This window comes from Panthera leo, chromosome F2 (assembly GCF_018350215.1).
Source record: "Panthera leo isolate Ple1 chromosome F2, P.leo_Ple1_pat1.1, whole genome shotgun sequence".
Classification (NCBI taxonomy): Eukaryota; Metazoa; Chordata; class Mammalia; order Carnivora; family Felidae; genus Panthera; species Panthera leo.
Window position 1 is genome coordinate 7,189,044 of NC_056695.1, and position 72,089 is coordinate 7,261,132.

Consider the following 72,089-nt stretch of genomic DNA (forward strand, 5'->3'; position numbering starts at 1 on the left):
AGTTGGTATCAGCAATGGAGTTCATTTTTCTCATATAACAGGAAGAGTTAGGTAGTTACCAGGTTAGCCCAGCTGCCCAGACAGCTTATCAGGATTCTCCTTCTATTTTCCTACCTGGCCATCCTTAGTGTGTATATTTTATCTTCATGCTGTTGCCTCCTGCTAGCTCTGTGTATTCCTTTCATGTTCGAGGCAGGCAGGGGGAAAATGGGCTGGCACAGGCTGTGTGTTTATTTTATTAAAAAAAGCAAAAGTTTCTAGAAGTGCCCCTTTAGATCTTCCCTCACACTGTCTTGGCCTAAATAAGATCACCTAGATGGTGGACCTGAGAGATTGGGAGGGGAGTATCTGACCCTAACCTCCATGAGGAAGGCACGAAGGGAGGAGGCTAGAGAATGTGTGTTGAATAAAGTGATGGCCGGTGCCCATCACATTCTTAGTCCCTCTCATTATAATGATGGTTCCTGGGGACCAGAGGCTGTGCTACACTCATTGCAGTCTGTCCAGTGCTTAGAACAACGTTTGGCACATTCATTGACTGACTAGCAACAGCTGGAGTTTCTTTTTAAAATATACCTTATTTAGGGGCACCTGGGTGGCTCGGTTGGTTGAGCGTCCGACTTCAGCTCAGGTCATGATCTCTCAGTCTGTGAGTTCAAGCCCCGCGTCGGGCTCTGTGCCGACAGCTCAGAGCCTGGAGCCTGCTTCGGATTCTGTGTCTCCCTCTTTCTCTCGCCCTTTCCTTCTCGAGCTCTGTCTGTCTGTCTCTCTCTAAAAAATAAATAAACTTAAAAAAAATTAAAAATATACCTTATCTTTTGCATTACAGAAGTACCCAGGCCCAGGCCAATTATTAAAGATTTGTTTTCATGCAACTCTCCCCAGTCTTTTCCATCCTCTGCCTGCATTGCGTTCTCATCTGGAATACCGTTTTTGTCTTGTCCTTTTTTCCTTCTCAAAAATCTTTATTAGTGCTGTTGCAGGAAATCTCCATCTCTCAGCCTGGGATTCAACTCCTTGCATTAGCTGTCTGTTCCCTCTCCCACATCAGCGACTTAATTGGTAATCACTCACAAATCCAGCTAATCTCGCGGCCATCTGGTATACATCGTCATATCCAGTGTATGCAGGGCGACAGACGGCAGGGCTTATGGGGACAAAGGCAAAAGGCTTCACTGTGAAGGGAATAGGTGAGACCAGATACGGGGAAGACTCTCCGTACGGGATGGGCTGCCACACTGCTCTGTTGAAAGCGTAGGATCAGTTACCATTCACTTTGAACTTGTGTTTAGTTCACAGTCTCATTGGGAGCACTCATATCAGGCAGGGGGCTGGGACTCATATCGGGATTGGACTGAGCTGGTCCAATCAGCGGAGTGCTGACAGCAGTCTCTTTGTCCCCAGCTAAGTGGAGCGTTCACCAAGATCAAGAATAGCAGATTGAAACACAGTCTGACCCACGGCGCTGAGAGTACAGGGAAGGCTGAAGTTCTGGGGCATGCAGGTGTCCAAGGGCTCTCTGTCCCGCTGAGCAGGAGCCAAGTCATTCCTAAACCCCTAGAGAGGATAGGACCACGGACGGTCAGCCTTGGAACTTGTTGGTCTGAGACTGGGGAGGCTGAGTCTACAATTTGTAGCCTCAGTGGTGGCAGTCAGACCGTGTCCATCGGGTATGGACTGGCAATAGAGTCCACTTGACGTCTTCTCTCTCCCTTTACAAGCATTCCACTTTTTCTTGGGAATTCTCTGGTGTGCTTAGAGGGAGATTTTGAAAAACCAAGGGGGACAATGATGATAGATCTTAACTTATTTGATGAATAATAATTCAAACCAGTTTTACAATAAAACAGTATAGACATAGACAAATTTGGCATGATGTTTTTCAGGCAAAATTGAGTTACATTTCAAACTTCAATTAAAACTCCAGTCTATGATTATGCATTCATTCATTTCATTAGGGGTGCTAGAAGGGAAAGAACAGAAATAGAGAATTCTAAGACAAATCAAGGGCCACTGGAGACACTGTAATGATTATGAAAGTTGTTCATTAAAGATATGTGTACTAAGAATTTAAACTGAATTCAGAAATTTCCATTTTTAGAATGAGTTAAAAAGACCATGCTTGGGTTTAAAAAAATATTCTCTAACAGGAAAGGAAAGTTCTTGATGATAGCATTTGGTGCTAAGGATTAGAATAAAACTGCTATTTGGAGAGAATATCTAAATGTCTTCTTTCTTAAGGTAAAAAATGTCAAGCCAGAGTAAAATTTCAAGGTATTTTTCTCACTTAAAAAAAAGTAACCTACATCTGTCTTCAAATAAATAAATCCTTCTGAATAGTGCACTTGATTCAAGAATGTCTATGTCCTCTAAGCAATAAGGATCCTCCAGATAATTTAAACTAACAGTCTAATCACATGGATAGGTTGAAACTTTCCTGCATCATTGTTTTATGGCAAATTGGTATCTTTAAGCGCCTAAATATTTCCCTGTGGTAGGGTGCTAAGAATCCACCTGGGGACAGGGGGCACCTGGCTGTCTCAGTCGATAAAGCATGGCACTCTTGGTCTCAGGGTTGTGAGTTTGAGTCCCACATGGGGTGTAGAGATTATTTAAAAATAAAATCTTAAAAAGAAAAGAATACCCCAGGGGAAATTTACCCCACATCACTCTTTTCACTGGCAGCTTCTAATAACTGACTTGAAATCCCAAGAATTACTTATCAGCTGAGAGAGAAAATTATAAACCTAAGATCTATTTACCTGATTATTCTAAGCAGAAACTTTGCTTTATTGTTTTGCCAAGGTATTTAGGAATAATTTTGTGTATTGACTTACTTGTCTCTTAAACATAGCTTGGTTATATATACGTTTTGAAGATAACTGCATTTTCTTTCACTCATGCTGAAGTTATTCCTTTTTTTGGTGAAATAAAACATATTCCTTACCAGTATTTTGATCACTCTTGAAGACTTTATGGAAGATATGATTTACCCCTGACAGGCACATTTTTTAGAGAAACACATTTTTTTTTTTTTCATTCAGTAAATACTTACCAAATTCTGACTAAGTGATTATAACTCAATAATTTGCCCTGAATTAAAAATAAGTTTTGTCAAACCACAGAAATGATAAGCTATAATTTAGTATGGCCTAAATTCTTGAGATATGTAGAATTCTACTTCAATAATACTATTTTTCTGTAAGACTAAAACAGATTTAAGACATTTAAATCAGAATCATTTTGAATTTTATTTATTTATTTATTTATTAATTAATTTATTTATTTATTTATGAGAGAGAGAGAGAGAGAGAGAGAGAGAGATATCGCAAGGGGGAAGGGACAGAGAGAGGGAGAGAGAGGGAATCCCAAGCAGGCTCCGTCCTGTCAACATAGAGCCTGATGGGGACGGGGTGAGGGGGCGGTTCTTGAACTCACGAACCATGAGATCATGACCTGAGCTGAAGTCAAGAGTTGGATGGTTAATCGACTGAGCCACTCAGGTGCCCCTCATTTTGAATTTTAATTTGGAGTACATTTAGATCAGTTTCATCTGATTAGCCACTAATGGGAATGTGAAATTCCACTGTGATTTGGGTTTTTTCTGTTATCTCAACAGGACGTAGGCTATCTTGTCCATTTTAGGCCCTGTCCATGTCATAACTATAAATACGTAATTCTAGAGTTTGCTCATTTCATTACATGAGTAATAACATTCACCTTTTTCACACTTCTTTCTCTCAGCGATTCCAAGGCACAGATTACATCCTGTACTTGAATGCTTCTAAAATCTGTTGCTTCTTTTAATCTCTCTCCCAATCTGTAGTGTCGTATTAATAACCGCTGTTTGAACATTATCACCTGCATGTCTTTCAAGGACCTTAACGAAGTTTGTTAAGATGGAATGGATTTATGCAATTCCTGACTTAATATCCTCTCCTCTTATGTTGGCTACTGTTGTTTGTGACCCTGTAATTTTGCCCAGGCGTGAAAAAGTCAAGTTGTCCATTGTAATGAGGCCATAGCAGGCACTCAGTAAGAGTCAACCCTTGCCAATTTTGCCCCACCTGCTTCATACAAGTTTTGCTGAACTGTGCTCTGTGCTAGATTCTTTACTTACAAAAGATTATTCATTTAAAGCATTAAATAAATTATCTATCTCCTTGCCTTCTATAATCAACCTATTGTTATGCTATTTTTGGGTCTACCTCTGAAGTTTTGGGGGAATAATTTCCTTCCTTTCTATTCCTGTTTTCATTACTCTAACTCAGGCCCTCAGGAACTCTTGATTTAACTATTTTTAGAGCCACCTCCCTGGTCTGTCATCACCGGCTCCTCCCTCCAAATTATCTGACTTAGCAATGTCAGGGAAGTGTGCAGTCCTGATGAAGTCATTTCCCTGCTCAAAAATCTCAGTGCATTTCCATGTTCTGTAGAAGGGAATAAAAATTCCTTAGCCCGGATTTTTTGATTCTCCACACAGATAGGCTTCAACATTAACTAGAGAACATTACTGCAAGGTGGTAAGGGGCTGTACTATTTACTAATTGCGTGTCCTTTGGTAAATTACTATTCCTTTCTCAACACCAGTGTTCCTACCTGAAAAACAGGGACGATAATAGTACATATGTCACAGAGCCATCATGAAGATTCAATAAATAATTCATTTAAAGCATTAAGCATCGTGCCTGTCACAAAATAAGTAATCCATATATATATTTTTAAAGTTTATTTATTTTGAGAGACAGTGCAAGCAGGGGAGGGGCAGTGAGAAAGGAGAGAGAGAATCCCAAGTATGCTCTGTGCTGACCGCATAGAGCCCAATGTGGGGCTTGATCTGATGAACTGTGAGATCATGACTTGAGCTGAAAGCAAGGGTTGGACACTTAACCGACTGAGCCACCCAGGCGCTCCAGTAATCGATACATTATAATATTATTATTACAGAGCTGCTAGATGAGTTGATAAACAGATGTTATTCGTGGAATTTGGTGTCCATTCAGTTCTACTCTGTAAGTTTTGCAAATGGGGAAATGAGTCTGCTATGGCCCTGGGAATTATGGCTCCCCACTATTTAGTTCCTGTGTATTTCTAATTAGCAATTATCTCCAGATGAAGGGCTATGCCTGTTATGTTGTATGGAGCACATTAAAACTCATCACCACTTGCCTAACAAGGTTAGTCGTAAAACCCTAAAGTCTACCAATTGGGGAATGGATAAAATATGGTATATTCATGCACCAGAATACAATAAAAAGGAATGATGTACTGATGTATGCTAAAACATCACCGAACCTCGAAAACATTATGCTAAATAAAAAAAGCCAGACATAAGAGATTCTATATTGTATGATTCCATTTATATGAAATGTCATGAATAGGCAAATCTATAAGGAAAGAAAGATTACTGGCTGCAGAAATATCGGTAAACGGGGACAAAGTCTTTCCGGGTTGACGGAAATGTGTGAGAATAGTTATACGTTCTTTTATGACACGTGTCACCCATACCACAATCAAGACACAGGACTGTCCAATCACTACAAAGATCTCCCTTAGGCTACCCCTTTATGGTCACACTCACTGTTTCCCAACACCATCCCTGCCCCCTGACAACCATTAATCTGTTCTCTGCCTCCATAATTTTGTCATTTCAAGAATTTTATATAAATGAACTCATACAGTATGTGAGCCCATTTATATTTAATGTAATTTTTGGTATCTTAGGGCTTAAATATGCCACACTATTTTTAAATTTTCTGTTCTGTTTTTTCATTTTTCTATTTTTTCCTTCATGCCTTCTTTTAGAGTTTTTGGAGTTCCATTTTGATTTATCTATATTATTCTTGAGCATATCTCTTTGTGTATGTTAATGGTTGCTCTAGGTATTACATTATACCTATATAATGATCAATTTACTGAGGTAGACATTTTACCAGTTTAAATGTAGAAAGCTTCGCTCCCTTTAAACTCTCTCATTTATAATTGTTTTAATATTTCTCCTACATACATTGAGAATTATGTAAAGCAATATTATACTTTTTGCTTCAACTGTCAAAAATCATTTAAAAATTTAAGAGAAGGAAAGTCTACTATATTTACTCATATTTTTGTTTTTTTTTTTCAATTTTTTTTTAACGTTTGTTTATTTTTGAGACAGAGAGAGACAGAGCATGAACAGGGGAGGGTCAGAGAGAGGGAGACACAGAATCTGAAACAGGCTCCAGGCTCTGAGCTGTCAGCACAGAGCCCGACGCAGGACTCGAACTCACGGACCGCGAGATCATGACCTGAGCCGAAGTCGGCTGCTTAACCGACTGAGCCACCCAGGCACCCCATATTTTTGGTCTTTTTAAAAAAAGTTTATTTTTGAGAGAGAGAGAGCGCGCGTGGGAGCGTGCGAGTGGTGGGGAGGGGCAGAGAGGGAGAGAGGCTCAGCATTGTCAGCGCAGAGTCCCCATGCAGGGCTCAAACTCACGAACCATGAGATCATGACCTGAGCTGAAATCAAGAGCCAGACAGTTAACTGAGTCACCCGGGCGTCCCTTTGGTCTTTCTGTTGCTCTTTCTTCCTTCCTGATATTCCAAGATTCTTTTTATCATTTCCTTTCTATTAGATAACTTCCTTTATCAATTCTTTTAGAGTAAGTCTGCTGGTGACAAATTCTCTTAGCTTTCCTTCATGTGAGCATGTCTTGATTACCTTTCATTCCTCAAGGATGTTTTCACTGGATCTAGAACTCTGGTTGACAGCTATTTTATTTCAGCATTTGAAAAATGGTTGCAACTTCCTTTTCACTTCTGTGGTTTCCGATGAGAAATCTGCTGTCACTCAAATTGTTTTCCCCTTATAGGTAATGGGTCATTTCTCTATTCTGTTTTCCAAATTTTGTCTTCAGTTTTCTGAAGTTTGATAATGATGTGTCTTTGTGTGAATTTCTTTGAGTTTATTGTCTTTGGGGGCTCAGTTGGCTTCTTGAATCTGCAGTTTGTCTTTTGCACAGTTGGGGAAATTTTCAGCCACTGTTTCTGGGAATTTTTTTTTTCCAGCTCTACCTTCTTTCTTTTTTCCTTCTGCAATTCTGGTGATCCAAATGTTAGCTCTTTTGTTAAGGTCCTAGACTTTTCTGAGGTTCTATTTTTAAAAAACCTATTCTCTCGTTGTTGTTCAGATTGAGTAATTTCTATTGTTCAATCTTCAAGTTCACTGATTCTACTTCTGTCTTTATTGTGCTGATGAGAACATCCATTGGGCCTTAAATTCTAGTTATTATATATTTTCAGTTCTAGGATTTCCATTTAATTCTTCTTTATGTCTTCTATTTCACTGCCAAGGCTTTTTATTTTTTGTTTCAAGGTGTTTGTCATTACTTACTGAAGCATTTTTATAATGGCTGCTTTAAAATTATTGTCAGATAATCCCAACTTTTTTGTCATGTTGGTGTTGGCATTTTTGACGTCTTTTTCAGTCAAGGTCAGATTTTCTTGGTTCTTGGTATGAAGAATGATTTTTTTTTAATTGTACCCTAGATATTTTGGGTATTATGTTATGAGACTGTGGATCCTGTTTAAAACTTGTTTTAGCAGATCTTCTTTGACACAGTGCTGCCAGGAGAAAGGGAGTACCCCTCTTTACTGTCAGGTGTGGATGGAAGTTCAGGTTCCCCACATTGCCTCATTTGGCATCCTGGGGAAGGGGGACCTTGTTACTTCTGGGTAGATGTGGATTTAAGTAGCGTAGGAAGTTTAAAGTGATGTCAGGTGTCTCTATGTAAGTGTAAATACATTTTAAATACCATCAAATCTGTGATCCAGAATGTCAAATTATAGCATGTGGATTTCAGGTTTCCTGTGTGGTCTCACTGACCAGTGGGGAGAGGTGGCCTCACTACTACCAAGTAGTGGTGAAAGCTTTGGCTTTCTTTTGGGTTCCTTCTGCTACCTCCTCTGACACTGCAAGGAGGGGAGCAGTGTGGATTCACTACTGCCAGTGGGGATGGAAGTGCTGAGTCGCTACTTGGTCTTCACTGATGTCATCTCAGCATGGGAAAGGGAGAGATGCCACCATGAAGCTGGAGAAGAAGAGAAGTCAAAACTCTTCAAGGCAGATGGAGGTTTCTTTTTCTCCATGGTGTTCGGCTGTGGTTGAAGATATTGTTTCTTCCTTGCTAGGGTTGCCCTTTTCCTAGACCTTTGGCTAGAGAGAGCTGGCTTCTATTGGGCCATTTTAAAATCTGATTCCATTGGTGTTTCTGAGTTGCTGGCTTCTCTAGTACCCAGTCTAGATGCATGAGGCAAAAAGACAACCCAGGAAATAGACTGCCATATCATTCCTTGTGTCCTAAGATTCCTAGTCCTTCTGCCCCCTTCTCTGTATTTATTTTATATATAATGTCCAAGGTTTTTAGTTTTACTTAGCAAGAGGAATTAGAAGTGGTCTTTTATTAAAATCCTGCAGATCCTTGAGATTCTGTTCATGTAAAAAAAATCCATTTTCTTTTTATTGTTCAAGTTGAGTAATTTCTATTGTTCCACCTTCAAGTTCACCGATTCTTCATGTCTTCTCCATGGTCTGTTGAGACCATATACTCAGCTCTTAAATTTCAGGTATTATATATTTTCAGATCTAAGATTTCCATTTGGTTCCTCTTTATATCTTCTATTTCTTTGCCAAGGCTTTCTTGGTCTGGATAATAAATTTTTATCAACTAATCTGACCATTTTGTTTTGCCACTCTGCTTTATAATGTAGGAGTATTGATTTGCAGGACCTATAAGGAACTTATATAATGGCCAGACAAGCAAGTAATGGGGTTTATCAAAGATATACCCTCTTCATTGTAAAAAAAGTTAAGCTTTGAAATCCCATCATAAGAAAGCAAGGTAAACAGAAAAAAAAACCAAAAGTATTTTCAACATGTAGATAGGTGTAATTTTTTTCTCCGAAAAAGAAATGATTTCACCAACAACTTACACATTTTTGTTCATAGAAGTACAGTCCACAAGAACCTGAGACTGGTAACAACCCAAATGCCCTTTAACCAGTGAATGAATAAGGAAAATAAAACAAATTTTAAAAATCCATAAAATGAATTACAGTTTGGCAATAACCAGGAATGAGGTACTGATACATGCTATAACATGGATGAAACTTAAGAACTATGCTAAACTACGCTAAATGAAAGAAGCCACGCATCACTAAAGACCACATATTACATGATTCCATTTGTATGAAATTTCCAGAATATGCAATTAGAGACAGAAAGAGATTCCTGGTTGTCTCTGGCTGGTGTGCGGGTGGTTGGATGCGTACAAAGTTTCTGGGGTGTTCTAAAATTAGAATGTTCTAAATATTCTCAAACTGTATTATGGTGATGGTTGCACAACTCTGTGAATATCTCATTGAATCATCCACTTTAAATGGATTAATTTCATGGTATATAAATTATAACTCAAGAAAGCTGTTTAAAAGTAGAGAGAACCACGGTGGGGTGTTCAATGGACGTGTGTGGGAAGCTTTGTGCCCTCTACTGCCTAAGGAAAGGGTAAATGACTTGGCTGTGAGAACAGCATGGGGTGGTTTTTCATATACACTGACCATGATTCCATTTTTATGAAAGGTCCGGGACAGGCAAATCCTATTAAAAAATGGTGGAAAATAACAGGGGGAATCTGGTGAAAATTAGAAGTTTTAACTATAGTTACTAGGCTAATAGCAAATATCATGACAACAATAACCCACGTATACTGAAATCTCTGTTTTTAGTTCTTCTCTCTCTGTTATGATCGTTTTGGTCAGATCTCCGGCAGCAACCTTCTCTTGTTCTTTTATTTGGGCTGAATCCCTCCATCTTGGCATTTGGTCCAAGTCTCTGCCTTCTTCCGTGTGTTTGAAAAGTCCTTTATGTTTCCTGCTCCTGAGAGTAATGGCTTTCTGAAGAAGAGGTCACGTGGTGCCCAGGGCCTGGAGCTTCACGGAGTGTCTGCTTCAGCTCTGCTGTTGTTGGCTGCTCCATCCTTCGGGCCAGTCGTCTGCAGAGGCTCTCCTTGCCTGCAGTGGGCAGTTTTTCGACCTCGGCCAGAGCGGGGAGGATTTCGCCGACTTGTGCTCTGCTCTGCTTGTTAAGTGAGACCCGATACCACTTCCACTAGGCTGGAGGCTGTGCGGAGCCCTCGGGTCAGGAGACGTGCTGTGGTCGGGGTTTCTGCTGGTCTCCTGGGGGAAAGCACCCGTCACCCCGGGACCGAGGTTAGCTTGACCGAGAAGGGCAGCACCACCAGAGTGTAGGGGTGCGGGGCCTGGTGTGAGCAGGCTAGGCAGCCAGTGCTGGGGCAGAGCTGCTTTCTGCAGGTGGCTCTGTGTTGACGCTGAGGGGGGGGGCCGGGGAGAGAAACGGGTCCTGCTGGCTCTCCTTTGTCCCCAGAGAGGCGTCTGTGGTGAACACTGCCTCTCAGGGCCTCCTCCAAGAAGAGAGCATTATCTCCCGTCTGGGTGCCCCAGGCGTTCTTCAGCTCACAGTTTCCAAGGCAGTCTGCCCCCACTCCTCCCTCTCCCCCTCTGCCCCCTCCGCCCCCTCCCCTGGGGCTGTGTGCCAGGCTCCTCCCCAGGAGCAGGGCAGTGCCCTCAGTGCTCTTTCTCAGCTGAGCCCGCTGACCTTTAAAACTCGTCTTCTAGCCCCGCTGGGCTGGTCGAGAGAACTCTGGAATATCAGCACCTCTTGTTTTCACAGCCAATGGCTTTGGGGAACTGTTCTCGTGTCTGATCCCCTGTACCTGTGTATTCTTCTCTCTCTCTGCCTTCTCTCTGCAACCAGGGCTTTCTCCCCTCCACAGCACCTGTGATCAGTTTCTCCCCCAAACCATGTTTCTGTACTAATTGCCTTCTTCTGTGCGGCTTTTTCCTCCTTTTAGTTGTGGTTTGTTTTGTTAGTGTTCAGGTTCATTCCTGGGATATTTAGAATGATTTGATAGTTGTCTAGTTGTGTTTGAGGGACGACAGGAGCCTAGGGTTCTGCTATGCCGTCATCTTAGCCCCGCCTTCCTATACCACATCCGTGTATACTGAAATCTTTGCTAGTTAATCTCTTTCTTCCAAGAAGCATTCCATACGACATCTTGTTTAGTAAAGCCTATCCGGGCCTAGTTTGTTTTCCCGTTAGGCGCTAAGCATCATGAGGACAGAAGCTGGGCCTGTCTTATCTATTGTTCCGTTGCAGGATCCAACACCAGAGATCAGGCTGTTTTGCTTAGTCTTGCGGGACTCTAGGTTGCAGACAGGCATGCTGAGGTGTGGGAAAAGCTCTGTAGGTGGGCCCAGCAATGCCCAGATTCAGCAAGGCTGGGTACAGGCGGTAAGCTGTGATGGGTATATGTCAGGGAAAATCAAGGGTACAGACCAAGAAATGGTCCTGTCCTATCAGATCATAGCAGGTTAGTGCTGCGCAGTGTGAGTGAGCCTCTATCATGCTGCTTGATAAGTCTTCCCATATACACAGTTGTTTTCTGAATATGCTAGCCTTTAATGCCTGCTTCCAAAAGGGGGGAAAGGGAAAAAGCGGGGGGGGGGGGGAATCACAGGTGCTGTCCCTTTAAATCCCGTTAGCTACTTCAGGCACTGGGAGTTGCAACCATTGCCACCCACCTCTGTATGTGCCCCCATGACCAGGAGCAGTAATTAGAAATTAGAACACAGAATGCCAGTATTTGGAGGACAAGGTCATTATTACTCACCCTGGCTCCCACAAGCTGCTTCAGGAATGCAGGCTCTTTTCCCCATAGTTGCCTGCCCCAGGGCTGGTGGAGGAGAGATAAGTGGCGACTACCATGCCAGTGGCTGAAATAGACCAAACTTGACCACAATTTTAGCAGCCAAGCCTTCTGGAAGCTGCGAGCATTCACATAGCCTCCCGAGTTCCAAAAGAGTTGCTTCAGAGTTTCTGCCAATGCAAGTGCTTTCCAGGTATTCCGAGCCCTAGCACTTTCTACCACACCATTTCCCCACCACCTACCCCTGTGTTTAACTTCAGTTCTTAACACGATATCCAAATCATCAGAGTAAATATTTTAGAGTAATCTTGGAAACTACTCCTCTTCTCAAAACCCTCCTTTGGTTTCTCATCTCGCTTCAAAGTCTTTACTAAAGGGCGCAGGGCCTTACGTAGCTTGGTGTCCTGCCACTCACTGTAGCCACCCTGACCTTTCTATCACCTCCCAAGTACCTCACATACTTCCCACACACTCTTGACTCAGGACCTTTGCACGTACACCCTCCGCTAGAAACGCTCATCTCTCGGATGCCTAATGCCCCTTCCCCTCACTGCTTCCAGGTATCTGCCCACACATCACCTTCTCACGGAGGCCTTCTCTGACCTCCAGCACTGCTACTTGGTTTCATGTTTCTTCATAGCACCTAGCATCGTGTAACATGCTGTCCACTTGTTTACGATTCGTTTCTGCTGGATAACATAAACTCCACGAAAGCAGAGATATTTTCTGTTGCATTCGTTGCTGTGTGTGCCTGGTGCACAACGTGTGCGTTAAATGTCTGTAGAATGCATGAATGAACAAATACACGAGGGAAGTTGTGTGACAAACCCCAAGTCTGCAGGGCAGTGCTGCTGTGGGCTGAATTATGCGCCTCCAAAATTTGTGTCTTGAAGCCCTAACCCTGCAACGTGATGCAATTTGGAGATGGGGCCCTTGGGAAGTAATCAGGTCATGAGGGTGGGACCCTCATAGGGATTAGTGCCCTTCTAAGAAAAGACACGGGAGAGCTCTCTCAGGTAAGCATGAACACTTGCACTCTCCCTGCCCTCTAGCTGTGTGAAGACACAGTAAGAAGCTGGCCGTCTGCAAACCAGGAACCAGACTGACTGGTACTTTGACCTTGGACTTCCCAGTTTCCAGAACGGTGAGAAATCAATGTCTGTTGTTCAAGCCACCCGGTTTGTAGTATCCTGTTACAGCAGCCTGAGAAGACAGGTTGCCTAAGACAGATGCCAGTGTCATAGTCCGGGAGACGTTTGATGTGAGGGATGGTTTCCAAGACAGAGACCTCTCAGGTTCGACATCCAGCAACGTAACTTCATCAGAATGGACCATACTCAGACTTCCATTTGGGTTGGATGGAAATGACAAAGGGCGTGTTCCATGCTAACTGTACAAAATGATGATGCATCCTGATTAAATCTGGTATCTGCCCTGGGTTCGTTGGGCCTGCCTGGAGAGGTAAATTCTAGCAGTTAAGATGAGGGAGGGTTCTTCAGACATCGATCTCTCTATAACCTACTGTATGAAACACAAGCAGAGGAGCATTCCTTTAGTAGACATTTATCGATTGTCTACCGTGTACAAGGCACTGAGTTATTTCTGGAAATTCTGAGGCGATAGATAAGTTGCACTTCTGGTGCTTAATGAGCTTACTAAGAAATCACCAGTTGTGGGGCAGTATGAAATGTGCAAGAGTGTGTATTTTTACAAATAAGAGATTACAGTGGAGGGTATCTATTTCAGCAGGGAATGTTCATGTAGTGGGAAGGCAAGGGGTTCATGAGAGGTTTCTGAGGTGAACTGAGTATTGGAGGAAGAGAGGCAAAGGTGGATGGTGATGGAGGGCAGGGAGTTTGGGCTACGAGAAGGCATTCCAGGTGAAAGAAACAGTAGGCCCAAAAGTTTGAGCCACATTTAAGAAGCATCAAGTAATTCAATCCAGAGTCAGACACGTGGGTTGAGATGAGACTGGAAAGGTAAGCTGGTCAGATCATAAATGGGGTGGCGGGGCAGGGTGTGGGGTGTTTGGGCAAAGGCTGCAAGGACCGTGAAGTGTTTAAAAAGATTAACATGGAAAAAATAATTTCCATTAATTATTAGGACATTTAGGCACTCTCTGCCAAACACATGTATTATCCTAGTTAATCCTCACGATGAGCCTATAAGGGATTTCCTCACATTTCATGGCCAGGAAACAGGCAGAGGAGAAACTAAGTCAATGGCCTGAGACCACAAAGCTAGGGGGAAGGAGGAGACAGGAGGTGAACTGAAGTCTGACTAACTTCAAAGCACGTATGCTCAACCACTGTGGACTGCAGTCCCTGGGATCTGGCTTCTCTGCCAGTGGTGACCACGTAGAATGGAACGGAGTCCACGTATGTCAGACAGGTCACCTCAGATGTCATGGCCACTGAAGCCATTAGCAGGGAAGAACCTTAAAGCGAGCTGTGTCATAGAGGCTTCTGGCATTTCTTAGACTCCTTATAATCATAGTGTGGTGGAATGCCAGCAGCCACCGGCATCAGCGGATCAGAAATGCAGACTCGCGGGTCCCACCCCAGACCTACTGAGTCAGACGCGACGGTTTAGCAACATCCCCAGGGGATTCATTTGCAACTTCAAGCTTGAGGAAGAATGATGTAGACTTTCCACACTGAGGTCTGCCAGAGACAAGTGCCATGGGAAAGAGCACGGTGGCACGATTGGGCAACAGGTGCACTTAGTCCCTCTTCCCAACTGGAGTCGTGGGAATGCGGCATGTGCCATGGGAGATGCTTAGAAAAGGAGAGCTCCTTTGTGCTGATGTATGAAATTCTACTTTTCCTAAAAGTGCCCGGAAGAAGTTCTTTAGTTGACATTTTTTCATTGTTCATTAGAACCGATGGATGTGAATTGTTTATCAGATGTGGGTTATAGGATTCAAAATAATGTCAACAGAAATGCCTCATTAGTCTAACTATTTCAGGGCTGGTTATATCTAACTCTAAACTTTGTAAATGTGCACTTCAGTTTGGAGCTAGTAATGATGCCATCCATGCCTATTTCTACCCTGTAAACATAAATTTCTTTATTGAGTCAATAGGCATGTCTTTGTGTGAATAGTGATGATTATAAATGGACGTTTGTATCAAAGTCAGACATTATCGTTTCTCGTATCTACCCCTCCCTCCCAACTTCTTTCCTTCCCTCCCTCTATCTTTCCTTCCTGCACTTGGTGACTCTTTCTCCTCCCTCCCTTACTCTTTTTTACTTTTTAATAGCTGACTTCTTATGAAGTCAGTATTTACCAGGCAGAGCGTGCCATTTCATAATCTTTTTCCTTTTGTGATCTGTTTGGAGACAACATTCGAGAGCACATGTTTGAACCTGATCCTTTTTTCCTGGAGGACTGCTTACCTTGTTTTTGTGGTTCAGAGCAGAGGCAGGAAGCTTGGAAAGAAATCTGATTAGGTGAGGTATCTTCAAATCAGATTAGACTACAGGTAGCCATTAGAGGCAGCAGGTGCATCTGGGGACCTCGTGTGTGACAAAGTCTTGCAACTTGCTCAAATCCCATCATGATTAAGCAAAGCAGAAGAGTGCTGTGTATGCAGAAGCATAAAATCACTTTGAGTGGTGCCTCTCTTATTTGTCTTGTGTTAGGCTGAGTAGCCAAATTGTTCACACAGCCATTTTCATTAGAACTACATTGATGCAGTGATAAACAGGAATGCTTAAATGACTACCATGAACAAACACTGACTTGGAATACTTATCAAAGAATGATAAAATGTCAAACGACTTCATTTTTAGCAGCATAACAGCCTTTTCTCTTTAACATAAATAAATGGGAACTTAAGGCTGTCTGAGACAGAAAAGCTTATGAATTGGCGATCTTCTCCTGAGAATGAGACTGGGTAAGCAAGACACTGCCAGAAAAACTCTTAATTAGGAAGGCTTCAGAGCTGTGCCGCACACCAGGAACTAGTTTGTTTCTGGCTGTGGTCCCCTTAAGGTAAATTCTGTCTGGTGATTAGCATCACCTTGGATTAAATTAATTGGCTGTATTCAATCCCTGAGTGGATACACTAAAAATAAATCCAAAGACATTAGTTTCCTTGCACGAAATGAGCAGGTTACCTATCCGGTAACCTTACATGAATTATACAAACAACTTAAGACATTTTTTTCTTTAAAAGGGAAGCTTCAAGTTCTGGTAAGTACAAAACTATTTGCGTCTTTATTTTGAAAACAATCTGTGTTTAGCTAGTTGTATTTTATTTTCCATCTTATATCTAGATTACATATGTGTTCCATTTTTAACCGTTAGAAAAAAGGAATCAATCTTGCTAATGATCATTACTTTTTATCCAAACATGCCAGAAACCTTCACAATATGCCAATACTGAAGTAGGAGAGAACTTCAGTATCAGGAAATCAAGAAAGTCTAGTATATTCAAATGGGGGTAGAGTTTTATTCTTTGTTTTTTCTGATTACAAAGGCACCATTTACTCATTGGAGGAATCTGTGCAATCCATTAAAGAAGGAAGTTACTTTTAATTCACCAATGCTTATGATCACCATAGGGGATAATTGGTGTATTTCCTTTTTGAACTCCCACCCCCAACCCCACCTCACAGAATTATAATCTGTGTAATGAACTAATTTTTCATGTAATGTCAAATCTCTGAATTGCCACAGAACTGACCGTATGACTATACTAATATTCTTATTTTGTTGTCTACTTCCTTCTTTCTGAATTGCCTGAATTCCTAGTGTGTTGTATATTAAATTTAAGATATAATTAGTGAAATGACACACGTACAGCTTATAGGTGTCTAATTTGCTTTATCAAGTGAATGGTGGTGGGGGCAGGCACAGCCCTCTTGGTAGAGCAACTATTTAGCTCTGGGCAGTACAGATATTGAGAGCAACGACGGCACAGGGAGGCATAACCATGGGTGAGCCCAGTGAACCAAAAGGTATTGAAAACATCTGCTTGATCTTTAAAAGCAATACAAGTATTCACGATCATTCCACAGTCTGACTTTTGGCAACGAAGAGAACACAGAGCGGAGGGGAAGATATTAGCAGCAGGCTGTCGAGCCACTGGAAGCCCATTGCACTATAACGTGGACTGCAGGGAGGAGATTTTGTTAGCCAGGTCCTCTAGGAAAGTAGGAATCTATTTTCCTCTTGGTACATCTTTGCACTGGCCTAACCTGCTGGGAGAAGAATCAGACCACTTCAGGCTACTTTGATTCCACATATCCCCTAAGTATATTACTGCCTTATCCCAACTTCAGTGGGTGTAGAATAAACCTTACCATTTAACAAGTATAGAAAGGAATATTTTAAAATTTTCATTCACATTCTGATTGGTTTTTAAGGCTGATTAAGAAAGGTGCACATTTGGGACACCTAGGTGGCTCAGTCAGTTGAGCATCCAACATCGGCCCAGGGTTGTGATCTCCCGGTTCACGGGTTTGAGCCCCGCTCAAAGCCTGGAGCCTGCTTCGGATTCTGTGTCGCCCTCTCTCTCTGTCCTTCCACAACTTGTGCTCTCTCTCTCTCTCAAAAATAAATAAACATTAAAAAGATTTTTTTTTTTTTTTTTTTTTTAAAAAAGGTGCACCCGTGTCTTTGGCGGAAGCTGCACTGATCCCTGCCATCTTCCTGTAGGGCACCTCCACCACTGTGCCTCTGGCATCTCAGCTTCACACAGGCTCTCCTGTGGAAGCTGCCATTCCTTCCCACCCTCAGTGCCACTCCCACAGGCTGGGCTACCAATCTCTTCTTCATATTCTCATGACGCCCTGCTCCTCCTTTATTGTGCTAGTCATTTCTCTGTGAATTTCCCAGGGAAATTGTAGAAGATACATAGGATTATGTCAAGGCAGAGGCTGAAACATTTCCTCTGGAAGGAATCTGGCTTGTACTTTCTTCCCCAATAATGATAATGCTGTCCACAGATCCTTTAATTCAATGATAACACTGAATCTTTTTTTTTTAAATTTTTTTAAATGTTTTTATTTATTTTTGAGACAGAGAGAGACAGAGCATGAGCAGGGGAGGGGCAGAGAGAGAGGGAGACACAGAATCTGAAACAGGCTCCAGGCCCCGAACTGTCAGCAGAGAGCCCGACGCGGGGCTCGAACTCATGGACTGTAGATCATGACCTGAGCCGAAGTCGGAAGCCCAACCGACCGAGCCACCCAGGTGCCCCATATAACACTGAATCTTTATCATGTTCTGTATTACACACACAATGCCCACCTTACTGTAGACTCTTAAACCTCACCTGCATGTATACAAAATCTCACCATTACAAAACTTCCCCGCTGACTTCTAGGCATCCCGAGAGATCCTCTTACATGCAATGAGGACCATCTGGATTTATATTTTATTTGTTTTTTCTACAGTCTCCTCCTCAAGAAGCCTGGCAGCCGTCCTGCTACAGGTTCTTTTTCTACAAGTGCTCATTCACTCCTGGGCATATGGCATTTTCACAGGACATGGTACCCTCAGCTTCTTCCCTTCATGCATCAGGTTTATAACCAGTGCTCAGGGTTGGGCAGCAGTAGGGTAGCACAGTGGGGGCCACCTTTTCCCTCCAACTGTCCTCATGTTCTATGTTCTCCTTCCTGGTGGCAGCACAAAATCTCCGTTCTTTTATTTCAGCCACAAAACAAAACAAAACAGAAGGAAACAAAAACCAAAGCCACCCCCAAAACAACCCCCTTAGCCTATCAGCTTACATAACGGTGTCCTAACTTGATTATCAGGTCAACAGCTCTCCAAGTAGTGCAAACCAGGCAGAAGACTATTGCAATTAAAAGTCTCACTATGGGGCGCCTGGGTGGCTCCATCGGTTAAGTGTCTGAGACTTCAGCTCAGGTCATGATCTCGAGGTTCTTGAGTTCGAGCCCCGCATCGGGCTCTGTGCTGACAGCTCAGAGCCTGGAGCCTGCTTCAGATTCTGTGTCTCCCTCTCTCTCTGCCCCTCCCTCACTCACACTCTGTCTCTCTCAAAAATAAATAAACGTTAAATTAAAAAAAATCTCACTATACACTTATAAATACAATTTTCCAAAATTAAGTGGAAAATGTGTTTCAAACACTATTTTTTTTTTAAATTTTTTTTAACGTTTATTTATTTTTGAGACAGAGAGAGACAGAGCATGAATGGGGAGGGGCAGAGAGAGAGGGAGACACAGAACCGGAAGCAGGCTCCAGGCTCTGAGCCATCAGCCCAGAGCCCGATGCGGGGCTCGAACTCACAGACCGCAAGATCGTGACCTGAGCTGAAGTCGGCGCTTAACCGACTGAGCCACCCAGGCGCCCCTCAAACACTATTAATGTAAACTATTTTAAAATGAGTATGTAAGTACACCAACCTAAAAAGTTACTGGAGGCAGAATTCTGAAGTCTTTTATATAAATACGGTAAGAATTTATCTCTGATAGTTAGTGAGGGCATGGAGATTAAGTAGCACCCCAAGGTCAGTGCACAGCTTATCAGCTGAGGATAAGAAGAGGTGCAGTTTTGCTGACTCCATCGCAAAGGTGGATTCTCCAGCTCTGGGAGCACATGCCTGCCACATCCTTCATTGTCTTAAGTACTATAATTACTGTAAACTGCTTAGGGAGGGAGTAGGGGGCACATATGTAACTTCCAGGCTGATCTCGGAGTTTATTTTCCTAAATAACATATCAATAAAATTTGTAAGTCGTCCTGGGGATATGTGAAGAATCAGACAACAGTTTGCAAACATTTAAGTAGGTGATTTGGGTCAAATTTATAGCTGATTTATAATGACAAACATGCCTTTTTCATCTCTGTAATACTGACCACTTATATTTAGTTTGTTCAATTTGTCTTTACGGCTGCAGGCCTGTCAAAAGATACTAATAATTACATTGATTTAAAACAACAGAAAAGAGGGGCGCCTGGGTGGCTCAGTCGGTTAAGCGTCTGACTTTGGCTCAGGTCACGATCTCACAGTTCGTGAGTTCGAGCCCCGCGTCGGGCATCTGTGCTGACAGCTCAGAGCCTGGAGCCTGCCTCAGATTCTGTGTCTCCCCTTCTCCCTGCCCCTACCCCAACTCATGCTCTGTCTCTCTCTGTCTCAGAAATAAATAAACACTAAAACAACAGAAAACAGTCACACAAACAGTGTGACAAATGAGAAATGAACCCAGAAACAGATACACCCTTCCCTGAGCTGCTCAACTGTCAGTCAGACTCTGGCTTCACTTGGAAAGTAGAGACAAAAACATCAGTGACTGGCTGAAAAGGGCTTTTAAATTCCCTCCTAAAGTTTTAATTTTAGAACCACTGATGGGAGCAGTCCCTAGATCGCATCATTTTTAGCAACTCATAGCAAAGCTGCCCTGTAGTAAGAAATGTTTGTTTAGTGCAGAGTTTCCAAAAGTAGATTAATGGTGTGTTACATATTTTCCCTGCATTTTTTATATCTGTAATGGAAACATTTTACATTATCTTAAAATGGCCCCCATTTAAGGATTCACATGATTCATTTCTTCTAGAATTTAATGTCAAGAAACATTTTCCTCTAGGTGAACTCATCTGGTTGTATGCAATAATTTGAGCTTGATAAACTTTTCCTGTCTCCCCCTTTTTCCTGGCAGTCAAGGAAAAAACCCCCCAAATACATCGATCTATCGTATAACAAATACATATGTGTGTATGTATGTATGTGTGTGTGTGTGTGTGTGTGTGTAGACACACACACACACACACACACACACACACACTGGAAATGGCATGGCATATATATTTTATAAACGGCTTCTTCACTTAGTAATAAATTATGATCATTTTTTATGCCAATAAACATAAAGTCATTTTTAATGGTTGTACAGCTGTCCATTGCATGGCTGTATATATAATTTATTTAACGACACCCCTATTGGTGTCTTTAGATTGTTTTCATCTTTAAATTACACATATCCTTATTTAAGTGTTTTACTTGTGTCTTTTTATTGTAAGCCCCTTACAAGTTATCATTCAAAATAGGCAGGAATAATGAATGAATACATGGATTCTTGAAATCCTAGGAACAGCCTAGATACCTACAACTATAATTAGATTACATTTGAATTATCATGTATTGTTTATGGTCTTGTCACTGTCGAGATGAATAATTGTTTCCCTTTCGAGGTCTCGGCCAAAATGAGCGAAACTTCGTCCACTAGTTTTTCCGTGATTCATCCAACCTCTTCTGAAGGTCAAGGTCCTTCTCCTCGCCATTTGAGCGTCATGCATCCTGTTGTGGCCAAAAAGATCAGCTTCTACAAAAGCGGAGACCCGCAATTCGGTGGGGTCAGGGTGGTGGTCAACCCTCGTTCCTTTAAGACATTTGATGCTTTGCTGGATAACCTGTCAAGGAAGGTGCCCTTACCTTTCGGGGTGAGGAACATCAGCACCCCTCGGGAAGGCACAGCATCACACGCCTGGAGGAGCTGGAGGACGGCGAATCGTACCTGTGCTCCCACCGGAGGAAGGTGCAGCCGGTGGACCTCGACAAGGCCCGCCGGCGCCCGCGACCCTGGTACAGCAGCCGGGCCATCAGCACGCACGCGCACAGCTCCCCACCCACGGCGCCCGCCGCCGCCGCTCCCGGCATGCTACGCGCGCCGCGGAGGCTCGTGGTCTTTAAAAATGGCGACCCGAAGACGAGGCGCACGGTCGTTCTGAACCGAAGGGTTACCCAGAGCTTCCAGGCCTTCCTGCAGCACTTGATGGAGGTCATGCGGTTCCCGGTGACCAAGCTGTACGCCACGGACGGAAGGAAGGTGAGTGTTCAGGTGCTTCTCACGTCTGAGCTCCCGCCGTGTGGGACGTGGAAGGAGGCCCTGGAGAAGGAAGGCTTCTTGTGCCTGTGTGTGTATTCCCATCCTCGCGGGGTGGCGGGGGCTCACCTGGGTGGGTGGCCCCGTCGTTCTCTGGTCGGAAGCCGAATCGCTGCATTTCAGATTGGAATCTGAAATCGCTGCATTTCACCTGCAGCTGACAGCATGTTCCCCAGGCCCTTTTCTCAGCTGGCTCAAGGAAGACCTTTGGCGACAGCTGGATATTTTGGTGGGGAATGCAGAGGCAGTACTGCATACCTTTGAAAGGTTTCTTTGGTGGGGCGCCTGGGTGGCTCAGTGGGTTAAGCTTCTGACTCTTGGTTTCAACTCAGGTCGCGATCTCACGGTTTTGTGAGTGAGCCCCACACCAGGCTGTGTACTGCAGGGTGGAGCCTGCTTGGGGTTCTCTTTCTCTCCTTACCTCTCTCAGCCCCTCCTCTGCTCTCTCTCTCAAGGTAAATAAATAAACTTAAAAAATAAAAAAAAATTAAAATAAATAAAGTCTTTAGTTATAGCAGAAGACCAGAAGACCGATATCTTCAGCTAGTATGCTGGCTCAATAGGATGTTGATTTAAACCACCTTCACCTTGATACTTGGTAACTTTGTATACAGTATTGATGCCTAAGGAATGCTTGGTGATTATCTCTTTCAAGCCCTAAAGGCTGTTGAATTGATCCTTTCTGCTAGAAAATGACCATATGAAAAGAACAGAATTTCATGTTGCTCATGTAAGGACCTTAACTCTTTGGTTTCTTCTAGGTTCCCAGTCTCCAGGCTGTGATCCTGAGCTCTGGAGCTGTGGTGGCAGCAGGAAGGGAGCCGTTTAAACCTGGAAATTATGACATCCAGAAGTATTTGCTTTCTTCAAGATTACCAGGGGCCTCTCATCATGTGTATACCAAGGGAACTGCTAGGTCAGAAAGAAGAAAGAGTAAGTCACTTAAATATGTAGCCCTTATTTTTAGCCCTGAAGTGTGTGTGTGTGTATATGTGTGTGTGTGTGTGTGTGTGTGTGTGTGTGTGTGTGTGTTTTAGCCACAATATTAAAAAAAATCCATGCTTAAGTGGCCAATTTCCTTCATCACATGAGAGAAAATGAGGGGCTCAAAAACATTCTAAACTGGAATTGGTCATATGAATAGTTGGAAAGAGTCATAGAGATTGTATGATTCTTTTTTAGATTTTCCCAAATTGATCAATGATATATTTGTTTAAATTAATGAGGTATGCTTTATTTGGTGGGGGGGGGGGCATTTGATACCTAGATAAAGAATAAAAATGGCAGCCTTTCTTGATTTGGAGAGGAATTCTATGGAATTTGTAGAAGTGACATCTCTGGTTGTTGTAGAGATTTTTGCAAATAATACTATGTGGCATCATAGCTGAGCTCAGCAGGTTAGTTGAGTGTATTTTCAAAAGTCTCTAACTACATATGAAGTCTACTTTCTGAAGTTATTACAGTAAAAATTACAGGCCTCAGATCCATTTTTTATTTATTAAAAAAATTTCACATAGTCAATTCATGCTGGTTAATAATAATCCAGGTTGACAATTCCTTAGGAAATGCTACACAATATCGCATTATCCTTTGGGTAGGGGAGAGGAGGGTTTATTGATACCCGAGTGTGGGATGGGCTATAAATTCTCTATGAAGGTGTGGCTAATTGTATTATTCATTGTGCTCAATATTTTAATCTCATTATTCATTGTGCACAGTTTTTTTTTAGCTCTTTTGCTAAGGAACTGAGTGCCATTTATACTTAAATTTTGGGTTTTATGTAGGCACTGAATAATACACTCTTTAAGTAGTATTAATCCCTCTACTTATTGCTAACATGGGTGAAACTCATCTATTAGGGATAAACTCAATAGATATCTATTAATGTTTCTATTTTGTAGGCATTAGCTGCCAGTTGTCTGTTAAGCATATGGTAGTACTATTTCACTGTGCTCATTTTACTAAAATGATTTTATTATTTTGTGTTTGATATGGGTTGCTGAATATGATTTTTGATGGTGTTAGGGAATCTAAGGGTTTTGTTAAATTTTATTTTAAAAAGTTGTAAGTGAAACATTTTTATTTGCAAGTTTGGTAAATGTATACCAAAAATAGGAGAACATATTTTAGGTTTATACTCTGAAATGTTAAAGATATTTAATTGATGCCAAGAATATGCAAATGTATGCAACCTGCTTATAAGAATTTGATTGAGTTTAAGAAGCATGAGTACCAAAGTTGTCTTTGGGATGCACATTAAAAATATAACCAGATATCTGGATCTTTGTCTATTTCTATTCTCTTTTGTGCCCTATATCAAATCAATGCACTAGTTATACAAAGGGAATGCTAAATTAATAATTATTACTTGATTAGTCTTGACATTTATTTATTTGTTTATTTTTGAGAGACAGAGAGAGAGAGTCTGTATGTAAATGGGGAGGGGCAGAGAGAGAGGAGACAGAGAACTGTCAGCATAGAGCCCAAATGCAGGGCTCGAACTCATGAACTGTGAGAACCAAAAGTCAGGTGCCAAAGTCAGATGCTTGACTGACTGAACCACCTAGGTGCCCTGATTAATCCTGACTTTTAAATAAAGTCTAAAAATGTTTTAGCTTTCATAATGCTATAGTGCCTCTCTTGGAAATACAAAGACAGGAAAATAAATATTACTGTAACTTTTTACTTGCTTTGTTTGCATTGGTAAGCAGCACTTTGTTAGACTCCAATTTTAGTACTGGTAAACAAAACAGCAAAACAGAGTCCCACAAAAATCTTTTTTTTTTGTTAGAATATTTAGCAATTTCTACTTTCTACTTATTAAAATTGCCTAATTAAACTAATTAAAATTAAAATTCTGTGAATCTTGTTATTTTAGTAGGATTATAGATTCTCTTTTTAAAAATTTTTATTTAAAGTTTATTCATTTATTTTTGAGAGAGAGAAAGAGAGAGAGAGAGAGAGACAGAAAGCATACAAGTGGAGGATGGGCAGAGAGAGAAGAGAGAGAGAATCCCAAAAAGTCTCCACACTGCCAGCATGGAGCCCGATAGGGGGCTCGAACTCACAAACCATGAGACCATGACCTGAGCTGAACCAAGAGTTGGATGCCTAACTGACTGAGCCACCCAGACACCCCTAAAGGTTCTCGTTTTAAAAGTAGCTTCTAGAGATGCACCAGATATTACAGTGACTTCGAATTCAAATAACAAATGAATACATAGAAGTGAGAAATCTGCTAATAATATCTTACTATAAAATTTAGAAAATGTGGTATTTTTTATACTAATTATTTTTTTCTTTTCTTTCTTTGCTGCCTCTTCTATTGGATATTTATAACTTCTCTATCTTCTACACTTTGATGTGGGGCATTTTTTACTCTCAAAATCTTGAAAGTGAGCACACATGTGCCTTCAAGCCCAAAGTCCCAGATTTATTCTGTTTCTTCCAACAAAATGCATAATAGTGATTGCTACTCAGACCATTCTTTTGCTTCTGAAAATTACTTGGCCTTAGAAAAAAAAGATTCTCAGAATTTATTGATATATCCTTCTGAAGATGATATTGAGAAATCAATTGTTTTTAATCAAGATGGCACCATGATAGTTGAGATGAAAGTTCGATTTAAGATAAAAGAGGAGGAAACCATAAAATGGACCACTGTCAGTAGAGCTGGTCTTTCTAATAATGATGAAAAGAGTGAAGTAGGCAGTTTTCCAGGAAGAACAGATGATTGTTCCTCTGGTTTAAAGATTGCAGCATGCTCATTGTCTGCAGATGTCTCATCTCTGAGGAAAGGCCATGATCAAGAGGGCAGTTTGGCTGGGGAGATAAACACTCAAACGACAGCTCGAGAGGCTGAAACTTGCACATCTGCTAGTTGGGAGAATGCTGCTGTGGACACAGACACCATCCACGAAACTCAGGATCAAGCGAAGCGTCATTTTTATCGGCCACCTACACCTGGGCCAAGGAGGGTGAGACAAAAGAAATCTGTGAAGGGGCGTGTGACCTTGGTGTCTGAAACTGAAGTTCAAGAGGAAATGATTGGACAGTTTTCCTATAGTGAAGAAAGGGAAGACGGGGAAAACAAATCTGAATATCACATGTTTACACATTCCTGCAGTAAAATGTCATCAGTATCTAACAAACCAGTGGTTGTTCATATAGATAACAATGAGAAGATAGAGGCATCTTTAGAAAGGAAAAAGGAAAGCAGACTGCTCAAGTCAGGTGCAGTACATGCCGATGTTGTAGAAATTACAAGTGAAAAGGTGTTAGAGATGTGTCATGGTAATGGCTTGCCACAGGCTGCATCGGAACATTCAGTTGTGGAGGAAGGTATAGTTAATAGTGTAACATCAGACAACAAAACTAGTATCAAAAACTTAAGACCTTATGGTAACACCAGTGATAGATTCAGTCCTGTTTTAGCAGATACAACTCATTCTTTAAGTAATGACTCTGGAACTGACATAACTATTTTTGAGACCCCAGCTTCAGTAGGGTCCTCCACTGTCACCACAAGAATTGACAGACTAATTAATGAATGTGCTCAGCGTGATTTAACAAAATTTCCAGCAAATGAAAAGCAGATTTCATCATCTGCCAGCAAAAAGAAGATGAAATGTCAGCAACAAGTGATAAACTCCAGGCATCAGGATGGGAAGGTTGCAACCAAAGCAATTCTTAGTAAGAGTAAGAGAATAAACAAAGGAGGTAGAATTGCACAGGAAATCAGATTAAAGGATTCACACAGTTCCCTTAAAAGAGGAATACTTTGTGAGGAAGATTTCCATGCAAGTGATATGGTAATAGAATCAAATTATTCTTGTTCCAAAAGTGATCTCAGTCCTGTGAATCCCAAGAATATCCACGTACAGAATCCTACGAAAGTTCAAGGACTTTTAGCCAAAAGAAAATCCAGACCACTAAATAAAGTAAGTTTAGGAAGACCTGCAAAAAATGAAATTGGTCAAGGAGATAAAGTATTTCCCTATAATGACTTCAGGTGTTGCAAAAATAGTTTTGGAGATCAAAATTTATTTCGTGTGTTTAACTTCCTTGAGCAAAACCCCAATGCTTTTTGTGGACCACAGGCTCAAGCAGAAGTAGCATCTTGGTATTTGAGAGGAATGACAAAGAGAAGTATAGTTTCAAAAGTTAATAATTCACACATAACTTTGAAAACTCAGAAAAAACAAAAAGGAGATAAGTTGAAATTAAGTACTACTATAAGTAAACAACATGTTACAACCAGGGCAAATTCCTTAGCTTCTTTGAAAAAAGCTGTTTCTCCTGAGGATATTAGCCATCATTCAGTTCAAAATTATATACAGAGATGGTTGCAGAACATAAATCCACATCCAACCTTGCAACCTAGAAAATTAACTCCAGTGTGCAAAAAGGAAAGGAGTGTGGTAAGTTGTAACAACAGTAGTTTTGCAGAAACGAATTCCCACTCAAGTTCTGGAAAAGGAAATAATTCTGTTAGGGAAAGTAATAAACACATAAGTAAAAATGCTGGTTTGGCAGGAAATAATCTAGGTAAAAAAATAGGTAAATCTTTTGACAAAGATACCAGTGAAGAACTTACTGAAGATCTCTGTGACAGCCAGGTTGAATCTCTGAATGATGCTTACTTACTTTCCTTGAATGAAAATTGTGCTATGTCACAGGCAGCTATTGATGATCATAATACTAAAATCCAGGTATGTACTAAAAACTTAGGACCAGAGGTAAGCCTTGTTTACCAAGAAATAAACCTAGCTACAAAAAGACACAGTGTGGAGGCTGCTATTCAAGTAGATCTTGTAGAAGACACTTCCAAAGACCTCTTACCAGTCCTGTTCCTTCGCCAACTGCAAGCTTTACTTCCTAAGACTCAGAATGGAGTTATTCAAATGCCAGGTTCACTTACAGATACTCCCTCTCCTTCCCCAATATCTAAGTCATATACCAATGTCCTTCTAGCTTGGCTTCTGGTGCTAACCTTAAAGGGAAGTATAAATAGCTTCTGCCAAAGTGATACTCACAAGACTACCACCAGAACTTCAGAAATACTTGCATTATTAGAAGTCCTAAAGCATACTGCCATCACAGAGGAAGCTGATGACTTGGAGGCTGCTGTTGCCAGTTTAGCGGAGGCCACCACAAATCACCTTGGACTTGCTGAGAAAGAACAAGATACGGTTCCAATAGGACTTCCTGCAAATTGTTCCACACCCAACATTCAGAGAGTTTCCGAGTGCACTGAGAATGAAAAAACACAGAAACTCTCTATAGATGGAGGCTACTCTGCCAGTGAGGACCATGCCTCTGAAGTCTGTGTTTCAGAGGTGACTTACTCTACGTGTGAGATGTGCACTGGGAATAAGTCTTATCCTCCAAAAGAGGCTTGTAACCTCAGTGACGTTTTTTCACCTATTGATGGCCATACCGTAGATCAGACCTCCGTGAATAAGGCTTGTCTCCTAGGAAAGGTCTGTTCACTTACTCATGCTCTGTCTTCTGATAAGGCTTGTGCTTATGAGGAAAACTGTGTTTATGAAGCAGCTTGCCCAATTGATGAGGCCTACATTCCCCAAAAAGACAATACCAATGACTTTTTAAATTCCAAAGAAAACACATGTACTGATAATTTGGAATTGACTGAAGAATTAGAAAGAGTCGATGAAGTTCAGAAAGACCTAACTATTTTGGCAGACCCTGGGTGTAAACATGGCTTTAATACATTGGTGTCACACCAAAATATCAGCAATTTAAGCCACTGTGGCTTTCCCCTAAATGAAACCAAACCAGAATTTGATGAGGAACATAGCTCTCTGGCTGAATTTAAAAATTATTTATTGAAGAAATTTCAGGGTCGAAATGCATATGCATCCTCTGATAAGGAAGACTCAAAGACGTCTGAAGAACCAGGCTCAATAACCAATAGCTTGACATCCAGTGAAAGAAGCATTTCAGAATTGGAATCTTTTGAAGAATTAGAAAACCAAGACACTGATATCTTTAACACAAAGATACATGCAGAAGAACAGGCCACTGAAGAATTGATCCAAAAAGAATTCGAGGCTAGTAAAAATTTGGAATTGGTGGAAGTCTCTAGCAGGAACATTACAGAAGAAGAAAAAAGAAGTGGTGTAATTGGTGAGACAGTCAGTAGGAGGCTGGAAACACCACCATCTTTAGTTTTTTGCTATGATTCTAAGCAAAATAGTGAAAAGGAACTCAATGAAGGGGAAACGAAAATGAGAGTAAAAATGATGGTGAGAAGCATGGAAATTGGAAGTTATTCAGAGTCCTCTCTTGATTTTAAAAATTGTTTCACAAGACCAGTGACTTCTGATTGGTCAGACTTTAGACAGGACAGTGAGAATGAGCAGCCATCCAGTCATGGCCCCAATGGCAGTTGTGAGGAGATTGCCCAAGAGAAAGAATACAATAAAGGGTTTGTTAAAAGAACAATTGAAAAACTTTATGCTAAAGGGGAGATTATTAAACCATCTTTTTTTCCTGGGTCTACACACAGATCTCAGGTTTGTCCTTATAATTCTATGGAATTTCAGTGTGCTAGGAAAGTAGGTCTTTATGATTCTGAAGGTCAGTCATTTGGGTCTTCTGAACAGGTATCTAGCATTTCATCTGTGTTGCAGAAATTTCCAGAAGAAGGCCAACATAAATGTGACTTTAATGGTGTGAGGGCCAATTATCATGGGGGAGACATTGTAGGACGTGGTACAAAACAAAATGATCATCACAGACTTGTCAGAGATCTGGAGGAAGGAGTACTGATTGATAAAGGCAAGTGGCTTCTGAAAGAAAATCATTTGTTGAGAGTATCATCTCCTGAAAATTCTGGCTTATGTGGCAATGGAGACACCACATCAGTGGATACTCTACTTAATAACAGCACTGATGTACCATATTCACATTTTGGAAATTTGGCCCCAGGACCAAACATGGCTGAGCTATCCTCTTCAGAATTGGAGGAACTGACTCAACCCCTTGAACTGAAATGCAGTTATTTTAACATGCCTCATTGTAGTGACTCTGAGCCTTTTTGTGAGGATTTGCTAGATGTTCAAAATAGAACTTGTGCCAAGGAGAGAAAGCCCAATGATCATGCAGAGGAGAAAGCTAATCATAAGTCAGAAAGAGTATGTACATCAGTCACTCAGGTCTTCACGTCAGCTGGTAGCAAAGTCCATCCTGTCTCTGATGATACTATTAAAAACCAACCATTGCCTGGTAATAATGTAATTCATGGTGCACTTCAGGAAGGGGACTCTCTGGATAAACTCTATGCTCTTTGTGGTCAGCATTGCCCAATACTAACTGTTACCATACAACCTATAAATGAAGAAGACCGAGGATTTGCATATTGCAAAGATTCTGATATTGAAAATTTCCTGGGTCTCCATTTGTGGATGAAAATACACCCATATTTGCTACAGTCGAACAAAACCGTGTTTAGAGATAAGAACGATAAAGCAAGTGGTAGAAAAGCGTTTATTGATAATGCCATTGATGATACCTTTAATCGGTTTTATTTTAATAATACATTTGACTTGATGGATAAAAGGAAATTAAGAAAATTAAAAAGAATTAGCTCCTTGGACTTAGAGGAAGAAAATAATTTAAAGAAATTTCAATTATATTTAAAGAAAACGTTTTGTGTGAACTTCTTGCACCCATCATTGTTGGTTGTAGATATTGTGAATTCAAATACACAGGACCCCAGCAGTCAGACGAATGAAATCTTTCAAGTTGTTGATGAGAATAACAACTTATTAAATAACAGATTCCAGAACTCAAGAACAAATCTCAACCAAGTAGTAAGAGAAAATATCAACTATCATTTCTTTGAAATGTGTGGTCAAGCCTGCCTATTTTACAAAGTTGAGACACCTTTAAGTATTAGCAACAGGAATACATTAGAAATATTTTATGTATTTGAGGATGAAGACCTTTTCATTTGGGAAGAGGAAAACCAATTTGACTGATCTTGAAAGCACTGATGAACAAGAAGATTTATAATTTTAATATCAGCGCCGCCTTTTTAAATCAGTGCATTTTCCCCTCATAATATGATGAAACACAAGGGATGGATATAGGCTAGATAACCTCTAAAAATTTCCCCCCTCTTTAAAATGAGCTACTCTAGAAAGCTTGCACTTGGATAATCTTGTTTGACTTTAAGTATTCCACTGTTCTTTATTTTTCCAAAAATAACAGACTCAGTTTTTATTGTTATTTTTGAATTTTCTGTGTGTGTTTTCCCTGAGTGTACATAATTTCCTATAACTGTGGGTTTTCTTCTAGGACATCACAAATGTCCTAAGGACAGGAATTATATCTTTTTTCTCTGTTTATATTGTCTGTTTTTTTTTTTGTAAAATGTATATTGGTGAATAAAATATATTGGTGAATAAATGGAATAGACTTAGCCTCAAATGTACTTCCTTTATTAATTTTAACTACTGATTTAATAAAGGTATGATTGTAAGGTTTATACAACATTCTTGTAAGTTTCTTGTGCCAATGTCTTGAATCTAATTTCCTGGGAACATCTACCTAATGAACTTGTGAGCATTTCACTGGGACAGAATTAATCGCTTGTTCTCATGATGAGAAAAAGATTCTTTACTACTATGCTTCTTCTCTATTACTTTGCCTAGAAATTATAATATATATATTTTTTAATGTTTTTATTTATTTTTGAGGCAGAGAGAGGCAGAGCATGAGCAGGGGAGGGGCAGAGAGAGAGGGAGACACAGAATCGGAAGCAGGCTCCAGGCTCTGAGCTGTCAGCACAGAGCCCGACATGGGGCTCGAACCCATGGACCGTGAGATCATGACCTGAGCCGAAGTCAGATGCTCAACCAACTGAGCCACCCAGGCGCCCTGAAATTATAATCTTTTATATATTAGTAAAATGTCAAGAAATCCAAGTAAATCAGAAAAAAAAAAAACAAGGAAAAACTTAAAGTATGCTCTGTGAAGAAAAATTAAAGGAGCTGGAATGATTTTAACTTGGAAAAGAAAAGAAAAAGGTGACTTTAAAATTCTCAGCATTGAAGAACTGCTGTGAAGAATTTGACATGTTTTTTTTTTTTTATGTTGAGCTGCATAAATAAGAAATTTAATTAGGATATGAATAAAAACATGTCTAGAAGGATAAATAAATTTGATTAGACTATAAATTGCTTGTTTTGAATACATGGGGTATTTTGCCTGGGATTTATCCAGGGAACCTTTTAAGTAAAATTCCTTACACCTAATGATTATATGATGGTATAGAAACAAGTCTTATAAATCATTGGAGTCTATGTTTCTTGTCTGAAACTGACTCAGAGTAGAACAATTAATGTTTTTTGGAGCCACATATGGAGGTGCTAAAATAAATTTGGCATTGAGTAATTAAAGGTAACTAATTACATAAAAAAATATCAGTTCAGCGTGAGTCATAAATCCATAAAAAATATGAGTTGCTATTTATTTCACCAGATAAAGACTGCCTCTACATAGAGTATGCTTTTTTTACATTAAGTGATAATGCTTTTCCCACTGAAAAGTGGAAGCTGTGGTGTTACGTTAGCTTCTGTAATGACCAATGAGAATTTTGTTGACATAAAAGGGCTGAAATTGTGGAGAAATAATAGGGGAGAAGAATTCATTTTGTGCGTACTTTATAGTAGTGTCTGAGGTAGTCTTACAGATTTATTAAATGTAATCCTTCCTCATAAAGACTGTGAGTTTGGCTTTGCTATTCCCTTTTTATAGGTGAGAGAATCTAGAGCAGGCAGGTAAAGTATTTTCATCCGTGGTGCACAGTGTCATGCCAGAATTTGAACCCAGACCTTTGTGCTTGAAAATCTGCTACTTTTACTACACCTTTGTTCTTTTTATATGAGGAAAGAGGGGTAAAATGTTTAAAAAATTATTTACTGCTCTCCCCAAAGAAGAGAGAGAAGGAAATTATTTTTCTTTTTAATTCGGAAAGAGAATGATATTTAGATGTATCAAGGAAATTGGGGAAATCGCAATAGCTGGGAACTTTTGGGAAAATACGGCATGTAGCATATGATTTTTAGCGGTTTTACTACATACGTTACGTTACTATAATGACACTACCGGCTGGGCCCAGATGATATTGGGAAAAAGAAGTTGAGAGTGACACACATGAATTGGTAATGCACGACTGGGTAATGTTCTTATTTAAGATAAATTGGTTGATATGCATTGATTCTGAGATTTGGAATCGCATCTTATATCATGTTTCTCTCCCAGTTCTAGCCTGTTGCGTGGAACGTGGTAAGCACCTAGTAAATGTGTGTTGGATGGTTACAAATGCTTTTTCTTTACCCCTTATCTTCAGATCCACACATGTAGGGAGATATGCAAAGAGGCTGAGGGATAGAACTGAGTTGCTTGTATTTTATGAAGCAATATTAAGTCATTCAAAAGGTCCGTGAAAGTGATTTTTTTCTTTTAACATTCAAATGATTAAACTTTTTTTTCACGAGACTTGCATTGAGAGGTAGAAGACTGAATGAAGCTTCGGAAGCAATTTAAGAATGTTACGCCGTCTTGGCTTTGCTTTAAAAATGAAGTGCTAGCCTATTGTGTTTTGGAGAATACAGCCGAGTTCAGTCTTGGAATCCAGGTGGAACGGTGTAGTTACTGTTTATGCCCACAAGATGTCAGCTGTGCTATGCTTTGCCAGCAGCTCCGTTGCAGCGCTCAGAAGGAGGCTTGCAAGGCCAAAGGGAGTGCATCCAAGACTGGGCCACTCTCTGGGCAGTTTGCTTCTGCTTCAAAGGAAACTGAGGATCCATTTGTACAACTCCCCTCCCACACAAGTCTTAAACCCAGAGGGCATATCAAGAATCGGAATTAGAGGAAACGTTCTGTTAGTAGCAAGGAGCTGAAGTTCAAAAGTAGAGGCGATATTAAAAATGCAAGCTGTCCAACAATCCTCAGAGTTGATCCCAAGGAAAGGTGAATTTTGAGAGAGTGGGGACGGCCCCAAATCCGAACTCAAGTTGAAACTAAGTTAATGAGTCATTGGTTCAGTGATTTCTACATGAAGTTTTCAGATATCTTAATCTTTCAGTGACATAAAGCACATGTCCCGTTTTCAGGGTTTATATTGAGGTTTCAAAGCCATGTTTCATGTTTGTGACACTCATTTTGTTAGTTTTCTCATCTGTAAAATGGGACCACCACTTTAAAGGTTTTATGACGTAGCTACCTTACAAGATTGTTGTGAGAGGATCACTTCAGGGGATGCTTGTAAAAACGTTACAATGTGCTCAATACATTTTAGCTGGTCTGTTTTTTATTTACAATTTAAATTTTGTTACCCTTTTAAAAAATTGAGGTATAGTTAACACACAATGTTATATGAGTTTCAGGCACACAACGTAGTGACTTGACAACTCTATATGCTGTGCTCTCTAGAAGTTGTAGCTACCATCTGTCACCATGTAACACTATTACAATACCACCAACTGTATTCCCTGTGCTGTACCTTTTATCCCTGTGACTTACTCATTCCAGAACTGGAAGCCTGGACCTACCGCTCCCATCCCATTTTGCCCCTCCCCCTCCCCCCTGCCCTCTGGCAACCACCAGTTTTTTTGTGTGTTTATGGGTCTGTTTCTGCTGTTTTGGCTTGTTTTGTTTTTTAGATTCTACGTATAAATGAAACCAAACGGTATTTGTTTTTCCCTGACTAACTTATTTCACTCAGCGTAGCGCCTCCCAGGTACATCCACGTTGTTGCACATGGCAATGTCTCGTTCTTTTTTATGGCTGAATAATATTCTGTGCATGTGTATACCACTCCTTTATCCATTCATCTGTTGTTGGACACTTGGATTATTTCCGTATCTTGAGTATTGTAAATAATGCTGCAATAGACATAGGGGTGCATATATCTTTTTGAATTACTGTTTTTGTTTCCTTTGGTGGCATTACTGGGTCATATGGTATTTCTATTTTTAATTTTTTTGAGAACCTCTGTAATGTTTTCCACAGCAGCTGCACCAACTGACATCTCCACCAGTAGATGGGGGTTCCCTTTTCGCCACGTTCCCTTCGCCACTCGAAGGTTCCCTTTTCGCCACGTCCTTGCTAAAACTTACTTCTTATTTTCTTAATACTAGCCATTCTGACAGGCACGAGGTGATGTTTCATTGTGGTTTTAATTTGCATTTCTGTGATGATTAGTGATGTTGAATATCTTTCAGGTATCTGTTGGTCATCTTTGGAAAAATAACTATTAAGGTTCTCTGCCCATTTTTAATCAGATTATTTATTTTTTTGGTGTTGAGTTGTAAGTTCTTTATATGTTTTGGATATTAACCCCTCATTAGATATATCATTTGCAAGTATCTCCTTCAATTCACTGCATTGCCTTTTTTTGTTGTGTTGATGGTTTCCTTTGCTGTGCAAAACCTTTTTATTTTGGTATGGTCCCAATAGTTTTTTGCTGCTGTTTCCTTTGCCTGAGAAGACATAGCTAGAAAAATGTTGGTAACAGCGATGTCCAAGAGATGAATGCCTTTTTTTGGTTGTTGTTTTGTTTTAAAGGAATTTTATGGTTGCAGGTCTCACGTTTAGGTCTTTAATACATTTTTAGTTTATTGCTATGTATTGTATAAGAAAGTGGTTTAGTTCCATCCCTTTGTATGTAGCTCTCCAATTTTCTAACACCATTTATTTAAGACTGTCTTTTCCCGATGGTATATTATTGCCTCCTTTGTTGTAGATTAATTGATCATATAGATGTGGGTTTATTTCTGCCCTCTCTATTCTGTTGTACTGATCTATGTGTCTGTTTTTGTGTCAGTACCATACTGTTCTGATTACTGTAGCTTGTAGTATATCTTGAAATCTGGAATTGAGATACTTCCAACGTTGTTCTTCTTTCTCAAGATTGCTTTGGTTATTTGAGGTCTTTTGTAGTTCCATACAAATTTTAGTCTTGTTCTCGTTCTGTGAAAAATGCTGTTGGTATTTTGATCGGGATTGCATTGAATCTATAGATTTGCTTTCAGTAGCATGGACATTTTAACAATATTAATTCTTCCAATCCATGAGGATGGAGTATCTTTCCATTTGTTTTCTTTCATTTCTGTGTTCAGTGTTCTCTACTTTTCAAAGAATAGGTCTTTCAGCTCCTTGGTTAAATTTATTCTTAGGTTTTTTTTTTTTTTTTTTTTTTTGGTACAGTTGTAAATGAGATTGTTTTCTTGATTTCTCCTTCTGCTACTTTGTTACTAGTGTATAGAAATGCAACGGATTTTTGTATATTAGTTTTGTATTTTGAAACTTCAGTGAATTCATTCACCATTTCAATAGTTTTTTGTTGGAGACTGGGGTATTCTAAATATAGTATCATGTCGTCTGCAAATAGTTACAGTTTTACCTATTATTTACTTATTTGGATATCTTTTATTTCTTTTTCTTGTCTGACTGCTGCAGCTAGAACTTTCAGTACTATGTTGAATAAAAGTGGTGCGAGTGGACTTTATTGTCTTATTCCTGATCTTAGAGGAAAAAATTTCATGTTTACACCATTGATTATGATGTTAGCTGTGGGTTTGTCATATGTGGTCTTTATTATGTTGAGGTATGTTCCCTCTAAACCCACTTTGTTGAGAGCTTTTTTAAAATTAAAAAAAATTTTTTAACATTTATTCATTTTTGAAACTGAGGAGACAGAGCATGAGTGGGGGAGGGGCAGAGAGAGTGGGAGCACAGAATCATAAGCAGGCTTCAGGCTCTCAGGTGTCTGCATAGAGCCAGAAGCGGGGCTTGAACTCACGGACTGTGAGATCATGACCTGAGCTTGAAGTCAGATGCCTAACCGACTGAGCCACTCAGGTGCCCTGAGAGTTTTTTTTTTTTTTTTTTTTTTAATTATGAACAGTTGTTGTATTTTATCAGATGTTTTTTACGCATCTATTGAGATGATCAAATGTTATTTTTCTTTCTTTTTGTTAGTGTGATATATTCGTGAATATTGGGCCATTCTTTTATCCCTGGAATAAATCCCATTTGATTGTTGTAAATACTTTTTAAAAATATATTGTTGAATTTGGTTTGCTAATACTTGGTGAGGATTTTTGCATCTATGTTTATCAGAGATACTAGCCTGTAGTTTTGTTTTTTTTTTTTTTTTTTTTTTTTTTGTAGTGCTTTTGTCTGGCTTTGGTATCAGGATAATGGTGACCTTGTAGAACAAACTGGGAACTTTTTCTCCTCTATCTTTTGGAATAGAAAAGAATAGGTATTAACTATTTTTTAAACGTTTGGTAGACTCTGCCTATGAAACCATCTGGTGCTGGGCTTTGTTGGGAGATTTTTGATTATTGATTCAATGTCATTACTAGTAATTGGTCCCTTCAAATTTTATATTTCTCTCTGATTTAGTTTTAGGAGATTATACGTTTCTAGTAATTTATCCTTCTAGGTTGTCCAATTTGTTGGCATCTAAGTTTTCATAATATTTTCTTATAATTCTTTGTATTTTTGTGGTGTTGGTTATTTTTCCATTTTTGAGTTTATTTGAGTCTTTTCTCTATGTGTCTGTCTGTTTTTATGATGAATCCAGCTAAAGGTTTATCAATTTTCTTGATCTTTTAAAATAGCCAGCTCTTAGTTTCATTGATTTTTTTTTTCTGTTATTCTGTTAGTCTCTATTTCATTCAGTTTTGCTTTTATCTTTAGTATTTTTTCCCTCTACTAGATTTGACTATTCTTCTTTTTCTAGCTCCTCTGGTATAAGAGTAGGTTGTTTATTTGATATTTTTCTTGTTTCTTGTGATAAGCCTGTATCACTATAAACTTTTCTTTCAGACCTGCTTTTGCTTTGTCCAAAAGATGTTGGATCATTATCTTTTCATTTTCATTTGTCTCCATGCATTTTTTGGTTTCCTCTTTGATTTTATGGTTGACCCATTATTGTTTAGTTGCATGTTGTTTAGTCTCCATGTATTTGTGTTCTTTTCAGATTTTTTCTTATAATTGATTTCTAGTTTCATGCTATTGTGGTCAGAATAAATGTTTGATATAATTTTAGTATTCTTAATTTTTTGAGACTTGTTTTGTGGCCTAATATGTTATCTATCCTGGTTAATGGTCTGTGCACACTTGAAAAGTTACCAGTGTATTACACGGGTTACAGTGTTACCAGTGTATTCTGCTGGCTTTGGATGGAATGTTCTGTACATATTTGTTAGGCCAATCTGGTTTAATGTGTCATTCAAAGCCACTGTTTCTTTGTTGAATTTCTGTCTGGATGATCTATCCATTGATGTAAGTGGGGGTGTTAAAGTCCCCCATTATGATTTTATTACTGTTAATTTCTCTTTTGATATCTCTTAATGTTTGCTTTGTGTGTTTAGGCATTTTGTGTTGGGTGCATAGATATTCACAGTTGTTGTATCCTCTTGTTCGGTTGATTTATCCTTGTGTAGTGCTCTCTTTGTCTATTGCTACAGTCTTTGTTTTAAACTTCATTTTGTTTAATAAGCATTGCTCCCCCAGGCTTTTTTTGCTTCCGTTTACACAGTACATGTTTTTCTGTCTGTGTGTGTCTTTAGGTCTGAAGTGAGTCTCTCCTAGGCAACATATTAGATGAGTTTTTTTTTATTTAATCCATTTAGTCACGCTGTGTCTTTTGAATGGAGCATTTAGTCCATTTAAAGCAATTTGGGGTGCTGGGTAGCTCAGTTGGCTAAGCGTCTGACTCTCGGTTTCGGCTCGGGTCATGGTCTCGTGGTTCGTGGGTTCAAGCCCCCCTTTGGGATCTCGGTTGGCAGCACAGAGACTGCTTGGGATTCTCTGTCTCCGTCTCCCTCTGCTCCTCCCCTGCTGTCTGTCTCTCTCAAAATAAATAAGCATAAAAAAAATTTAATGATGGGTATGTCAAATGGTATTGCTATTTTGTTAGTGTTCTGATTATTTTGTAGTTCTTTCTTTCTTTCTTTCTTTCTTTCTTTCTTTCTTTCTTTCTTTCTTTCTTTCTTTCTTTCTTTCTTTCTTTTTTCTGTATTCCCTTTGGTTTGATGGCATTGTTTAGTGTTATGTTTGGCTTTCTTTGTCTTTATTTTTTATGTATTATAGGTTTTGATTTGTTGTTACCACTGGGTTCTCATATAACATCTTATGTGTATAGCAGTCTGTATTAAGTTGAGGTTGCTTAAGTTTGAACACATTCTAAAAGCATTAAGTTTTTATTCCTCCATGTTATTCCTCCATATGTTTTACATCTTTTTATGTATCACTTGACTGATTTTTTTTTAGATACAATCATAATCGATTATGCTGCTTTTGTATTCTAACCTTCATACTGGTTTTATAAATGATTAATTTACTACATTTACTATAGTTTATATTTACCTGTGGAACTTTTTCTTTTCATAATTTTCTTCTAGTTATGGTCTTTGCTTACCATTGAAAGCATTCCCTTTAACATTTCTTATAGGGCTGGTTTAATGGTGATGAACTCCTTTTAACTTGTTTGTCTTGCCCATTATGAATGGCAGCCTTGCTGGATAGGGTATTTTTGGTTAGAGGTTTCTTCCTTTTAGCACTTAAAATGTATCATGCCACTTCCTGCTGGCCTGCAGAGTTTCTGCTGAAAAATCTGCTGATAACCTTATGGGATTTCCCTGTATGTAACTGTTTCTTTCTTCTTGCCACATTAAACATTTCCTATCATTATTTTTTGTCAGTTTAATTATTACGTATCTTGGTGTGGCCCTCCTTGGGTTCATCTTGTTAGGGGCTTCTGTGCTTCTTGGACTTGGATGGCTGTTACCTTTCTTAGATGAGGGAAGTTTTCAGCTATTTCTTCAAATAAGTTTTCTGTCCCTTTGTCTCTTCTCCTTCTGAGGGTCCCATAATGTAAATGTTATTATGCTTGATGATGTCACTGGCCTTCCTTAACCTATTCTAATTTTTTATTATTCTTTTTTCTTTTTGCTGTTCAGCTTAGTTGCTTTCTAAAGCTCTGTCTTCCAGATTACTAATTTATCTTTCTGCATCCTTTAGTCTGCTTTTAATCACCTCTAGTGTACTTTTAAATTTCACTTCTTGAACTCTTCAGGTCTGACTCGTTCTTTCTAGCTCATTGTTGAAGTCCTCATTGAGATCCACTCTTTTCTCAAGTCCAGTGAGTATTTTTACGACAATTACTCTGAATTTTTTCTTAGGCATATTGCTTATCCTTGTTTCATTTAGCTCTTTTGCTGGGATTTTTGTCTTGTTCTTTCATTTGTGACACATTTCTTTGTCTCCTTACTTTGTCTAACTCTGTTTCTGTGTATTGAATAGATCAGCTACATCTGCTCGTCTTGAGAGTAGTGGTCTTGTGTAGAAGAGGTCATGACTTATCTGTTAGCACGGTCCTTCCTGGTCTCTAGAATCAGGCACTGTTGGTGTCCTGTGTGGGTTGCATGTATGCTACTCTTGTGACTGAGCCACTGGTTGCCTTCAGCCTAACTCAGTTGCAGTGACCCATTTTGCCCACTGTGGGTGCACCGGCCGGGGTCCTCGTGCTGTTGAGAGGCCTGTCTGACGTCACTCTAGGCTCTTTGGTGGATGGGGCCAGCAGTAAGACTAGCTGTCTGCAGTTTGCTTCCCACCTCAGCTGCAGGTGCACCGAAGGACAGGGCTTGCTCTCTTGGCAGCCAGCTAGGAGGCTGGGCTATGAGAACTGCAGGGCTCACTGGTGTCTGGGGTTATCTATCCCCTCCCCATTTTCTTGGTTCCTGCCAGGGATCCTCACGTGGTGGCTGGGCAGGAGCTGCTTTGGAGGGATGCTGCTAAGGCAGGTAGGTTGGGTGGGGCGGTCCGCAAGGGAACACTGGGGTAGGGCATGTGGTGCTAACAGAGTAGATAGGAGCGTGTTAGCACTGGCTCCCACAAACATCTGGCTACCTAGACTGGGGGTGGGAAAGAGAAATGGCGTCTGGCAGCACTTTTGTTTCTGGAAAAATCTCTTGAAGATCCCTGCCCCTCCAGCACATATTCCAAGATTAGTCGGTAAACCTTCACATATACCTCAGGTGATTTTCAAAATGCTGCTTCTTTGCTGTGTCTAAGGCTGAGTTATTTATTATGCTGGATATTTAAAGAGTAGAGACTCAGTTTCCTGTTGTCCTCTAGCTCTTTTGGTATTAAGCTCACTAATTTGTAGAGTTATTGGAGTTAAGCCCTACTGATTTTTATTTATTTATTAAAAAAATTTTATTTATTTATTTATTTATTATTAAAAAAAAATTTTTTTTTAACGTTTATTTATTTTTGAGACAGACAGAGACAGAGCATGAACAGGGGAGGGGCAGAGAGAGAGGGAGACACAGAATCTGAAACAGGCTCCAGGCTCTGAGCTGTCAGCATAGAGCCCGATGCGGGGCTCGAACTCACAGACCGTGAAATCATGACCTGAGCCGAAGTTGGACGCTTAACTGACTGAGCCACCCAGGCACCCCTAAAAATTTTTTTTTAACGTTTATTTATTTTTGAGAGGCAGAGCACGAGTGGAAGGGCAGAGAGAGAGGGAGACGCGGAATCCGAAGCAGGCTCCAGGCTCTGAGCTGTCAGCACAGAGCCCGACGTGGGGCTCAAACCCTCCCCACTGTGAGATCATAACAAGTGACTGAGCCACCCAGGCACCCCTGATTTTTAAAGCTCCCAAAGTTAAGCCCTACTGGTTTTCCAAACCAGATGTTTTGGAGACTGATCTTTCCAGTGCAGGTCCCCAGTGCCTGGGGTTTCTTAGTGTGGGGTCTGATCCTTTTGCTTCTCTGTGCTTGCGGCACCCCTCCTGTTTGTGGATAGTCCTGCCAGGAGTTTAGTTCCCAACTGTGTCTTTGCCCCTCATACCTTTTTTGATATGGCCTTTTCTCCACAACTAACTGTGGAAGGTCTGTTCTGCTACAGGTCATTTTCAGAGTTAGTTGTACAGATAGAGCTGTTATCTTAGTTTGTCCATGGAGCAAGGTGAGCCCAGGATTCTCCTAATTTTTCTTCCCGAACTATCACATGTTAGTTCTTTTTTTCAGAAAAGCCATTAGTGTCCATGACTTTTAAAAATACACTTTAGAAAATTTTATTTCTGAGAGAGTGTGTGTGTGTGTGTGTGTGTGTGTGTTTTATCAAATAGCTAGGTGGACCCTGGTTGCTGGCATGCACTACCGTGGCCGCTGGGTCTCACCTTGGTTGCCCAGCAGTGGAGGCTCGTTGTCAGGAGTCAGGCTGAGAGCATGTAGAAGCACAGTGAGCCCGGTGGTGCAGGCCAGTGACAGGAAATTGGGTCGGAATCAGGCCCACAATCGTCAGTGGGTCTGTCTGTTGGCGTGCACCCCGTGGCTGCAGGGTATTCCCACAGGCATGCACGTGGCAGTGGAGGCCATGGTGAGGGTTGGGCTGGTAGCATTCAGGTGCACAGCTGGCACCTCTGGCTAGCCACAGGTGAGCCCCATGGTGCAGGCTGGTGACTAGAAATCAGACTGAATCTGTGCCTACAGATGGCCGTAGGGGCCTTGGCGGTCAGCGTGCAGTGCCATGGCAACAAGAACTTGCCGTGGGCCTACATGTGGCAGTAGAGCCTGGTGACGAGAGGCAGGCTCTTTGAGAGCAGGTACGTAGCCAGAGATGCTGGCCCTGAGCGTGCGTGGTGGAGGCCAGCCACAAACGTCTAGACTGGCATCTTGCGCTCGCACAGCTTTACAGGCCTGTGCGTTAGCTGCTGGTGTGGATCCCAGTCTTCAGAAGGGACGGGTGGGAGGCAGTGGGGAAGGGATCGGGTGGCTGGTACGTTTAAACACAAGTGCCTGAGGGGCAGAACTGGTGAAATCTGGAGGGGGCCTGTGGGGGCTGTGCTGGCCATTGATCTCTTCAGTGGTGAAAGCTGCTGAGATCCTGTGGGGAGCAGGTCAGTTGAAACTGTGATCGCACTTGGGCCACAAGGCGTATACTGGGAGCCCCTGTTCTTAGTCCTTGTTCCTTGCCATCTCTGTACGTCTCAGCCTTACCAGTCTCTAGGTGGGGTGAAACCAAAGTGGGTCTTTCAGGTGGTGCCCCAAAGGGCTGGGGAGCTGTTTGTTCACCCTGCTCTCCCTTTCCTGGTGAGGGAAATTCTTTGTCGCTGTGGCGTTTCCTATTGGTGCTGGGCTGTGGTGTCCTGGGTGATGAGATGATACAGACCAAATGAAGCTGTATTTTCCTTTTTGTGTGGTTATTTTCAGGTGTTTGGTTCACTCTGTTGCTGAAGTTGCTCAAGTGGATTCCTGAGCCCTCCCAGAGTTGTTTTTGCTTGGATAGCTGTCTAATTGTTGATCTTTGTGGGAGGATGGAGACAGGGTCTCCTACTCCATCATCTTGGCGATGTCTCTCCTGTCAGAGTAATATTGATGGATCGCTGGAATCTATAGACTACTGCATAAATAAGAGTGCTTAAAACTAAAGGTGAATCAGTATAACCAAATAAATTAGGATGTTAGATTCATGGAGAAACATGACTTGCACATTGCAGGAATTTTATTACATTAAGACTGAAAATGGCTAATAAGAAATAAGTGACATTTAATTCTATATATTCACATAAAGGAGTACACATACACACACACACATACTTATGTGCAAAAAATATCCCATGTATTCTTATGAATGTGGTGTAGAAAATTCAAAGGAATAATTCCACCTCATTTATATGATATTGGGAATACTCACGTTTAAATGTAAGGCAGTGGGAATTCTGTCAAAAAAATAGAATGACTTGGACCAACAGAAAGCTCTGTAGATTTGTTATTTCATGGCTTTGCTTACTTTCTCTCTGTTCACTCGTTATTTTACACCGATGTGCATACTGCACTTGATCTTAGCCAAAAGGCCGAGAAGCGATTACCGATGTGCATACTGAGCTCTGGCCTATATTGCATTGAACTTATGCTCCCTCTTTCCACCCTTCTGGAAGGTACGATATAGTATAGCACTGTGTGGTTTCAGGCTGCCGCTCTATTCCTTCAAAAGGTTATTATTGGAATCAGCCTGATACACCTTGTTGGCGGTCCACCAGATGTAATTCTAGCATAGGCTTTGACCTGGGCTAAGTTGGGTTAACACAAAGTGTCTAATTGATATGAAGTGTGTGGAGTGATATGGAACATCTTGCTAGCACTGACTTAACCCTTGAGTGGTCTTGAATGAGATAGGAATGGGATCCTCAGTGACTGCCTAGTTGGCAGGTATCTGCAGACAGCTGGTCCACTAGTTTCTGTAGGGCATTAAGAGCCAAAACCACATAGTAGGCCTGCACTGGCAGATTATCCGGCTCAGTTCTTTGAATGGTGAATCCTTCCTTTTATATTTTTATTTTTTATTAAAGTTATACATGTATAATTAGTTTTGAAAAGTCAGAAGTACAAGGCTCAAGAGATGCCTGGGTGGCTCAGTCGGTTAGGTGTCTGACTTCGGGTCATGATCTCACAGTCCGTGAGTTCGAGCCCTGCGTCAGGCTCTGTGCTGACAGCTCGGAGCCTGGAGCCTGCTTCTGATTCTGTGTCTCCCTCTCTCTCTGCCCCTCTCTTCTCTCTCTCTCTCTCTGTCTCTTGAAAATAAACATTAAAAAAAAAAAAAAAGGAAATACAAGCCTCAAAATAAAAAATAATAGACCACTTTTTGACCTTTTACATACCTAATTCCGACTCCATAGAGGCATCTACTTTTTAAAACTTTTAACTCTTTCTTCTGTTATTTATTTCTGAAAATACTGATTTTTTTCAATTTTAGATTTTGTTTATTGATCTCCCACCTTCTACTTCTGTCCCTGTTCCTCCCAATAATGTTATAATTTTTAAAAATCAGGGCACCTGGGTGGCTCAGTTGGTTAAGCATCCAACTTTGGCTCAGGTAATGATCTCTGGTTCGTGGGTTCGAGCCCCTCACGGGGTTCTATACTTATAGCTTAGAGCCTGGAGCCTGGTTCAGATTCTGTGTCTCCCTCTTTCTTTGTCCTTCCCCTGCTCATGCTCTGTCTCTCTCTGTCAAAAATAAATAAACATTTAAAAAAATCACTATTCAGAGTTTTTATTTTAATTGCCATGTAAATATTGTTTCTAAATTGAGCCGCTTTATGTGCTTTGACTGTATTTCCTTTCTTGACTACTTCTTGTTTTCCCTGAAGTTAAAAATTGATTATCACCCATTCATTATAGCCCTTCTCCAGGGCTGTTAATCTGTTATCAACATAGATGTGTGTGTCAGTTCTTTTATTCTATTTTTCCCTCCTTGGGGACATTAGTTGTCTTGGAGGCATTCTTCTTAAAGTTCCTTCGTACCCTGCCCCATCTCTTTTCATCCAAAATGGAATGTTTGCTCTCCACACCTATCATTCTAAAGCTTTTCTTCAGCAACATCCTGGGAATCTTTCCCTCTCTATATTGAATGTCCTATTTCTTTTTTTTTTTTTTTTTTTTTTTTCCTTTTTTTATTTTTTATTTTTTAATATATGAAATTTACTGTCAAATTGGTTTCCATACAACACCCAGTGCTCATCCCAAAAGGTGCCCTCCTCAATACCCATCACCCACCCTGCCCTCCCTCCCACCCCCCATCAACCCTCAGTTTGTTCTCAGTTTTTAACAGTCTCTAATGCTTTGGCTCTCTCCCACTCTAACCTCTTTTTTTTTTTTTTTTTTTTTTTCCTTCCCCTCCCCCATGGGTTTCTGTTATGTTTCTCAGGATCCACATAAGAGTGAAACCATATGGTATCTGTCTTTCTCTGTATGGCTTATTTCACTTAGCATCACACTCTCCAGTTCCATCCATGTTGCTACAAAGGGCCATATTTCATTTTTTCTCATTGCCACGTAGTATTCCATTGTGTATATAGACCACAATTTCTTTATCCATTCATCAGTTGATGGACATTTAGGCTCTTTCCATAATTTGGAATGTCCTATTTCTTGAAACCCACATCCTACTATTAGTTTAGGTATTAGTTTTGATAGAACAAATTCTCTGATAGTTTATAGGGAAGAATGCATAGAAGATAAAATTTTGGGGGATCTTAAATATATGAAGTTACCTTTTTTCTGTTCTCATATTTAACTGACAAAAGTGATACAGCATTATAGGTTGGAAATAAGATTTTGAAAGCTTTCTTCATTTGTCTTTATCTTCCAACCCAATGTGAAAAGTGCTAAGCCATTCTCATTTCTGCTTCAATCTATTTGACTCTCTTTCCAAAAAGCTTTTAGGACCTTCTGTTTATTCTGGTATTCTGAAATTTCACAAAGATGCACATTGGTGTAAGTATATTTTTTATTTGCTATACTAAGCATTCAGTACCCCATATTCTTCAGTCCCGGAGATTTGTTTTATAACTGTTTCTTTGTCCTTTCATTTTAGATTTCCCACTTTAGATTTCCCATTTTAGATATTCCCATCATCTGGAGATGATGAATCTCTGAATTAGTCCCTCAATTTTTCTTTCCTGTTTTCCTTTTTTCTCTCTTTTCTAAAAAAAAAATCCCGCTTTATTCAGGTATAACTTACATTTAATAAACCCTCCAATTTTGCATATGTTTTAATGGTTTTGACAAATATGCAGTCCTGTAACCAGTACAGTCAAGATCTAGAATATGTACATCACCCCAGAAAGGTTTTTCATGCCCCCTTGCAGTCAGTCTCCTTGGAAACCACTGATTTATTTTCTGTAAGTTTCGTATTTTTTCTAGACTGCTGTGTTAACAGTATCATATGGAATGTAATCTTTGATGTCTGCTTCTATCACTTAGCAAAATGCTTTTGAGATTCATTAATGTTGTTAACCTGAATCAGCAGTTTTTCTTCATTGCTGAGTGTTATGCCATTATATGTTCGTTTATCCATTCACCAGTTAAAGGACATTTATTTGTATTATTTCTAGTTTTTAGCTATTATGAACATAAGTTATGTAAATATTCATGTATAAGCCCTTTTACAGGGCATGCTTTTATTTCTCCTAGGTAAATATCTAGAAGTGAAATTGCTAGGCTGTATGTTTAACTTTATCAGAAATTGCCAACTGTTTTCACAAGCGGCTGTACCTTTTCATATCCCCACCAGCAGTGTATGAGAATTCCAGTTGCTCTGTATTCTTCCTTGTACTGGGTATTATCGGTCCTTTCATTTCAGTGTGTGTTTAGTGATGTCTCTTTGTGGTTTTGATTTGCATTTCTCTAGTGACTATTAATGTTTGCCGTTGACCTGTCTTTTGTGGTACAGTGTCTTTTCAACTCTTCTGTTGGGCGCTTGTAGTCCTAGTCATGTATTCTGGGCACAACATATTCAGATACAGGTTTTACAGATATTTTCTCTCAGTCTATAGCTGGCCTTTTCTTCCTTTTTTTTTTTTAAATGGTGAGACTTTCAATAAGCAAAAGTTTTTAATTTTGGTAAAGTTCAGTTATTTTCTTTTTGTGGTTTATGTCTTTCAAACTCTATCTGGGAAACCTCTGCCTGGCCCCAGTCATGGGATTTACTTCTGTGTTTTAGGAATTTTTTAGTTTTAGTTCTTATGTTGGGTCTGTTTGACTCATTTAAAGTTATTTTTTTTGCATATGGTAGGAAGTAAGGGGCAGGGCTCATTTTGTTTCATATGGATACCCAATTATTTCATCACCTTTTGTTTAAAAGGGAATACTTTTCCCATTGAAATACTTTGAATTGGAAAGGATAGTCTTTTGTTGAAAATCAGTCAACCATATATATGTGGGAGTATTTTCTGTATTCCCTGTTTTATTTCACTGATCTTTGTTCCTATTTGTATGCCCAAATATACTGCCTTGATTACTATAGCTTCATAGTAAGTTTTGGAACCAGATAGTGTGAGTTTTTCCAACTTTGTTCTCTTTTAAAATGGCTTTGGTTACTCTATGTTCTTTTATTTCTCCCCTCGTCATACTCTGTTCAAACCATAGCTAGAAACCAAAGCCCAGAGTACCTAGCTTGGAATTTTCCCTCACTGCTGACTACAGAGCCATTGAAGTAGGTCTTAGTCCTTGTAGTCCTTGATGAAAATAGCGACCATCGAAGAACTCAGCAGTCAGGTCAACTTAGTGTGCAAAAGAGTGCAACAGAGGACCGTACACAATGATCCTGTCCATTTTTAAAGCAGTCCATTTTTGTCTTTGGCTTTCAAATTGGTATTTTGCTACTTTAGGAGGGAGAAAGCAAAAAGAAAGCCTTTTGTGGCATGATTAAAGAAACAGTTCTTTTCTATTCTATATCTCTTACTACTCAGAAGTTATTTATTTTATGGCTACTTCTGATTTCATACAATCAATCTTCTTCAAACAATAGTAGCTGAGATTAAACACTCTTTGCTTGTTGCTTTGCTTGGAATAAGATTTCCAATGGTTTAATTCCAAGTATTTGTGATTTATATTTGGCTAACACCCGCCAATGTAAATTTCCTTATAGACCCTGCTGTCTACAGAACTATGTCCTGAAGGCCGATCCCCTTTCTTTTATGTTTCTTTTTATTGCTGCATATATGAATTGTAATCATTCAGGCTTGTAGATGGGAACAGGCACTATTTCTGTAGTTTTATACTTCAGGATATTAATTTTAATTTGTATAAACATTTGATTCTTTGAAATTTACAAAGCTGATAACAGTATTTGTATGTAATTCTTAAGCAAGTCATTAGCCTAATTCATTCTTTCCAACTTTCTTTTCATTATTGCCTTTTGAAAAAAAGATTTTATTTCTAAGTAATGTCTACACCCAACATGGGGCCTGAACTCACAGCCCCGAGATCAAGAGTCACATGCTCTACCAACTGAGCCAGCCAGGAACCCCTCATTATTTTTAAGAAAGAAATTAAATATGAAGGAATAATATTTTGTTGGAAAAAGTTGAGTTTTAGAAGAGCCACAAACTATTGTAATAGTTAAGCTTTTTGTCCTTTAAGAACCAGTTTTCCTCCTTTGAGAGTGATATTGCCCCCATTGAGAATGCATGGTCTAGTTGATAGAAAAGGTAATTCAGTGACAATTACAGTGGTAATAACTTTCCTTTATTAAGTGACTCTTATGTATCAGACACTACCACGTGCTGTACAAATTTATCTGATATAGTTCTCATAAAAATCAAGTGAGTGTATAATTTCCATTTTTTGAATAAAGAAACTGAGACAGAGGAGTTGTTACCTTATCTAAAACTGAGTTTCAGAGTGTAGATCTCAGTATACTTCTGTGACCTCAAAAGTCTCCTCCTCTTATTTTCCACCCCTCACAATGATATTATTCAAATTAATTGAAAAGTCATGCTATTTTGTGGCCACAGACACATAATTTACTGTGGCATTTGAAGTTCCAACATACTGACTTCTAGGAATGGTTCTGTCCTTCCTGTTTGACATTGCTGGTAGGTCATCAAAGAATTTTTGGTCTGTGAATCGCTTATAGTTTACTGGGCAGAACAGTTGGCAAGTTGATTGTAAGAAATTCTGGAAGCATAAAAGAATAATTCTAGAGAGGATTTTTGTAACCACAGAAAACCTTATTTTGTCTCTGAAGAATTTAGGCACGATTTCCCTGTATTCTGATGTTCCTAAGGAGCTCTTCATGTATAGTATGCAATTCATCATTTAAAGTTCTATTTTTTCCCTTTTCATATTTGCCCATTTAAAAGGGTGAAAATAGTATGATAGAAATCTAATTGTGTAGGCAAATATAAAATGAAAAGTTAACCTTTCCCCAGGTCCAACTTCTAAAAGCTACTCAAAGAGGTCTTCAATTTTCCCCCTAATTTTAAATGCATATGTCACCATCTGTATCTATATATCTATGATATCCTTTTTATTTGTAAAATTGAGATTACATGTAAAATTGTGCCATGTATTGCTTTAGTCATTCTTTTAAAATCATTGTACTGTGTAGCATTTCATTGCAGCTTTTTTTGTGATTTGTCCTGTGTATTGTAAGCTACGTGGTTTGTCCAAATATTAACTATTCCAAGGAATCTTGAAGAATATCCTTAGTACACATAGTTTGTCATCTTTGTGAGTATATTTGTACAGTAAATTATAGCAGTAAAACTCTTTTTTTTTTTTTTTTTTTTTTTTAAATTTTTATTTTATTTTATTTTTTTAATATATGAAATTTACTGTCAAATTGGTTTCCATACAACACCCAGTGCTCATCCCAAAAGGTGCCCTCCTCAATACCCATCACCCACCCTGCCCTCCCTCCCACCCTGCCCTCCCTCCCACCCCCCATCAACCCTCAGTTTGTTCTCAGTTTTTAACAGTCTCTTATGCTTTGGCTCTCTCCCACTCTAACCTCTTTTTTTTTTTTTTTTTCCTTCCCCTCCCCCATGGGTTTCTGTTATGTTTCTCAGGATCCACATAAGAGTGAAACCATATGGTATCTGTCTTTCTCTGTATGGCTTATTTCACTTAGCATCACACTCTCCAGTTCCATCCATGTTGCTACAAAAGGCCATATTTCATTTTTTCTCATTGCCACGTAGTATTCCATTGTGTATATAAACCACAATTTCTTTATCCATTCATCAGTTGATGGACATTTAGGCTCTTTCCATAATTTGGCTATTGTTGAGAGTGCCGCTATAAACATTGGGGTACAGGTGCCCCTATGCATCAGTACTCCTGTATCCCTTGGATAAATTCCTAGCAGTGCTATTGCTGGGTCATAGGGTAGGTCTATTTTTAATTTTCTGAGGAACCTCCACACTGCTTTCCAGAGCGGCTGCACCAATTTGCATTCCCACCAACAGTGCAAGAGGGTTCCTGTTTCTCCACATCCTCTCCAGCATCTATAGTCTCCTGATTTCTTCATTTTGGCCACTCTGACTGGCGTGAGGTGGTATCTGAGTGTGGTTTTGATTTGTATTTCCCTGATAAGGAGCGACGTTGAACATCTTTTCATGTGCCTGTTGGCCATCCGGATGTCTTCTTTAGAGAAGTGTCTATTCATGTTTTCTGCCCATTTCTTCACTGGGTTATTTGTTTTTCGGGTGTGGAGTTTGATGAGCTCTTTATAGATTTTGGATACTAGCCCTTTGTCCGATGTGTCATTTGCAAATATCTTTTCCCATTCCGTTGGTTGCCTTTTAGTTTTGTTGGTTGTTTCCTTTGCTGTGCAGAAGCTTTTTATCTTCATAAGGTCCCAGTAATTCACTTTTGCTTTTAATTCCCTTGCCTTTGGGGATGTGCCGAGTAAGAGATTGCTACGGCTGAGGTCAGAGAGGTCTTTTCCTGCTTTCTCCTCTAAGGTTTTGATGGTTTCCTGTCTCACATTCAGGTCCTTTATCCATTTTGAGTTTATTTTTGTGAATGGTGTGAGAAAGTGGTCTAGTTTCAACCTTCTGCATGTTGCTGTCCAGTTCTCCCAGCACCATTTGTTAAAGAGACTGTCTTTTTTCCATTGGATGTTCTTTCCTGCTTTGTCAAAGATGAGTTGGCCATACGTTTGTGGGTCTAGTTCTGGGGTTTCTATTCTATTCCATTGGTCTATGTGTCTGTTTTTATGCCAATACCATGCTGTCTTGATGATGACAGCTTTGTAGTAGAGGCTAAAGTCTGGGATTGTGATGCCTCCTGCTTTGGTCTTCTTCTTCAAAATTACTTTGGCTATTCGGGGCCTTTTGTGGTTCCATATGAATTTTAGGATTGCTTGTTCTAGTTTCGAGAAGAATGCTGGTGCAATTTTGATTGGGATTGCATTGAATGTGTAGATAGCTTTGGGTAGTATTGACATTTTGACAATATTTATTCTTCCAATCCATGAGCAGGGAATGTCTTTCCATTTCTTTATATCTTCTTCAATTACCTGCATAAGCTTTCTATAGTTTTCAGCATACAGATCTTTTACATCTTTGGTTAGATTTATTCCTAGGTATTTTATGCTTCTTGGTGCAATTGTGAATGGGATCAGTTTCTTCATTTGTCTTTCTGTTGCTTCATTGTTAGTGTATAAGAATGCAACTGATTTCTGCACATTGATTTTGTATCCTGCAACTTTGCTGAATTCATGTATTAGTTCTAGCAGACTTTTGGTGGAGTCTATCGGATTTTCCATGTATAATATCATGTCATCTGCAAAAAGCGAAAGCTTGACTTCATCTTTGCCAATTTTGATGCCTTTGATTTCCTTTTGTTGTCTGATTGCTGATGCTAGAACTTCCAGCACTATATTAAATAGCAGCGGTGACAGTGGGCATCCCTGTCGTGTTCCTGATCTCAGGGAAAAAGCTCTCAGTTTTTCCCCGTTGAGGATGATGTTAGCTGTGGGCTTTTCATAAATGGCCTTTATGATCTTTAAGTATGTTCCTTCTATCCCGACTTTCTCAAGGGTTTTTATTAAGAAAGGGTGCTGGATTTTGTCAAAGGCCTTTTCTGCATCGATTGACAGGATCATATGGTTCTTCTCTTTTTTTTTGTTAATGTGATGTATCACGTTGATCGATTTGCGAATGTTGAACCAGCCCTGCATCCCAGGAATGAATCCCACTTGATCATGGTGAATAATTCTTTTTATATGCTGTTGAATTCGATTTGCTAGTATCTTATTAAGAATTTTTGCATCCATATTCATCAGGGATATTGGCCTGTAGTTCTCTTTTTTTACTGGGTCTCTGTCTGGTTTAGGAATCAAAGTAATACTGGCTTCATAGAATGAGTCTGGAAGTTTTCCTTCCCTTTCTATTTCTTGGAATAGCTTGAGAAGGATAGGTATTATCTCTGCTTTAAATGTCTGGTAGAACTCCCCTGGGAAGCCATCTGGTCCTGGACTCTTATTTGTTGGGAGATTTTTGATAACCGATTCAATTTCTTCGCTGGTTATGGGTCTGTTCAAGCTTTCTATTTCCTCCTGATTGAGTTTTGGAAGAGTGTGGGTGTTTAGAAACTTGTCCATTTCTTCCAGGTTGTCCAATTTGCTGGCATATAATTTTTCATAGTATTCCCTGATAATTGTTTGTATCTCTGAGGGATTGGTTGTAATCATTCCATTTTCATTCATGATTTTATCTATTTGGGTCATCTCCCTTTTCTTTTTGAGAAGCCTGGCTAGAGGTTTGTCAATTTTGTTTATTTTTTCAAAAAACCAACTCTTGGTTTCGTTGATCTGCTCTACAGTTTTTTTAGATTCTATATTGTTTATTTCTGCCCTGATCTTTATTATTTCTCTTCTTCTGCTGGGTTTAGGCTGCCTTTGCTGTTCTGCTTCTATTTCCTTTAGGTGTGCTGTTAGATTTTGTATTTGGGATTTTTCTTGTTTCTTGAGATAGGCCTGGATTGCAATGTATTTTCCTCTCAGGACTGCCTTCGCTGCATCCCAGAGCGTTTGGATTGTTGTATTTTCATTTTCGTTTGTTTCCATATATGTTTTAATTTCTTCTCTAATTGCCTGGTTGACCCACTCATTCGTTAGTAGGGTGTTCTTTAACCTCCATGCTTTTGGAGGTTTTCCAGACTTTTTCCTGTGGTTGATTTCAAGCTTCATAGCATTGTGGTCTGAAAGTATGCATGGTATAATTTCAATTCTTGTAAACTTATGAAGGGCTGTTTTGTGACCCAGTATATGATCTATCTTGGAGAATGTTCCATGTGCACTCGAGAAGAAAGTATATTCTGTTGCTTTGGGATGCAGAGTTCTAAATATATCTGTCAAGTCCATCTGATCCAATGTATCATTCAGGGCCCTTGTTTCTTTATTGACTGTGTGTCTAGATGATCTATCCATTTCTGTAAGTGGGGTGTTAAAGTCCCCTGCAATGACCACATTCTTATCAATAAGGTTGCTTATGTTTATGAGTAATTGTTTTATATATCTGGGGGCTCGGGTATTTGGCGCATAGACATTTATAATAGTTAGCTCTTCCTGGTGGATAGACCCTGTGATTATTATATAATGCCCTTCTTCATCTCTTGTTACAGCCTTTAATTTAAAGTCTAGTTTGTCTGATATAAGTATGGCTACTCCAGCTTTCTTTTGGCTTCCAGGAGCATGATAAATAGTTCTCCATCCCCTCACTCTCAATCTAAAGGTGTCCTCAGATCTAAAATGAGTCTCTTGTAGACAGCAAATAGATGGGTCTTGTTTTTTTATCCATTCTGATACCCTATGTCTTTTAGTTGGCGCATTTAATCCATTTACATTCAGTGTTATTATAGAAAGATACGGGTTTAGAGTCATTGTGATGTCTGTATGTTTTATGCTTGTAGTGATGTCTCTGGTACTTTGTCTCACAGGATCCCCCTTAGGATCTCTTGTAGGGCTGGTTTCGTGGTGACAAATTCCTTCAGTTTTTGTTTGTTTGGGAAGACCTTTATCTCTCCTTCTATTCTAAATGACAGACTTGCTGGATAAAGGATTCTCGGCTGCATATTTTTCCTGTTTAGCACACTGTAGATATCGTGCCAAGCCTTTCTGGCCTGCCAAGTTTCAAAGGAGAGATCAGTCACGAGTCTTATAGGTCTCCCTTTATATGTGAGGGCACGTTTATCCCTTGCTGCTTTCAGAATTTTCTCTTTATCCTTGTATTTTGCCAGTTTCACTATGATATGTCGTGCAGAAGATCGATTCAAGTTACGTCTGAAGGGAGTTCTCTGTGCCTCTTGGATTTCAATGCCTTTTTCCTTCCCCAGTTCAGGGAAGTTCTCAGCTATAATTTGTTCAAGTACCCCTTCAGCACCCTTCCCTCTCTCTTCCTCCTCTGGGATACCAATTATGCGTATATTATTTTTTTTTAGTGTATCACTTAGTTCTCTAATTTTCCCCTCATACTCCTGGATTTTTTTATCTCTCTTTCTTTCAGCTTCCTCTTTCTCCATAACTTTATCTTCTAGTTCACCTATTCTCTCCTCTGCCTCTTCAAGCCGAGCCATCGTGGATTCCATTTTGTTTTGCAATTCGTTTAAAGCGTTTTTCAACTCCTCGTGACTGTTCCTTAGTCCCTCGATCTTTGTGGCAAGAGATTCTCTGCTGTCCTGTATACTGTTTTCAAGCCCAGCGATTAATTTTATGACTATTATTCTAAATTCACTTTCTGTTATATTATTTAAATCCTTTTTGATCAGTTCATTAGCTGTTGTTATTTCCTGGAGCTTCTTCTGAGGGGAATTCTTCCGTTTGGTCATTTTGGAGAGTCCCTGGCGTGGTGAGGACCTGCAGGGCACTTCCCCTGTGCTGTGGTGTATAACTGGAGTTAGTGGGCGGGGCCGCAGTCCGACCCGATGTCTGCCCCCAGCCCACTGCTGGGGCCACAGTCAGACTGGTGTGTGCCTTCTCTTCCCCTCTCCTAGGGGCGGGATTCACTGTGGGGTGGCGTGTCCCGTCTGGGCTACTCGCACACTGCCAGGCTTGTGTTGCTGGGGATCTGGCGTATTAGCTGGGGTGGGTAGGCAAGGTGCACGGGGGCTGGAGGGGCAGGCTTAGCTCGCTTCTCCTTAGGTGATCCACTTCAGGAGGAGCCCTGTGGCAGCGGGAGGGAGTCAGATCCGCTGCCGGAGGTTTGGCTCCGCAGAAGCACAGAGTTGGGTGTTTGCGCGGAGCGAGCAAGTTCCCTGGCAGGAACTGGTTCCCTTTGGGATTTTGGCTGGGGGATGGGCGGGGGAGATGGCGCTGGCGCCTTTGTTCCCCGCCAAGCTGAGCTCTGCCGTCCGGGGGCTCAGCAGCTCTCCCTCCCTTTGTCCTCCAGCCTTCCCGCTTTCCGAGCAGAGCTGTTAACTTCTGACCTCCCAGACGCTAAGTCGCGCTTGCTGTCGGAACACAGTCCGTCCGGCCCCTCCGCTTTTGCCAGCCAGACTCGGGGGCTCTGCTTGGCCGGCGAGCCGCCCCTCCGCCCCGGCTCCCTCCCGCCAGTCCGTGGAGCGCGCACCGCCTCGCCGCCCTTCCTACCCTCTTCCGTGGGCCTCTGGTCTGCGCTTGACTCCGGAGACTCCCTTCTGCTAATCCTCTGGCGGTTTTCTGTGTTCTTTAGGCAGGTGTAGGTGGAATCTAAGTGATCGGCAGGACGCGCTGTGAGCCCCGCGTCCTCCTACGCCGCCATCTTCCGGAACCTCGCCGCAGTAAAACTCTTAAATGACAGGGCATGTGTTGTAAATTTTCATACATGTTGCCAAATTGCCCTTCAAAAAGGGTTCAGGAAAGTACACTGATGCCAAACAGTATGAGAAGGCCCACTCTTACGCCACTAGATATTCTAAAACTTAAGATTTATGCCAATCTGATAGGTGAAAAACAATGTCTTGTTTTGATTTGCCTATCTTTAATTGTAAGGGAGGGTAAGCATATTTTCTGTCTTTGCTGCTTTGTGTGTGTGTGTGTGTGTGTGTGTGTGTGTGTTTTAATGAATTACTTATTCATATCGTCCATTTTCCTCTTGTGAAATTCATGTTTAGCTTAGTTTTATTGATTGTATGAGATCTTTGCAAGTGAAAGAAATTAGTTCTTTTTCATCTGTGTGGCTGTTTTCCCAACTTTACCAATTTCAGTATGGCTTTTACAAGTTTTTGTTTATTTGACATTTAAAACAATCAATTGTATTGAGGTATAATTTACATAAACAAAAGGCACACATTTTAAGTCTCCAGTGTAATTTGTTTTGACAGTTGAACTTACTTGTGTAACTGCCACTTCACTCAAGGTCTGGGATAATTACATCATTCCAAATAGTTGCTTCGTGCTCTTTGCAGGTAATTGCACCACTCCTGGCCCCAGAAGAGAATTCATTTGCTTTTTGTCACTGCACCTAAGTTTGTCTTAGAAGCTTTTATGTGGAATCAGATAGTGTATATTCTTTTGTGACCAAGATTCTGATGAGCATAAAGCTTGATATTCACCCAGCTTTTTGTATCCGTATTTTGTGCCTTTTAATTGCAGAATTATATTTACTTATATAACAGAATTCGCTTATGTTGTCACTTTTTGTATTAGTTTCTGAGGGCTAGCGTAACAAATTACAGGAGACAGTGTGGCTTGAAAACGTGAGTTTATTCGTCCACAGTTCTGGATGTTAGAAGTCTGAAATCAGGATGTTGGTGGTCTCATGGTGTCGCTGAGAGCTTTGGGGGAAAAAGTCCTCCTTGCCTGTTCTTAGTTTTTGGTGGCTGCGGGCAGTCCTTGGCATTCTTTCATTTGCAACTGGGTATTTCCAGTCTTTGCCTGGTATTCTTCCCTGTGTCTCTTTGTCTCTTTTCCTGTTTTTATAAAAGCACCAGTTATAATTAACGAAGTCTACCCTACTCAAGTGTGACTTCATCTTGGTTGTATCGGTAATGACTGTTTCCAAATAAGATCACATTCATAGATACCAGATGTAAGGACTTGAACATATCTTTTTGGGGACACAGTTCAACCTACAACAGTTCTCCTCTGGCCCTGGAAAATTTATGTCCTTCTCATGTGGGTAATGCATTTACCACACTCTAACAGTCCTTAAAGTCTTAACGATTCCAGAATCAACTTTAAGTATAAAATACTCATCTAAATATAATCATCTCAAAAAGTTCAAAATTTCACCTTTTATTTCATCTGGATCAAGTATGGGTGAGACACTGGGTATAATCCATTCTCAGCCAAAATTACTGTCCATCCAAAGACCTGTGAAACTAGGAAACAAGTTATCTGCTTCTAAAATACAGTGATGGGGGGTGTCTCAGTCGGTTAGGTGTCTGACTTCAGCTCAGGTCATGGTCTCATGGTTCCTGAGTTCGAGCCCCATGTGGGGCTGTCTGCTGTCAGCACAGAGCCTGCTTTTGATTCTCTGTCCCCCTCTCTTTCTGTCTGTCCCCCACTTGCACTCCTACTCTCTCAAAAATAAATACACATTAAAAAATAATAAAACACAATGGCGGGACAGGCATAGATAAAAACGACACTCCCAATCCCAAAGGGAGAAATTAGAAGGAAGGAAGGGGTCATATGTCCCAAGCAAGTGTAAATTTGCCCAGAAGGGCAAATTTCATTCATTTGGAAGTCCTGAGAATAACCCCTATGGTGTACTGCTTTGTTCCCTCAGTCTTACTAGGGGAACAGCCCCATCTTCTTGGCCAGCAGGATGGCAGCCTTGCCCCAGAGCAGTTACTCTACTCACTTTGGCCCTCAGAGTCATTCTTCTTTTATTTCATTACATCTCTGTCCTTTTAATCTGCTGGGATAGAATTCTTGAAAATCTTGTTGGTCTTCCATGGATGTCATGGGAATCCCCATCATTAGGCGCAAGAGTACTCTATAGAGTCTTCCTGGATAACTAAGTTTTACTCCTGGCTTCTGATGAGACAGTTGATTGAATCCATAGATCGCATGCCTGATCTCTTTAGCAGACAGTTTTCCTGCCATGTCCTTGGCTCTGTTTTCAGAACAGATATTTAGATTCGTTGAGAATTCTCTAAATTATTAAGCGCATGTTCCCTTTTCCTTAACAATTCCTGCCTTAATTTATCTCTTTCCTCTTGAATTTTACCATAAGCAGCAAGGAGAAACCAGGCTACCCCGGTTTCTGCATGTTGATTGGAAATCTCACCTAAATCTCCAAGTTCATCATTACAAGTTCTGTTTGCACTCCTGAATAATAGAGCACAATTCAGCCATGTTCTCTGCCACTTTCATGGCTAACAAGACTACCCTTTACTCCAGTTTTCAATAACATGTTTCTCATTTCTTTCGTTTTCAATAACAAGTTTCTATCATGAATGGGAGTTTAATTTTGCCAGATGCTTGTTTTTGGGTCTGTTGAGGTGATCAGGTACATGTTCTCCTATTCTGTTAATGTGATGAATTACATTGATTGATTTCCAAATGTTTAAAAGCTTTCAGTTCCTGGGATTAACCTGCAGATGGTGGTTAACTTGATTTCCTAGTATTTTGTTGAGAATATTTTCATTTATAATCGTGAGGGTTACTGCTCTGTAGTTTTCTTATTATGCCTTTGTCTTTGGTATCGAAGTAATGCTTATCTCATGTGATGAGTTGGAAACTGTTTCAAGGGGTTTGTGTAGGATTGGTATTTTTTTTTTCTTAAAGGTTTGGTATAAAATTCACCATCTGGGCCTGCAGTTCTTTGTGAAAAGAAATTAACTACAAGTTTATTATTTTTTTGAATATATAGGACTATTCACATTGTAGAGTTGTTCTATATTTGATATGGTGTTTGAGTCTTTGATCAAGCTCTTTGTCCATTCCCTGCATCCTGTTTTTCTCCAGTCCATTTACTCACCCCTTCAACCTACTCTGTTTCAAATTGGGGTCTAATGGGATATGAAGATTAAGAAGGTTTTTTTAGAATTTTATCTCTTCACCTTCTTTCTCCCATAATGTTGCTGGGCAAGCTGGGTTAGGTGTCCTCCAAATTCCTAAAATCTTCTGTTTCACTCTTCTCTTGGCTTCTATTTAACAGAGATTACAGCATGAGGTTTTGCACCTTCTTTGTTTAATTTGAACTATTTTTATCTTGCCAGTTCTTTTTAAAATTATGGTTTTTGGTGCAGTTGTAAATGGGATTGGTTCCTTGATTTCTGTTTCTGCTGCTTCATTAGTGGTGTATGCAGCAGATTTCTGTGGGTTGATTTTGTGTCCTGTGACTTTGCTGAATTCATGTATCACTTCCAGCAGTTTTTTGGTGGAGTCTTCGGGTTTTCCCGAAGTATCATGTCATCTGTGAAGGATGAAAGTTTGACTTCTTCCTTGCCGATTTGGATGCCTCTTATTTCTTTTTGTTGTCTGATTGCTGAGGCTAGGACTTCCAGTATTATGTTGAACAGCACTGGTGAGAGGGGACATCCCTTTTGTGTTCCTGATCTAAGGGGGAGAGTCTCAGTTTTCCCCCATTGAGGATGATATTAACTGTGGGTCTTTCATATATGGCCTTTATGAAGTTGGGGTATGTTCCTTCTGCCCCTACTTTCTTGAGGGTTTTTATCAATAAAGGATGCTGCATTTTGTCAAATGCTTTTTCTACATCTATTTGAGAGGATCGTGTGGTTCTTATCCTTTCTTTTATTAATGTGGTGATTTGCAGATACTGAACCAGGCCTAGAGCCCAGGAATGAATCCCACTTGATAGTGGTGAATAATCTTTTAATGTATCGTTGGATTCAATTTGCTAGTATCTTGTTGAGAATTTTTGCCTCCATGTTCCTCAGGGAAATTAGTCCATAATTCTCCTTTTTAGTGAGGTCTTTGGTTTTGGAATCAGGGTAATGCTGGCCTCACAGAATGAGTTTGGAAGTTTTCCTTCCATTTCTGTTTTTTTTGGAACAGCTTCAAAAATTATTTTTCATATTTATTTTGTTAGCTTTTCTATGATCTGGACTCTCTCATCCAAAATCTTATATTAAGAAAGTTCTGGGACACTGGGTGTCTCCGACTCTTAATTCTGGCTCAGGTCATGATCCTAGGGTCCCGGGATCGAGTTCCTCACTGAATGTGGAGGCTGCTTAAGACTGTCCGTCTCTCCCTCTCTGCCCCTTTCCCCTGCTTGTGTGTTCTCTGTCTCTCTAAAAATAAACTAAAAAAGAAAATACATTAAAAAAAAGTTCTGATTTTTTCCCTTTTAGTATGTTGGCCCTAGTACCTCATATAGGTTACAGAATGACAGAGGACAAAGACATCATTTTATGTTTTCCATCTACTCCTCCCCATGACACTGGACACCTAGTCGTGACTCAGTGACTTGTTGGCTATTGATTGATTGGAGTATAATTTATAAAAGTAAAGACGAATCTTGGTTCATGATCCTTACATTCTACCCCAGTTTTTACAACATTCCCTTCCAAGGTTAAGGTTTTAATGATTTAAAGAGGTGCAAGGACCTATGGTAACCTGACATCATATTTCATTGTATTCTTTTTTATTTCTATTCCTATACTTTTTATCCTTTTCCATCTTAGTTGTTGGAAAATGCAATTTCTTTCCCTATTGATTTGGTCCTTGTACATTTAGCAAGTATTGATTCTTCTCTGAACTCTTTTGGTGCATTTCTAAGAGAGCAGAAGCTGAAGAGCTTTATTTCATTTTATTCAAACAAGCACTAATATACTAGTTATTCTGTAGGAAATAGCTAGAATTTTCCCAGTTATGTAGTTTGTAATTGCATTTTAACTGCTTTGCCACTGTTAAAGATAGCCTGTTATCCTCTTTCAATTTTTAAAAATGAGGTTATTTACTGATTGTCCGCCAAGATGAGTTGGTAGCCTAACTTGGATTTTTGTCATGTGTTGGAGAAATAAAGTAGAATTTCCTGTTTCAAAATAGATTTTTAAACACATGCATTAACTTAGCATACATTTATTGTACTATGTAAGTAAAACTTAAATTTGGAATTTGATTACCATTTGAATAAGATGGGAAATAAACTTTAATTTAAATATGGGAGAGAGAAAATCATAGTCTGAAGAGTAATTGTAATTTAAATCCAGGGTTCTGAAGTTTATTGCCTCACATTCTTCTTTTATATAATCTTGAGTGTATTCCCTAATTTCTCATTATTTCAGTTTTCTTATTGATTAACACTTGATGTTTATTCCAAAGAAACCTAATTAAATTAAAATTCTAGTTAGTAATATCACACCACTATCAATATAGCTATAGTGTTTCGTTAATCTTAGTTATATTCATCGTAGCCATATATTTTCTAGCACTGTGCTTATTTGTTGCTGGGATATAAAATTTATTTAACATTTGTGGAACTCAGTTACTTTGTCTATTAATTAAGGATACTTAAAACAATAATTGAAGAAATTGCCAGATGACTTCTTAAATTCCTTCTAATTTAAACCTTTTATGATTTTATAAATTTTATCATTTATGATTATATATGATTTTATGATATATAAATTTATGACTTTATGATAGCCTAAATATGATTATATTATTTTATGCTTATATAAATTATTACTTTTTTTTTTACTTTGGAAAATACCTAAACTCAAAAGATCTTAAAAGATGTAATTCTGAATGCACATATTACATGTCAGAGCTGACAGTATTAGAAATATTTTTTCAAAATGCAGGGGACTTAAGAGAAGCTATGTAGTAACTCTCTTGGAGTCCAGGCATGACCAAGTATGGCAGGATAATTGTATCTCTCTAATTTTATTATTAAAGATCTTCTAGGAAATATCCTCACAGTTATGGTGTAGGATATGATAGTTTTATTGAATATTTTAAAAACCAAATCTAAATCTTGTGTTGTAGTACTTTTCCAAAGGAGATAGAGTAGAGTAAGTTATGTCTGTTCAGAACTTTCCTGGCTTTATGATTATCTGCTCTTTTTATAAGTTGCCTTAGTGTTGTGTGTTATTTGTGCTTCTGTAGGTAGTAACTGGAAAGTTTCCATAATCACCAGTGACTTGCCAAATTCAGGGACCAGCTCACAGGTTTATATTATACTGTATGGACAACATAGAAGTTCAGCGCCTATATATCTTTCTGGAACAGATGGAGCTCAATTTCAGGATGGCCGTGAAGACATATTTACTGTAAGTAATAAAATTGAGTAAAATCTATTAATGCAAATGATACAGCAGGTTGGTACTTTGGAATGAATGCAGTCTATCAGACTGGTGCTTTCTGTCATAACACCATGGGTCCTGTAGAAGACCAATCAAAGGTAATTCATGGCAGTTTTGTTTAAGCAGATTAGACACAAGTAAAACTGCAATACAGTAAGAGACAGTAGCTGGAGAGAGATATTAGATGGTCAACCTTTATTGTTTCTCTACTTGTGGCTGTCAGGGGCAAGGGCTTATCCCTTTCTGGCTGAGGCTCTAAGAGATAAGGCTCAAAGTCAAAGTCATGAAGGAAAAAATACAATTATCAAATAAAGGAGAGCAAAGATGTTGTAATCAAATTATTAGGTCATGGCTAGACACATTGAGATCAAGATTAGGGAGAAATAGAGGTAGCAGGGGAGACAGTATCAGACCAGTTGTTAAACTAAAGTCAGAAAGATTAGCAACCAAAGGAAAGACTCGAAATGAGTCAAGTACCTTGCACTTTATAGGTATTTAATAGTATCTGTTGAATGAATGATTGGATGCATAGAGGGATTGTTTTGAATCGTGTAGAAATAGAGAATAAAACCACAATCAGAAAAGGGTATCCTTACGTATCTCAACTCCTTGTGGTATACTCACCTCCATGTGATCCTAGGTGTTTGGTTTGCTACAATCAGTGTACTCAGCCGACGTATGTCATAGGAGAGGCTGAATCATCTGGAACCAAACTAATAGTTTGGTTTGAACTATCCTTTCCATATTTTCTATATGAATCAGTATTGAAACTCTTTCTTGTGTTGATGGGCACTGCAAGTAAAAAATGAAGACTGACATTATTTTTCATCTGTAAGAAATAGTTTTAGAAGTGACTAAAGATATACAAGAGTCTAAGTTGTTTTTTTTTGTTGTTTGTTTTGCTATTAGTTCATGTGTACCTTTAATCAAGGTATACCTTCGCATGGTGTATAGGGTTAAGTCATTCAGAATTCTGTACTAACAAAGGTGCACCTGTAACTCTTCGTTCCCATTTTCTTCTCCCACAGGAGATCATTTTCATAGTTTGATGCTTCTTATTTTCTGAGCACTGCTACCTACATTTCAGGTCTTTTCTGTTGTCTTGCTCTTTTTTTTTTTTTTTTTTCTTGTTTATTATTTTGAAAGAGAGAGAGACAGAGAGAGAGAGAATGAGTTGGGGAGGGGCAGAGAGAGGGGGGAGAGAGAATCCCAAGCAGGCTCCATGCTGTCAGTGCAGAGCCCGATGAGGGGCTTAATGTCATGAACCATGAGATCATGGCCTGAGCCAAACTCAAAAGTTGGATGCTTAACCGACTGAGCCAGCTAGGCACCCTGTGTTCTTCTTCCATGAGTCCTAGGATTGATAGATGTATATCGTTAGTAGAGGTAACATCTTCATTAATTTTAGGATCTTGTTGTTGATTTTGATCATAGTTTTCATTCATTCTGATAAATTGGTTTCTTGTAAATGTTCTTAGGTAAATTGTGTTTTCCCTTATTTCCTATTGTTTTCTTGCGTAGATGTTTTTTATTGTGGTAAAATCCACAAAATAAAATCCACCGTTGTAACCATTTAAAAGCATGTCATTCAGTGGCATGTATATTCACAGTGTTGTTCCACCATCACTACTATCTAGTTCCAGAACATTTTAGTCACCCCCAAGGAAACCTCACTATGCAGTCTCCAGTCCCTTTTCCCCCAACCCCTAGCAACCTCTAATGTACTCTCTGTCTTTAAGGATTTGCCAGTTCTGGATATTTCATGTAAATGGAATCATGTATGGCCTTTGTGTCTGGCCTCTTTCACTTAGCATAATGTTTTCAAGGTTCATCCTTGCATGTATTAGTACTTCTTTCCTTTTTATGGCTGAATAATATTTAATTGTATGGAAATACCACATTGTGTTTATCCATTCATCTGTTGGTGGATATTTGGGTTATTTGTACCCTTTGGCTATTGTGAATAGTGCTGCTGTGAACATTCATGTGTAAGTAATTTTTTTATTGAACACTTGTTTTCATTTGAGTATATATTTAAAAGTGGAACTTCTGGGTCTTATGATAATTCTGTTTAATGTTTTGAGGAACAGCCAAACTGTTTTCCACAATGGCTCTATTATCTTACATTTTCACCACCAAAGCATGAGGGTTTCACTCTCTACATTTTCACTAATGTTTGTTGTTGTTGATTAAAACAATTCTAGCTAAACTTTTTGGGTGGGTGTGAAGTAGGATCTCATTGTCATTTTGATTTACATTTTCATACTAAGTGATATTGAATATCACTTTATGTACTTGTATGCTAGTTGTATATCTTCTTTGGAAAAATACCTATTTATATCCTTAGTTCATCTTTAATTGGGTTATTTTTCTTTTTGTTGTTGACTTGTAAGAGTTCTTTATATATTCTGAATACTAGACCCTCATCAGAAATAGGATTTGCAAATACTTTCCCTTATTTTATAGGTTGTCTTCACTCTTTTGGTAGTATTTTTTAATGCATAAGAATTTTAAATTTTGATGATGTCTAATTTATGTATTTTTTCTTTTGTTGCTTATGTTTTTGGTGTCATATTTAAGAAACCATCGACAAAATCAAGGTCATGAAGATGTATCCGTATGTTTTTTTCTATATTCTTTGATTAATTTTGAATTAAATTTTGTATAAGGTGTGAGGTAAAATCTGGTTCCATTCTTTTGCACGTCTATATCTTGCCGTCCTAGCACTATTTGTTCTTTCCTCATTGACTAGTCTTATACCCCTATTGAAAATCAACTGATCATAGATGTAGAGGGTTTATTTCTGGACTTTGAATTCTATTCCATTGATCTATGTGTCTATCTTTATGCCTGTACCACACAGTTTTCATTACTGTAGCTTGGTAGTAAGTTTTGAAATCAGAAAGTATGAGTCCTTCAATCTGTTCTTATTTTTCAAGATTGCTTTGACAATTTGTGGCCCCTTGCCACAAATTCCATAGGAATTTTAGGATGGGCCTTTCAGTTTCTACAAAGTAAGCCATTGGGGTTTTGGTAGGAATTACATTGAATCTGTAGATCACTTTGGGTATTATTTACATCTTATCAACATTAAGCCTTTCAATCCATGAACATGATATCTTTACATTTATTTGGGTCTTCTTTAATTTCTTTCAGCAACATTTTGTGGTTTTTCTTAGGTAAGTCTTGCACCACCTTGGTTAAATTTATTCCTAAGAACGTTATTCATTTTGATGCTATATAAATATTTTCTTGACAGTTTCTTGACTAACTGCTCTAGCTAGAACTTCCAGTATAAGGTTGAATAGAAGTCACAAAAACTGGCATCCTTGTCTTGTTCCTGATTTGTCTTTCACCATTGAGTCTAATATTTTCTGTGGGTTTTTCATAAATGTCGTTTATTATGTTCAGGAAGTTTTCTTCTATTCCTATTTTGTTGAGTATTTTTATCATGAAAGTGTGTTGGATTCTGACAATTTTTTTTTGCATCAATTGAGATAACTTTTCTACTTCATTCTATTTATGTGATGTATTAATATTAGTATGTTGAATCACTGCATTCCTGGGATAAGTCCTAGTTGGTTATGATGTGTAAACTTTCTAATATGCTCTTAGATTCAAGTGGATAGTATTTGTTGAAGATTTTTGCCTCTAGATTTACAAGGGAATGTATTTGTAGTTTTCTTGTCATGGATTTGTCTGACTTTGGTATTAGGGTGATGCTGACCTTGTAGAATGAGTTACAAAGTGTTCCCACCTCTTATATATTTTGGGAAGACTTTGAGATGAATTAGTGTTCATTCTTCTTAAAATAGCAGCAGGGGTTGGTGCACCGTGGTGGCTCAGTCGGTTAAGTGTCCGACTCTCACTTTTAGCTCAGGTCATGATCTCATGGGTTTCTGAGATTGAGCCCTGCATCCACCTCTGGTGCTGACAGTGCAGAGCCTGCTTGGGATTCTGTCTCCCTGTCTCTCTGCCCCTCCCCTGCTTGCTCACACACTCTCATCCTCTCTCTTGCTCTCAGAATAAATAAACAACAACAACAACAACAAAAGAAGTAGTGGCTTAAGATGGCGGTGTAGGAAGACACTGACCTCACCTCCTCTCACAAATACACCAAATACACAGCTACATATAGAACAGTTCCCTCTGAAAAAGACCTGAAAATTAGCCCAACAGCTCCTCTGCAACAACGGATAGAAGGGCAACACCGAAATGGGTAAGAGAGGCAGACATGCAGTCTAGCCAAAAACCCCATCCCTGGTGCGGTGACCCACGTCGGGAGGGATCTCACAAGTGTGGAGCTTCTTCCTGAAAAGTGAGGGGTTTGTGCCCCACATCAGGCACCCCAACCCTTGGGACCTGCACAAGAGAGACAAGTCCCCAAAATGTCTGGCTCTGAAGACCAACGGAACCTACATCTGGGAGACCTAAAGGGCTGTAGGGAACTGAGGTTCTGTGGTCTGGGGCTTGTGTACAGATTCATTCACCCCATAACCCAGTGCAAAAGCAGCAGTTTGAAAAGCACCTACACCCTCTGTGAAGGAGATTCATTTGCTAATCTTAGAGCACCTGCCAGAGTTACAGGGGCCTGTTGGGACTCTCTCCCGGGGTGGAGGCCCTGACAGGTGCATTTTTTCACTCACTTTATTTTGCTAGAGCCAACAGGCATGCCTTGCCCCCACACTCTCCCATAGCCCCACTCGCACCAGTAGGCGTCCCTGGCCCCACAGTTTTTCTGCAGCCCCACTAAAGCCAGAGGTTGCAGGCTCTGGTGGCCAGGAGGGTACGCATTTCTGGGCTCCCTGGGTGAAACAGTCAGAGAGTTAATTCTGTACCCTCAGGGCATGAGACAGCAGAGTGAAATGGTCTTCCTGTGAAAAAAGCTGATTTACGGGTCACGGAGCTTCAGCCTGAGGGCCAGGCTTCTGCTTTACCACATGTGTAGGTGCCGTGCAGTTGCTCCCAGGGAATGCAAGTCAGGAGCTGTTATCTCTGTGCTCTTCCTTGGCCTTATTACAGCTCACCTATACCTCCCAGGAAGGAGCTTACACACTCCATGGACCTTGGTCTTTGCACCTCTTGCCAAGGAGATACCTCCGGATGGCCTGGTCTAGAGGCCAAAGGGGCTAACGATTGTTGTCCCGTAAGACTGGGTATTTTTGCATTATGCTTATTTATTCATTTATCATTTTCGTATGTAAGACATTTTTCATTGAAATGTAGTTGACATATAACATTATATTCGTTTCAGGGGTACAACAAGTGATTCAACATTTATGTACATTATGAGAGGATCACCACGACAGGTCTAATTACCATCCGTCACCACACAAAATTATTGCAGTATTGTTGACTGTATTCCCTAGGTTGCACTTTACATCCCTGTGACTTATGTATTTTGTAACTGGAAGTTTGTGGCTCTTAACCCCTTCACCTGTTTCACCCACTCCCCGCACCCCACCCCTCCAGCAACCACCAGTTTGTTCTCCATACTTACGATTCTGTTCCGTTTGTTCATTGGTTTTCTTACATCCTCTTGCTGGATTGATCCCTTTATCTTTATGTAATGCCCTTCTTTATCTCTTGTTAGTCTTTCTTTTAAAGCCTGTTTTGTCTAAGTATTGCTAGTCAAGCTTTCTCATTGTTTCCATTTGCATGGGATAGCTTTTTTCATCCCTTCACTTTGTATGTGAGTCCTTTGTAGGCAGCATGTAGATGGGTCTTTTTTTTTTTTTTTTTTTAAATCCATTTAGCTACCTATGTCTTTTTAAAGTTTATTTTATTTTTAATTTTTTAATTGAAGTATAATTAACATACAGTATTATATTAGTTTTAGGTGTACAGTATAATGACAACAATTCTACAGATTACTCAGTGCTCATCAAATAACCGTACTCTTGATATCCTGTATCTGTTTCGTTCCTCCCCTGCCCACCTCCCCATTGGCAACTAGTTTGTTCTCTGTATTTAAGAGTCTTCTTCTGTTTGTCTCTTTTTTTCTTTGTTTCATTTGTTTCGTTGTCTTGTTTCAACAAGACCCTTATTTCACTTATTATTATTCCCTCTAGGTCCATCCATGTTTTTGCAAATAGTAAGATCTCATTCCTGTTTATGGCTGAGTAATATTCCACGGTATATATATACCACCTCTACTTTATCCATTCATCTACTGATGGACACTGGGCTGCTTCCATATCTTGGCTATTGTAAATAATGCTACAGTAAATGTAGGGGTGCATATATCTTTTCAGATTAGTGTTTTGATATAATTGGATAAATACCTAGTAGTGGAATTACTGGATTGTATAGTAATTCTATTTTTTATTTTTGACAGACCTCCATACTTTTTTCCACAGTAGCTGCCCCAATTTACGTTCCTGTCATTAATGCACGAGGGTTTTTTTTCCCTTATCCTTGCTAACACTTGTTATTTCTGTTTTTATTTTTTTAATTTTATCTTTTTATTTTTAGAGAGAGTGTGTGTGAGCAGGGGAGAGATGCAGAGGGTGAGAGAGAGAGAGAGAGGGAGAGAGAGAGAGAGACAGAGAATATGAATCCCAGTTAGGCTCCACACTTCTCTATCCCACAACCCTGGAATCATGACCTGAGCTGAAATCAAGAGTTGGATGCTCAGCTGACTCAGCTACCCAGGCGCCCCTGTGTTTTTGATTTTAGTCATTCTGACAGTTGTAAAGCGATATTTCATTGTGGTTTTAATTTGCATTTTTCTGATGACTAGTGATCTTGAACATTTTTTTCATGTATACTGTTGGCCATCAGTAGATGTCTTTGGAAAAATGTCTATTTAGGTTTTCTGACCATTTTTTATTAAATCAGATTATTTGCTTTTTTTTTTTTGTTTTGGTGTTGAGTTGTGTGAATTCTTTATATATTTTGAATATTAATGCCTTATCAGATATATCACTTGTAAATATCTTCTCCCATTCAGTAGGTTTTCTTTTTGTTTTATTGATAGCTTCCTTTGCTGTGCAAACATTTTTTATTTTGGTGTAGTTCCAATAGTTTATTTTTGCCTTTGTCTTTCTTGTGTGAGGACACATACCTAGAAAAAATTTTCCTATGGCTGATGTCAGAGAAATTACTGCCTATATTTTCTTCTTAGGAGTTTTGCGGATTCAGGTCTCACATTTAAGTCCCTAATCCATTTTGAGTTTATTTTTGTGTATGGTGTAAGAAAGTGGTCTAATTTCATTTTTTTGCATGTAGCTGTCCAGTTTTCCCACTATTTGTTGAAGAGACTGTCTTTTGCTTTTATATTCTTGCCTCCTTTGTTGTAGATTAATTGACAAATAAATGTGGATTTATTTCTGTGCTCTCTCTTGTTCTAATGATCTGTACGTCTGTTTTTGTGCCAGTACCACACTGTTTTGATTATTACAGCTTTATAGTATATCTTGAAATCTTGGATTAAGATACCTCTAGCTTTGTTTTTCTTTCCCAAGATTGCTTTGGATATTCAGGGTCTTTAGTGGTTCAGTACAAATTTTAGTAGTATTCTAGTTTTGTGAAAAATGTTGGTTACCCAACAACAGGGTCTATTGATTGGAATATTTAGTCCACTTACATTTAAAGTAATTATGGATAGGAATGTACTTATTGACATTTTGCCCATTGTTTCCTGGTTGTGTTTGTAGTTCTTCTCTGTTCCTTTCTTCTTTTCTTGCTTTCTTTCCTTGTGATTTGATGACTTTCTTTAGTGCTATATTTGGATTCCTTTCTATTTATTTTTTGTGTATCTCTTATTGGTTTTTGGTTTGTAATTACCATGAAGTTTATATGTAACACCCTAAACATTTAGCAGTCTATTTTAAGTTTATGCTCACCTAAGTTCAAACACTTTCTTAAAGTGCTACGTTCCCTCAACCCTCACCAGTTATTATAAATATATAGTTGATATATATATGTGTGTGTGTGTGTGTGTATATATATATATATATATGTATATATATATACACACACACACACACACATATATATATATACACACACATATATATATATACATACATATATATATATAGTAGATATATAGTTGTGTGTGCATATACACACTGACACACACACACATAGTTGATTTTCACTACTATTTTCTTTTAACCTTTATACTGGCTTTATAAGTGGTTGACCAAGTACCTTTATTATACGTTTGCTTTGCTTTTCTGCTTAAAGAAATCCCTTTAACTCTATTTATAAGGCTGGTTTAGTTGTGATGATTTTTTTTTACCTATTGTTTATCTGGGAAAATCTTATCTCTCCTTCCATTCTGAATGATAATTTTGCCAAGTAGAGTATTCTTGATTGTAGGCTTTTTCCTTTCAGCACGTTCAATGTATCAATCCACTCCCTTCTGACCTGCAAAGTTTCTGTTAAGCATTCAGCTGACAGTTTCTTTTCTCTTGCTGCTTTTAAGGTTCTCTCTTTATCTTTAATTTTTTGACATTTTAAGTATTACGTATCTTGGTGTGGACCTCTTTGGGTTCATCTTGCTTGGGGCTCCCTGTGTTTCTTGGACCTGGGTGTCTGTTTCCTTCCTCAGATTAAGGAAATTTTCAACTATTATTTCTTCAAGCAAGTCTTCTGCCTCTCTCTCTCTCTCTCTTTCTGAGACATCTATAGTGCAAATGTTAGTACACTTGACGTTTTCCCAGAGGTCCCTTAAAATATCTTCATCTTTTAAAAATTCTCTTTTTCTTTTTGCTGTTCAAGTTGGGTGATTTCTACTACCCTGTCTTTCAGAACACTTATTTGATCTTCTGTATCATCTAATTTGCTTTTGATTCCCTCTAGTGTATTTTTCCTTTTAGTTATTGTATTCTTTAGCTCTGATTGGTTCCTTTCTATGTTTTCTATATTACTATTGAAGTTCTGTGTTCATCCATTTTTCTCCTGAGTTTAATGAGCATCTTTATGACCATTACTTGGAACTCTTTATCAGGTAGATTGCTTATCTCTATTTTGTTTAGCTCTTTTTATGAGGTTTTATCTTGTTATTTTACTTGGGCATATTCCTCTGTCTCCTCATTTTGCCTCTGTGTTTCTATATATTATGTAGATGAGCTATGTTTCCTGGTTGTGAAGGAGCAGCCTTATGTGGAAGGTGTCTTGTGGGGCTGAGAAGTTCATTCCTTTCTAGTCACCAGAAGGAGGTGCTCCAGGGGTGTCTCCTGTATGGGCTGTGTGCCCTCCTGCATGGCTGGGGCATGACTGCTGTGGGCACACTGGTCGATTGGGCTGGCCTTTGGCTTGGGTGACTGAGAGGCCTGACCACAGCTGCTTTGGGCATGCTGGTAAGTGGGAGCATCTTTGTAAGGGTTCCGGTGCCAGCCGAGGCTGCCTGTCAGGTGTGGTGGGGCAGAAGCTACTTTGGAGGGGTGTCTGCCAGGGGTTAGAGTGTGGGTGGAGCGAGTCTGCAGGAGAATGCAAGGGACGCAAGTGGTGCTAGCAAGGTAGATGGAAAGTGTCAGAAACAGTGCCATAAGGTCTGGATTGCCTGGGTCGAAGAAGTATAAGAAAAATATCACCAATCAGTGCCGCTCTTTCTGGAGAAAGTTCCTACAGATTCCTACCTCTGTGGCACATGCCCTAAAATTAGTCAGTAAATATCTTTCACTTATGGCCTAGGTGCTTTCAAACTGCTGCCTTTGTGCTGAGTCTTGGAGCAAGTGAGATTGTGCATCAGTATTTTAAGAGCACAGTCTTGGTTTTCTATAACCTTCCAGCTTCCCCAGAGTTAACCCCCATTGATTTTCAAAGCTAGACATTATAGGGGCAGCTTGTTTTCCTAGTACAGGTCCCCAGGGCAGTGGTGCCCCATGTGGGGCTTGATCCTCTCACCTCTCAGGGAGCACTTCCATATTTGTGATATTCCTCCTATATCTCGGTCTCCCAGTGGGGG

At 39.6% G+C, this 72,089-nt stretch overlaps 1 protein-coding gene and 1 non-coding gene across 2 annotated transcripts; one reads left to right on the forward strand and one right to left on the reverse strand.

The window, feature by feature from the left end:
• Positions 1-12,842: 12,842 nt before the first annotated feature.
• Positions 12,843-30,659, forward strand: RP1 (RP1 axonemal microtubule associated). Its single transcript, XM_042923782.1, is given in 6 exon segments — positions 12,843-12,906; positions 20,929-21,196; positions 21,199-21,563; positions 22,382-22,553; positions 25,017-30,612; positions 30,614-30,659. Coding segments are annotated over 5 exon segments (6,435 nt in total). The 5' UTR covers positions 12,843-12,906; positions 20,929-20,940.
• Positions 30,660-31,438: 779 nt separating this feature from the next.
• TRNAR-UCG lies at positions 31,439-31,523 on the reverse strand. The gene has a single exon. It is a non-coding gene; the product is annotated as a tRNA-Arg (tRNA).
• Positions 31,524-72,089: the final 40,566 nt, after the last annotated feature.